The following is a 72,089-nucleotide window of genomic DNA, read 5'->3' on the forward strand; positions in this document are numbered from 1 at the left end:
CTATAACATATCTAAGAGATTATAACCATAAAAACAATATCATCTGGTTCAAACATCATATCACGAACATCATTGTCAATTTTAACTGACTCCCAAAACCGGGTTGGTTCGCTATTCTCATTCGCACGATTGAACACCGAAACAAGCCTAACAATTCTTCTAATTTTTTCACCCTCTTGAATTTCTCCGTCTAACCAACGGATCAAGCTCATTTTCAAACGCTCGAAAGTCTGAGTGTGCCAAAGTCGGATCTTTATCAAAGGCTTGAGAATCGAAAAACAAACATGAACATCTCTTTTAATAATCATGTTAGAAATTTAGAAGAAAAAATAAAAGAATGAAATGAAAAGATGTGTGAAAAATGATGGAGAATAAAAACCTATTTATAAAAAAAAAGAAAAAGAATATAGCGTCATGGGAGTGGCACATGCTCTTAAGTCTACAATGTATGCGCCAGCAAAAATGACGCATTGGTATTGAATGCACGCATAACACCTATGTGCAATTTCAATGCGTATGTCTAGTATTAGTGATGTTTGCTCTTAACTGCGAATTTTTTTATTTAAAACATGAATATTTTGAATAATAATAAAAAATAATTATTAAAGTATTTAATTTTAAAATATTGGTTATTTGTAAAGATAAATCGCATTTTAAAGTTGTTACTTAATTATACAACCCAACATTACAGATAAAAGTACAATTCAGAAACAAACCAAAACTCAATGATAAATAACACCCACTTCATTAAATTTATTCTAGGTATTTAGATTCTTCCTTTTTTTTTGGGTATATTCCAAGCTATATCTAATAATACAAAGAAATAGTCACCAAGTACTAATTCTACAACAAAAAGAAGTCCAAATGCAGTAAGATTATCTTCATTCGACATAAAAACACAATTTATCAAGAAGTTATGACTCAATAATTGTCTTAATTTATTCGATAATTACATATATTATTATTATTATCCAACCTTTTTCATAAAAAAAGGAATTATTTTATTCAAATAATAATATTTTCAATTAAATTTTTAAAGTAACTATGATTTTCACCTATTTTGATTTTCAAATAAAAAATTAAAATTAATAGATATCGTCAATCCAATTAACAACGGCATGTATTTTATAAATGATGTCACCAATTAAATTAGCGAGAATGTATAATACCTAAATAGAGATCCTTCTTATTTTTTAAATAAGACACCTTTTATGAATTAGTATGAAATATATGTAGTTATCAATTCTTAATTCTATTTTTATTTAAATTTAGAAATTAATATATATATATATATATATATATATATATATATATATATATAAAAATAAATAAATAAAAGTTGCACCCAACATTATATATATCAAGGCCTGAGAAAACTATTATATAGTGCGAATAGTTTGTATTCCAAAAATGAGCTATGAAATGGAAGAATTACAAGAGAATTGGATTCCTCATTCGGTAATTAAATTTAATGTATATTGTTTGAAGTCTATGATGTTGAGTTACATACATATTATATATTATATCAAGTACATTTTTCACTACATGAACTATTGTTTTTAACGATATGAATTTTTGTTATAGGAAATGGATGGTGAAAATTTCTTCAATCAACAAAACCATATGAAATATTTGCAGGAACAAATGTCATACCCTTGTTCTACTCTTGTTGAAGCTTCTTATAATAACACCACAAATTATGAAAACCCTCTTAATGTTTTTATGGGAGATAGAACATGTCAATTCAACATGGTTGATATTGCTGCAGAAAATAATATTCTATCAACTCACATTTTGCCTTTGATTAATTCACCAATTGATCCTGCTTTTCAAAGTGCTCAAGTGAATCATGGTTCGAAGCCAATTAAGAGGAAGATTAGAAGCACTTCTGAAACTGCTGAGCATATAGCTTCTGAGAGGAAAAGAAGATTAAAATTGACAAGGAATTTCATTGCACTTTCTGCTATAATTCCTGGCTTGAAGAAGGTAATAGTTGCATGTTTTCTTTTCAATAAATTTTTTTTACTTGTATTTTGATTTATTTTCTTTATATTATTTATTCATGAAATTAGTCTATTTATCCTAAAGTTTTTTAACTTTAATTTCTTGATTTAATTTTTAAATTAAAAAATGGTGATATGATCAATATTAAAGAGTTTGATTGGAACACAAATTTTGTCAGTCACTAAAACCTGTTAATTTTATATAAAAAAAATTATTTATTATAAATATTTTTAAAGACATATTGATAAAGAGTTGTGATGCCTTGATGCATAATTTTTTGTACTAACTATCAGAACAATTAAAGTAATGATAAATGATATGACAATGATATCATGGTATATAGTGGAGTATCATTTAAAGTTAATTATGTACCTATTGATAAAAAGTGGTTAAAGTATGTTTAGTTTTAAGAGTGCAACAACTCTATCTGTCCTAAAAGTTAGATAGGAAACCTTCGACCAATCATTTAAAAATATGTCGTTTATTATATTTAATTATTTATTTAATATTTTACATTTTAGAAATTTTAAATATACTTTATTCTACAAATAACTTTATCTGGTTTTTTGAGGTGGACAAATTAGAATTTCCTTTATAAACAATTTAAATTTTTAAAACTTGTTTTAGACTATACTTTCTGCATTTTTTATTATATGTAAATTTTAATTTTTTTAGATTTATTGAATAATTGATAAAATTAGTTTATACGTAATATATATAGTTCAAATATATCATCTATAAAAAAAGTGGAAGAAGTATATAAGAAAATTAGTTGTTCTAAATAGGAATGGTAAAATAAATCATAAATACGGAAATTCCGCGAATAAAATTTGTCACGGACACGAGGTAGGTTAATAAATATTCACGGATAAAATAAATAAATATTTAATTATCTATTTTTTTATGAGTACGGATTAGGGGTGGCAAAATGGATGAATATATATTGGATAGTTAATTGATGAATCAAAACAAACCATTAGTCTATTAACAATCTACTAAAAGTTTTTTAAAAATATTCAATCCAATCCATCCATTAAGAATAAAATCCATCCAATCCATTCATTATCATATTTTTAGTGGATGGATATTCATCCATCCATTTTTTTTTCAAAAATTTTTTTATTTATTTTTAATAAAATAATATCAGTCTTTTTTTTAAAAATATATATATATTTTTGTATTTTCGAAAAAAATAATTTAAAAATCGTTTTCTTTTATTTTCGAAAAAAAATATTTTTTTTATATTCGTAAAAAAATAAAATTTTCGAAAATAAAATCAAATTTTGTTATTTTTCAAAACATATGATTTTTAAATTTTTGGAAAAAATCATTTTTTGTATTTTCAAAAAAGAAATTCAAAAAAATTAATTATTTTTTATTTTTCAAAAAAAAAATGATTTTTTTTTCAATTTTTTTTAATATTTGAAAAAAATTATTTTATTAAAATTAGATAAAATAATCAATTTGATCATTAAAATGTGTTGGATGGATTGGATCAATCCATGTTTATAAATGGATGGATTGAATCAATCCATTAACTTAATTTTTATTTAGTTGATGGATTGGATGAATTTTTTGATGGATGAATTGGATGGATTTTGTGTTAATGGATCCAATTGCCACCCCTGAATGGATTGGATGGATTTTGTGTTAATGGATCCAATTGCAATCCCTGGTACGGATACATGGTAGTACTCCTATAAGTGTTATCCATATCCAATTAATAATTAGTAAAATTACACAAATATATTAATTTGTTTATTGTTTTTTTTATTATTAAACTATTATTATTATTTTTTAATTCTTATATTTTTATTATTATAATTATTATTTTATTGAACATGAGTACCCATTGCCAATAAGTTAGGGGCAATCGGATCCGTTAAGCTGAGTATGTTTTCCTGACCCTTTTTTCTTCATTGCCCAAAACAATGTCCACTCCATTTCTTACTACCCATCATATTAATATCATGTTAGACCTAAGATACTATTTAGATTGAAGTCTTATAATTTTAGAATGTATTTGTCAATCTATAAAGTAAGAGATTATTTTGATTGATATTTATGAAGAGTTAATCTAAAGAGATCGAAAGAGGATAAATTTTAGGTTTTTAATTATTTAATTTAATTTAATATTCTGTTTTATTCCCTTCAATAAAAAAGGTTAAAAGTTAATATTTTAATTGATCATTTCTGTCAATTTTATGATTAAAAAATGTTAAATTCTAGTGATGAGGTATGACAACAAGACCATTAATATAAATCTGAATTAATATATATAGTTAATATGATTATTCAGATTTATATCAATAATCTTCCTGTCATATTACGTTATTAGAATTTAATATTTTTTTTATCAAAAATTAGCAAAAAAATTAAATTAATATTTTTTAAATAACACTCTAAAATAAAATATTAAATTAAATTAAAAAATTTAATATTCTTAAATTTTATTTTATTCTATTTTAATTTAAAAATGAACTATGAAATTCGACAAAACAAATTGCTAGAGACGGAAGAAAAAAACATGAACTTTTTCTCTGCATATCTAAACGACAAATTATTAAAAACATTAAGCTTTTCTAATATAATCTATTTAAAAAGTATATTATCTATCTCTAGTGTCTTGTATTCTATATCTTACCTTTATTACTTTCATATTTCATTCAACTTTTAGTTTTCTCTCTTCACTTTTTCTATTGTCTAAACTTTTTAGAGATTATGGGTAGATTAGTCAAAGTTTAAGAAGAAAAATAAATAAATAAAAATTCTATTTAAATACAATTTAATCTAAAAATGTTTTACAAGGTTTATTTAATTATAATTTAATATTAAAAAAATTTAGACTCTCTACAGTAATTCATTTTACACTCCACGGCCTTGTATAGGATGAACACCTTGCCCCTTTTGTTTAAAAAAAGGAAAAGGTACATTTGTACGCTATGGAAATATTATTGACGACTAATTTATCTATTTACTCGATAAATATATTTTAAGTTATTTTTATAAGCATACTCATGCTCTAGCATAACTGACAAATAAACTCTATACAATTTTATACAATTTTATGTTTTATTTTGATTCTCTATTTTATTTGAATTACAAATTTACTCTTATTTTAAATTTGATTTTCCTCTCATATTTTTACACTAAAAATTAATGAAACTTTCATTTTTTAAATAACAAATTTATTGTGAAATATGACAAATTATATATATATATATATATATATATATATATATATATATATATATATATATATATATATATATATATATATATATATATATATATATATATATATTGCATTGAAACTTTATAAATAAAAATAATAGGCGAAAAACAAACAATTCATCAGTTTTTTATGAAAAAAGAGAGAGACTACTAAATTTAAAATAAGAGGATTAATTTCTTAAATCAAATAAATTGAAGAACTAAAACCATAATTTAGTCAATTATTTAAAAGACATGGTTATTTTGTCAATGATTTTAAATAAATTGTAACTTTTTAAATTGAAATACGTCTCACAAAAAATGTTAAAATAAATCAGTTATACAGACTAAAAATTATTATAGGATAGAATTAAAAACGGTTAAAAAATAAGGTTAAATATATTTGTGATCCTCCTAAATATCTTATATTTTATTTTTAGTCTCTCAATTTTTTTTAAAGAATAATCTTCCTAAAATTCTTCATCCACACTTTTGCTCTTTCCTATAACTTAGCCACATAATTAACGATAATTTACTACGTTACAATTAAATTAACGACGGTTTTAATAGAAGAGACAAAAATGTAGATGAAATTTTTAAGAGGGTCATTCTTTGAAGAAATATTTAAGAGAATCAAAAACATATTTAATCCAAAAAAATATGTCTCCGGCTAAAATTTTAATTTAATGACCTAAACTTAAATTATTGATAAGTTTTAGATTTATTTACAATTTTCTTAAAAATTAGGAAATCTATTTCATAATTCATAAATAATTTAGAGAAGTCTATAATAATTAATCAAGATTTAAATATATTTTATGCCCTCATATTATGACGAAGATTGATTTTTAATTTTAAAACTTTAATATTTTGTTACCAATTTTTTATTTTAATATTTTGTTACTTTGTTTTTGATGTTTTTCTTTGTAAATATGCACAGACAGAAAAGTCTTACATACTTCAAGAAGCAATCAATTATATAAATCAACTTCAAGAACGTGTAAGAGAACTTGAAATTGAAAATGTAAAGATAAATATAGCCTATTCAACAATGGTCGATAAGAAACTACAAAACTCAAAAACTTGTGAAGCAAATGTGGTTGATAATCATAAATTCAGTGATGAATTTGCACTGCCTGAAGTCACAGCAAGAGTCTCAGAGAAAAATGTGATGATTATGATTCAATGTGAGAAGAAGCAAAATGATGATATGGTGCACAAAATATTGAGCTTGGTTACAAATCTTCATCTATCTATAACAAGTTCCCACATTTTTCCATTTGGTGCTTCCACACTTCAAATCACAATTATTGCTCAGGTAAAAACATTGCAATTATAGTTCTTTTCTAATTACTCTAATTAAAATCTTTATCTTGATATGTGGCCTAAGGTACTATTGAATGAACTAAAAGTGTTACTTTGAATGTTGTTCACTTATTTATGCCAGAGTTTGTTACATTTTAACTAACTTAACAATTCTAACCAACTTCTACCTAAACAATTACAATGTTATATTTACTATAATATTTCCACACAAACTCAATGTTATGCGAGAGAAACAACTTTGAATTTGGTCTTCAAGTCCTGAAAATGGCAGTTGGTAAATATTTGTCCAGAGCATTAGCAATTTTAGTTAAGCTAGGTACATGTTGAATTCCGAGTTTGCAACAATAACTCTTTCACAAACACACTGAATGTCTAGTTTAATATAGTTGGTTTTAGTATGTAGTGTATGATTGTGCGATAGCAATAACTCTTTCACAAACACGCTGAATGTCTAGTTCAATATAGTTGGTTTTAGTATGTAGTGTATGATTGTGCGATAACATGATTTAACTTAGATTATCACACAGTAGATTTAAAGAGAGATCATTTATGTGGAGTTCAAACAAAAGTAACTTGAGTCATAGTAGTTCAAAAGTAGTAAGTGCAAGCACTCAATACTAAGTCTCAATGCTTGATCTTGCCACAAGTTGTTGCTTCTTTGTGCTCTAAGATACTCAATTAGGAACAAAGTAGATACTTGAACCCGATGTTGATCTTGTGTCATCATGATCACTGGCCCAATTTGAACCACTATAAGCCTATAGAAAGAACTTCTGAAATAGATAGAAAGGAGAAAGAAGTAGGTCATGTGTTGAAATACCCCTTAGGTACCTTAGAATCCTTTTGACTACACTCCATTGATTTTTAAGTGGATTAGTCATGAACAGACATGCCTTATTAACACAATAAGAGATATCATGTTGGGTTAAAGTGATATATTGTAAAACTCCAACTATTGATTTATATAAGGAAAGATCTTTCGCTGTGTTAGTTCCATGCTTATTGAGTATACGGTAATTGAAATATGAGTGTTTACTTCATTTGTCTCAGTCATGTTAACTTTGGAGATGAGATCTTTTATGTACTTGGTTTGTGTTATAAGTAGATAGACATTGGACTGATATTTCACCTCAATACTAAGGAAGTACTTAGGTGTTCCTAACTTTTTCAATGCGATTTTTTTATGAATCCATTTGGAAGAAGTTCTTGTTAACAAAATATCATCAACATAGACAAAGACACATAGTGTGATACCTTGATGTTTGTAGATGAAGATTGAATTATCACACTTGCTATAGAAAAAGTCAAACAGAAGAATAACATGATGTAGTTTCTCATACCGTGAGGGCATGAATGTTAGTAGACCAAGCTAAGTTGGATGTACTTACAGCGGGTTGAGGCTCAGTCAAAATATTGCAAAGTTTGTGTATTTTTTCATAAGGTAATAATTGATTTTAAACAACTAATTAATTTATGCAATTGACATTATTCATGACAATGTGCCAGATGGTCATATAGGTTGTTTGTAAGAACTCTAGTATTTGTGTTGATTTCAACTCCAGTTGGATTTACAAGAAAATATGAGTTAACCTGATTGTGGTATGGAGACATAACTAAAGGTGAGGTAGGGATATTATGGATATTTGTTGAATTGCAGACATACTTTTGTTTGGTAAAGGTAAAACGAGTTTGGTCTTGAACTATCCATGTCTCATACTCCTCTGAGGTGATGTTGGCAACTCGATAATCATCAATTTGAACCTTCAACGTGTCGATTCCAAAGTAGAAATTTATTTTCTTGCAGGTTAATTGACAATATTGGCATGAAGGTGTTTGATGTTTCCATATTTACAAAGTGCAACGATGCAGCTTAATGCGAATGAATCACATTTTACGCGTTTTATGGAAAACTTTTAAAATTTACCATTGAAACTTCTTTAAAGCTTTAAGATGCAACGAGTTTCAGAAGAAGAGAAACTTCTACGAAGTTTTGTCAGTTTTCAGAAGATCCGTCATTGTAGCATATAGTTTTTTACAATCTAACTAACTAACTTATCGGTCCAAACAAACTCTAACTAAATTTTATCAAAATAGTTGAACGTTTGTATTTACTCTAATAGATATCCATGCGACTTAGGTTCTTCGAAACAATTATATGACTCATCATTTTGGCGGCGACACATTTGATTTTTTAAAAAGATAATTCATGAGAGTTCGTTTTTGTTATATATATATATATATATATGACACTAGATTAATCTCGTTAAAAATGTAGTTGATTCAGTTGAGTATCTTATTAATTTAATTCCTATTAAAAAAATAAGGTTATTTAATAGTTGAATTAATTTTAATTTTTATTGTGAATTTAATTATTCATATGCTTAGCTAAATTAATCATAATTTGAACGTGATTAACTAGGTGTTGCGTCGGTGTAGAAAAAGATTACACATATCATTAGTGAATTTTTATTAAAGTTGAGCTATCTTTTTGTGTAAAGTTAATTTCTTGAATCCCTAATAAAAATTAAGAACCTCGATAGAATAAATTAACAATGATAATTTAAATATATTGTTTAGTTGATAATATGAAGGATGTTGGTATGTAGATATTTTAATTTGATTTAGAGACTTTTGATGAAATCTGAAAATTTGCACCTAATTTGCAGATGAAAGACGAGTATAGCTTGACAATCGATGATCTGGTGAAAATCCTAAGGAATGTACTATTGGAGTCAAATGGTGATCAACAATGACAATTGCTTGTTTGTGGAATATTAAGAGAAGTTCAAACATTGTTTTATTTTTGTCTTTCTTTTTCTAAAATAAATTGTAACATTGAGAATCATATATTTCTATCATCATGTATTATATGAGAATTGGGATAGGGATTGTGCCTCTAGTCACTACATTTAGAAAATAAGACTTATTTTAGTGTAAAAAAAATTTATAAAGAAACTTTTTATAAAAGCTTCAAATAAAATTTAGATTTAAATAGTTATTCTTAAAATGTTATTTTAGGTATTTCATCATTTTATCGAAACTTTTTTTGGATATCAAAATTTCAAAAAATCACTTAATTTTGAAGCTATTTCAAATAATTTTTCATAAAAATTATTTTTGAGATACAACTTTTAAAAAAAATTGTGATTTTGACTATGTTTTGATCTTCAATAATTTATATTTATGTTATAGAATGAACAATTCAATTTTTTAATTTATAAAAAATAAATTTAAAAAAATTTATAATATTTTAAAAAACATTTTTGTAGAATCTATTTTCAAAAATATAAAGAAAAAATCCATTTTTTTAAAGTTAAAACAAACTAGCCCATAATGTACCTTAAGACATCTCATGATCATTTGGAATGTTTGTATATATTATTTGGTCAAATAGTAAATTTATCTAAATCCTACATCAGATAATGGGAAAAATATAATTTGATTATTAATATAAATAGAGATATTTAGTTTTAGTTTTCTACATAATAACAAAATGTAGTCTTTTAGGTATATTGGGAATTTAGATAGTTGCATTTTTAAAGAGTGTTTTCTATATTTGCGTTCAAAAATAGTTTCTTGATAGAGTTTTCTATTTTTCCATTCAAAATTATTTTGTTGAGAGGGTTTGCAATTTTTCCATCCAAAAATTGTAATTGAGAGAGGATTTGCAATTTTTTCATTCAAAAATTGCAGTTTGAAGGCCTACAATTTTCTCCTTAAAAATTGCAGTGTAAGGAGAAAGTTTATAATTTTGTTTAGAATATATTAGAAGACTAAATAATGAATTTCTGAGTGTTTTTTTGAATTTTTTCGCTCTTTTCCTTTTTGTGAGTATGCTTCCGCGTGCGTAAATATTTGTTTCTTTTATTATTTTTCCAATAACTGGTATCAGAGCTAAGATTCTGATCAAGGAAATACATCATATATTTCTATCATTATGTATTATATGAGAATTGGGATAGGGATTGTGCCTCTAGCCACTAAATTTAGAAAATAAGACTTTATGGTATATTGTGTTTTTAAGACATCTCATGATCCTCTCGAGTGCTTGCATATATGAGTTTATATTCCTGTTTAAATTTGCTCAACATACCTACCTTGTCACATATATCAGGTCTAAAATTACAATACCTCAAACTTCTTACTATTACTTATATAGAGTGATACCAACAACCTTTCCATCTTCGTCTTTACTTAATTTTGAATTTCCTTTTGTAGGTTTATTTGGTGAGTTGCAATTCATCATATTAAGTCTCTTCAACATATCACTAAAGTACTTGGGTGAATTATCAAGTCCAATGTGGTTGTAGTGAATTTAATACAGTAAATGAACTTAGGCCTCTTAATTTAATAAAATCACATTTAGTTTTCGTGTTGAATTTGAGATTCTCAATGCCATTGCGAATACTTATTGTAATGAGTAAATCATTCACATATAGACACATTATATTTAGATTATCTTGATTCAGTCCTTTCACATAAATTCTATATTCATCTTTACACTTGGAATAAATAATTTTGATTCAGTCCATTCACATAAAATTAGGGGTGGCAAAACGGGCTCGGTCCGCGGGGCATGCCCGTTTTGCCCGCACTTTTGTGCGGGGCGGGTCAAGGATTTAGGCCCTCACCCTTAAATGTGTCCGCCCCGTCCCGCCCCATTTTTTTCGCGGGCGTTTGCGGGCACGTGTATTTACATAAGTTTTTGCATTTTTAGGCTTAAAGAGTGCAGTGCCCGCGGGCTTTCCCCGCCCCGCCCTCACTTTTTTGTGGGGCGGGTCTAAGTTTTAGGCACACATCCTCAATTATGACCGTCCCGCCCCGCCCCGTTTTTTTGCGGGCTTTTGCGGGGCGGGCATGCCCGTTTGCCACCCCTACATAAAATCCATATTTAATACACACCAACCCTCTTATTTAAGGATTATATAGCTTGTTTCAGCACATATAAAATCTTATTAGACTTCAAGACCTTCATCTTCACCTTTCACAACGAATCCCTAAGTTTGTTCAACATAAAGTTCCTCCTCAAGGAAGCCATTGAGAAATGCATACTTGACATTTAGTTAAAAAATAATTCATTGCAAGAAATTAGCCACAACTACCACTAATTTGATCATCTTAATACTTACAATCGGTGTAAAAAAATTGTGAATTTAAGGCCAAGCTTTCGTAATGATTCCTTTGCAATAAGCCTTACCTTACGTTCGACAAATCCATTTGGAATGTGTTTCACTTTCTAAACCCATTTGACTGCAATATGTGTCTTATATGCTAGTAAGGATACTATATTCCATGTTTAATTATTCTTATTGCCTTAAGTTCTTGCTTCATAGAACTAATCCATACATATTATATAGTTGTCTATACTTCATTACTTTTATAAAACTTTAATCACTCAAACAAACATAACCTAGTGATATTTCACACTTCATCTCTTTCATTACTCTGAGGTTTCATGATTCTTTACTAGATACATAAATCATATAAACACTTTAATCTTGAGTTTCTTTTCTTTACGAGACTTTAGATGTTTTTCTAGTTGGGTTACCATCATCTGAGAGTTGAAATTCATTGCCACCGACTTCAACATCAACAATTATTGTCGTCATTAAAACTTTAGAGAGGTTTTTTCCGGATTATTGACTTTATAAAAAAACTAGCCGATTTATAAAAAAATCCAGTGGCATATCCTATTAGATTTTATTAGATTTAATTCATATTTAAATTGTATTATTTTCTTAGCCCCTAAGTTTGTTAGAGGGTATTTTAGTATTTTATCCTATTATAGTAACCCTAGTTTTAGCTTATAAATAGGGTGTCAATCATTGTAACTTTTAATCCTTTTTGTAGCCGTCATTCTCTTAATAGAATATTCATCTTTTATTCTACCTTTGCACCAACAATTGGTATCTAGAGCTCCGGTTCGGATTCATTGGGAAACACGGGAAACACGAGTGAACGTGAGGTCTTGTGTGTTTGATTTTGATTCTTAGATTCGTGTTGAATCTTGAACAAAATCTGATCAGAATTTTAATTCTGTGGGTTGGGAAACACTGTGTGAGAAATCTGAGTGTACTGTGCAAGGTAGAAAGTGAAGGAGAATTGCGACCCAAAGCGCAGCGGAAATTAAAAATTTCTCCTTTAGAGATCCTTACGAATGGTCATGATCAGTGATAGAATATTTACCTCTTATGACGGTTGAAACCTTTGGTGAAGATCTCTTCTGACGATCAAAACCCTTTGATGCAGATCTCTTGTGACGATCAAACCCTTTGATGCAGATCCACTAAACGATCACGAACGTTGAACGATGACAACGTCTCTACTCAGTCCACACGAACGGGTTCCTTCAATCTCAGTGCTAGCTGGTACGAATGAAGGCTTTTGAGTGAGAGAGAGAGAGAGAGTGAAAACGAAAAGAATGCAACCGCACTTTGTGCTTCTGCACAAGGGTTCTATTTATAGAACCACTTGTGTGGGCTTCAAGCTAAAAGCCCACTTAAGTGTATTTTGGCCCATATCTTATAATATGCCCAAAATCACTTAAGCCCATGGTACCTTACCATATTTCGTATTCTACTCAAGTGCATCGTACCTTACGATGTTCTATAATCCACTTAAGGGCACCGTACCTTACGGTATTCCTTAGTTACTCTATCTCTCATCAATCCGTCCTTTGTGTGTGACCCTGTAGGTTTTCGTGACGTTGGCAATTATATTAAATCACGCATTTAATATAATAAACAGTGAGCGGTATCTAGCAACACATCACTGCTACCCAAGACACGCAAATGTCATGTGATCTGACAATTCCTTCTGTGATAATAATTATGTGTATAATTACCCTTTTGCCCTTATGTCTATATTGAACACAAGGCATAGACCGTGTCATCCTTGTCCAGTTCAATATTGGGCCCGTAGACATTTATCCTGTTATGCAGGATGGGCAAATTCCATCTAGGTCACTCATGTCCCTCAGCATGCTTCGTGGAGTACCCATCAACTGTCTTTATGGTTATCCAGTTACGGACAACGTTGGATCAGCAATAAAGCACTCGACTCTACACCTAGGATCCATAGTGGTTTCAGGTCGAAGAGTGGAATACAGTATTATCACCATGAGAATAACTTATGACACTTTGCATAACGTTCTATATAGTATTCTCATAGCGGGTCAATCCGGTATAAATATTACTCCTAATATTCATACCTATGTTTAAGACTTGATAACTCTTTATCCATGATCCATGAGATGTGATCATCAGTCTACAAACATAATAGTCTTAATGCTTTAATGTTATCCCACTTCACACTAAAGCTCGACTACGGATACTTTAGGAATAGTGTCCTTATGTTTAATGTGTTCTCATGATTAAGTCACACTTAATACATTAAACGGACTATCTATTCCAGGGACTTTATTAATCAACCATAATAAAGAGAAAGCCTTTGAAATAATTCGATACAAGTACCAAAAGGTATTGGCCTCTAGGGCTTACACCAACAGAAAGATGAACGGAAACGGCAACATGAACACCAAACTTCCAGTATTTGACGGTAAAAACTGGAATCGTTGGATGATCCAAATGCGTGTACTGTTCGGTGCTCAAGATGTTCTAGATCTTGTCACTGATGGTTATGTTCAGGTAGCAGCAGATGCGACGGATGAACAGAAAAACGCGCAGAAGGAAGTAAGGAAGAAGGATCAGAAAGCATTGTTCTTCATTCATCAATGTGTTGATGTAAATGTGTTTGAGAAGATTGCAGATTCAACGACAGCAAAGGCTGCGTGGGACACACTGGTTAGATGTTATGGTGGTGACGCATCAGTGAAGAAGGTGAAGCTTCAGTCCTTGAGAAAGCAATATGAGAATCTCAACATGAAGAATAATGAGAAAGTTTCTGAATACATCTCCAGAGTGATTCTGATCACTAATGAGATGAAAGCGTGTGGAGAAACTCTTTCTGAAGAAACAATCATGGAGAAGGTATTGAGATCCCTTACCTCTCAATTTGATTACATTGTGGTAGCAATAGAACATTCCAAAGATCTGAGCACCATGAGAATTGAAGAGCTGCAGAGCAGTCTAGAAGTGCAAGAGTTGCGTTTGACTGAGAGAACCTCTGAAAGGGAAATAGAGCAACAGGCTCTGAAAGCAACTTCTGATAGGAGGTATAAGAAGCAGTCAGAAGTCAGGAGAAGATCTGATGGTGGTCAGAAGTCAGAAAGCTCAACCTCTGATAGACAAAAGAATGCTCAGAAGGGAAAAGAGAAGTATGACAAGAAGAAAATCCAATATTACTGCTGTAAGAAGTTTGGTCACTTTGCTAGAGACTGTTGGTCAAACAAGGAGAGAAAATCAGAAGAAGCAAATATAGCCAGAAGTTCTGATGACGAATCTGTGCTATTGATGGCCTCTGAATCTGATAATATGGATCTGATAGACTGGTGGTATATGGACACTGGCTGCTCAAATCATCTTACTGGAAACAAGAAATGGCTGGTTGACTTTGACTCTGAAAAGAGGACAAAGATCAGATGTGCTGATGACAAATATCTTAATGCAGAAGGTATGGGAAATGTCAGAGTGACTCTGAACAATGGGAAAACAACATTGATTCAGAACGTGTGGTATGTACCTGGCATCAGAAGCAATCTGATGAGTGTGGGACAATTAATTGAGAAAGGTTTTTCAGTTACCATGAAGGACAATCTTCTGAAGTTGTATGACTGCAATCAGAAGTTGATTATGGAGTCAGAACAGGGAAGAAATAGAACATTCAAGGTGAATGTCAGAACTGCAGACTCAGAATGTCTTAGTGCAACAAGTGCTGAGAAGGAGAGTGAGCTGTGGCACAGAAGATTTGGTCATTTGAATTTCAGAAGCTTAAAACATCTGAATTCAAGGAAGTTGGTACATGGAATTCCTGCAATTAAGAAGCCTGAAAAGTCATGCAAAGTTTGCATGGAAGGAAAACAACCACGATTGCCATTTGCGTCAGAAACTGCTCCAAGAGCAAAACATGCCTTGGGAGTTGTACATTCTGATGTGTGTGGTCCATTTCCAGTAACATCGATTGGAGGGAATAAATACTTTGTGTTATTTGTTGATGAATTCACAAGAATGACATGGGTATCCCTTATTAAGTTTAAACACGAGGTGTTTGATGAATTCAAGAAGTTCAGAATGAAGGCTGAGAATCAGAGTGGTCAGAAGTTGAAGATTCTTAGAACTGACGGTGGAGGTGAGTATAACTCCAAAGAGTTCCAGAAGTTCTGTGAGGAGAATGGAATTGAGCATGAGGTTACTGCTCCTTATACCCCTCAACACAATGGTCTTGCTGAAAGAAGAAACCGCACTTTGCTTGATATGGTGAGAAGCATGCTAAAGGAGAAGAAGCTTCCTCAGAAGCTCTGGGGAGAAGCTGTTGCCACCGCAACGTATGTACTCAACCGATGTCCTACGAAGAAGCTGAAGGAAATAGTTCCAATACAGAAGTGGACTGGAGATAAGCAAAGTGTTAGTCATCTGAAGGTGTTTGGTTCTGTTTGCTATAAACATGTTCCAGAAGCCAGAAGACAGAAGCTGGATGATAGAAGCAAAGTGATGATTCTGATAGGGTACCACAGTACAGGTGCATACAAGCTCTATTGTCCAGAAACCAATAAAATTGAATTCAGCAGAGATGTGATTGTGAAGGAATCAGAAGTTTGGAATTGGGATAAGTCTCAATCTGATTCTGATGTTAGAACTTCTGAAGAAAGATCAGAGTTCAGAATTTCTGAGGTTGGAGTAAACTCTGACGTTGATTCTGACTCTGATGATCCAGACTCTGATGACCCAGACTCTGATGGTAATCCAGATTCTGGTGGCAATTCAGACTTTGGAAATATGCCAGAACCTTCAGATGGTCAAAGCTCTGGAGGAAGTCAACCATCTGAAGGTAGAAACTCTGAAGTTGAAGACTCTGAACAAGTTCAGAGACCACAAAGAGTCAGAAACATCCCCAGAAGATATGCAGAATTTGACATGCTGCAAGACACTGAAGTAGACTCTGAAGGAGAAGTTATTCAGTGTGCCATGTTAGTAGACTCTGAACCCATAAGTACAGAAGAGGCTCTTAAGCAGAAGCTCTGGCTGAAGGCCATGAAAGAAGAACTTGATGCTATAGAGAGGAACAAGACTTGGAAGCTGACAGAACTTCCAAAAGACAAGAAAGCCATCAGCGTCAGATGGGTTTTCAAGCAGAAGTTAAAGCCAGATGGTTCAATTGGCAAACATAAAGCAAGGTTGGTAGCCAGAGGATTTCTACAGAAACCTGGGCTGGATTACTCTGAAGTGTTTGCACCTGTAGCAAGACATGAAACAATCAGAATGGTGATTGCAATAGCTGCTAACAGGAATTGGCCTCTGATGCATTTAGATGTAAAATCTGCATTTCTGAACGGTCCATTAGAAGAAGAAGTTTACGTGTCACAACCTCCTGGATTTGTGAAAAAGAATCAGGAAGGGATGGTGTACAGATTATACAAAGCTCTATATGGATTGAAACAAGCGCCCAGAGCTTGGAATAAGAAGATTGATTCTTTTTTCAAGAAGCAAAGCTTTCAGAAATGTGAGATGGAGTACGGTGTCTATGTTCAGCATACTTCTGAAGGAAATATGACTCTGGTATGCTTATATGTTGATGATATACTGCTGACTGGAAGTTCTGAACAGGAGATAGCTAAATTCAAGAAAGTTCTGATGAATGAATTCGAAATGACTGATTTAGGCAAAATGACATACTTTCTAGGGATGGAGTTCAGATACTCTGAGAAAGGTATTATTTTGCATCAGCTCAAGTATGAATTAGAACTTCTGAAGAGATTTGAATTAGAGAATTGTAAGATTGCTGTCACACCTTCTGATACAAATCAGAAGCTGGATTCTGACTCTGATGGAAAGGATGTGGACGCTACAACCTTCAAACAGTTAGTTGGTTCTCTGAGGTATTTGTGCAATACCAGACCTGATATTTGCTATTCAGTTGGGATGGTTAGTAGGTTCATGAGTAAACCTAAGTGGTCCCATTACCAAGCTGCAGTCAAGATTCTGAGGTATATCAAGGGAACTCTGAAGTATGGAGTATTATTTCCTTCTGGAAGAAAGGATGAGTCAGAACTTCTGAGTTATTCAGATTCTGATTGGTGTGGAGACAGAGTTGACAGAAGAAGTACGTCTGGGTACTTATTCAAATTTCTGGGAGGTCCCATTTCTTGGTGCTCCAAGAAGCAACCTGTTGTGGCGTTGTTAACTTGTGAAGCTGAATATATTGCAGGTGCTGTTACTGCATGCCAAGCTGTGTGGATTCTGAATCTATTGCAGGATCTGAAGATTAAAGTAAACAAACCTCTGAAGCTGATGATTGACAACAAGTCTGCAATCAATCTTGCCAGAAACCCAGTGTTGCATGGGAGAAGCAAGCACATTGAGACCAAGTATCATTTTCTGAGACATCAAGTTCAGAGGGGAGTGTTAGAAGTTATACACTGCAGCACTCAGAAGCAGTTGGCAGATGTTCTGACGAAAGCTATCAAGACTGACCAATTTCTCATATTAAGGGATGGAATTGGTGTTACAAGTTTTGATGGAATATGAATTAAGGGATGGTATTAGATTTTATTAGATTTAATTCATATTTAAATTGTATTATTTTCTTAGCCCCTAAGTTTGTTAGAGGGTATTTTAGTATTTTATCCTATTGTAGTAACCCTAGTTTTAGCTTATAAATAGGGTGTCAATCATTGTAACTTTTAATCCTTTTTGTAGCCGTCATTCTCTTAATAGAATATTCATCTTTTATTCTACCTTTGCACCAACATATCCATCCATACCATTTTTTTCTAAAAAATTGGGTGTCACCCCCACCCCACCCCATACCAATTTCTTACCTAAACTCAATGTCACCCTACCCCAATATTGAATTTTCATCAAATTCAATACCACACGCCCATATCTCCCCATAAAAAAATTATATGATACCCCATTCACATACTAAAAATATGTCAAATTGGATGATGATCTATATATTTCATACCAATATAGTTGGAAAATTGAAGGTATAAACGGGAAAATATACCAAAATCATATTCAAATTTTAAAAATCTACTAAATATACAAACTTAAAAGAAAAATGCAGAACTTAGTTGTGAATTTCCAAAACTTTTCAAAGAATCCAGAAAAGGAGTGTTGGGGCGAAGGTACTAATGTGCCAAGTAAAAAACTCGAAAGTGGGTTCCAACCGGGTTGTATGTCATACGAGAATTTAACTTGTCACCCCCCAGTTATACCTGACACCCCATAGTTTCAAATTTTCAAAACTGCCTCTGACAAAATTGAATGAAATTCCTGTTCAAAGTTTCTGGCAGTGTATTGTAAACTTCCGGTATACCAGAATTTGTGAAATTTCCGGGAAGTTACAAATAATACCGGAAATTCTAAATTTACCATTTTATTCCGGAAATTTCGACATAAGTGAAATTTCTGATAGTGTTATTTATTTGAAATTTTAAACAATCGGAATTTTGCCGAAAGTTTGGACGACTATGATTGGACCGACAATTCTGTGTGATCCATAGTAAATGCAAAGTGGTATAAATAAGGGAAATTCTATGTTGTTTGATAAAAATATCTCAAAAAATGCCTCTTCCTCAATTTTTGATTAAGACAGAAGTGTACTTTAACAAAGCTTCACCTCCCGTAGAGTTCCGACTTCCGGATGACATCACATCTCTCGCTGCCTTGGCGTCCAAGTTGAATGAATTGTTGCCTATACCGAAAACAGAAAGATGAGAAAGATCGAGTTTCGTGAAGATTGGATTGATATTGACAGAATGGTGAAATACAATCTTACTGAGTTGAAGACCGATAAAGATGTGAAGAATATGTCGAGACCATTTCGAAGTAGATTAACAAAGGGGTCGATCGAGTTAGATGTTAAGATTTCAAGGTCTGTCGCTTTATCTATCGCTCTGTCTGTAATAATATCGTCACTGCTTCTGTATTTCCCTGCAAAAGACAGAAAAAAAAAATTAATAACTACCGAAAGTACTGAAATATCCGGTAAAAAACAATGTTTTTATAATTTAAAAAAATTTAGAAATTTTCAATAAAAAATAAAGTTTCTATAACTACCAGAATTATGAAAATTCTGTTAAAATATAAAGTTTTATAATTACCGAAAATTATGAAATTTCTGATAAAAAATAAAATTTTATAACTATTGATTATAATATTTTCATTATCATCAGAAATTTTAAAATTTTCGATACAAAACCACGCAAATTTAATGATTTACGATAAAAAAAATATTGATTTTAAAATTTCCGATAAAAGAAACAAAATTTTCAATAAGAAAAACGAAATCACGTGCATAGAAATTTTAAATTTTAAAAATGAGTGGAAAAATATTATAAAAACGGTGTTTTCTATTCATACAAAATAGGAATGTCAAATTCAAGGGGTGCGAAGTTAAATCCTCATACCATACCCTTTGTAGTATTGGGCCGGGCTTTAGAATAACAAAGCCCATACACAGCTTTGAATTTTGCAACATTCTATTCTCTCTCTTTCTTTCTATCTCTCTCTCTCTGGTTTCACTTACGCACGCTTACTCATTTCTTCTCTCTCCATTTTCTCTCCGACTTGCGAGCCCGAGCGATCCAACCCTACCTCCACCATGTTCCGCCGCGCTACATCCACTTTCCTATCTCGCGCCTCCGCCACTCGCCGCTTCTCCACCGATGTGGCTACTCCCGCCACCAATTCCAGCTTCGTTGAAGCGTGGAGGAAAGTTAGCCCCAATATCGATCCACCTAAGACGCCACTCGAATTCCTCAAAACTCGCCCACCAGTTCCTTCTACTATCCCTACCAAACTCACCGTCAATTTCGTTCTTCCTTATTCTTCTCAATTGGCCGCTAAAGAGGTATCACTTTTCATTTTCGATCTGTTCTTGTTATTTATTTATTCGTTATTATTGTTGTTGTACTTGTTGATATTGATTTGCTGTTGCTGGTTTTTCAATTTTGGAATTGGTGATTCGAGATTATTGTAGAATAGGTTTAAATTGGATCAATTGATTGATGGAAATATATAAATATATGTTTAAGATCCAATTGCAAATGATTTGGATTGAAATTGTTGAGAAGTTTTATTTGACATGATTTATGATATCAGATCCATGTAGTTAGCTTTAACTAGTGGAAAAGTGATTTTGTTGTATTTAGGTGGGTTAACTAATTATTTAACTTCAAAGGAAAGAATCATACAATATTTTATGCATTTTTGTGTTTGTAAGGTTTTAAAAGCTTGTGATTTTGGTTCTTACTGGTGTTGTGATACTAATTGTGATTGCGGTCATCATAGTTTGGTTCTTACCGCTGCCGTTTTTGTGGTATAGGACAGTTTTTTAAACTAGTGTGTTTATTTTGAATACAAAACTGACTTTAGGATGTAGTTCTATATGTTTGTTAAATTTTCTTTGTGGAGATCGTTATCTTCATGTCTAGAAATGCTGCTTTACGTTCAGTTTTGGTCCCATGCTTCATTTTTATGGGTTGTGGTCATGTCTTAAGACCTTTTATTTTGCCATTTATCATTAAGATTTTGATGTCTTTATGTTAAGTCTTTGCCTTCTTATTTCCATTGCTTGAGGATTGAAATTTAACCTGCATTCCTTTTCTAGTGTTCTTTGTGGTTTCTTTTATTTTGCTGTGTAAAATTATCTTTTGTAAGAGAAAGTAGGTGTTTGAATACTTTCTATGTTTCTTATAAGGATAATTCATGGTATTAGTTTTGTCTGAAAAATGTTTTTTTGCTTCACATGTTGACATCTTATGGAATGATCTATTGCTGAAACCTTGCTGTTAGAATGTAATATAGAATTTTGTGCATTTGGATTAGGTGTTTTTTGTTCTGTGCGAATCATGTAATCCCCAGAGTTTAGGATTTCCTGGATAAAATAATGCTGTAGTGTTTCAGGTGCTTCTCATTATTGTGTTATCCCTATTTCTTGAAGAAGGATTTGTTTAGTGATACAGAACATGAAGCCATGCTTTCTTCTCATCTCACCCCGTTGTTTTATCTAAAATGCTACATCATGCAATAGTATAGCCAAACAAAACCTAGAGAAATTCCTAACTTACTCAAAAAATAGAAGAAGAATGTTGCCAAAGTGGCAGACAAAATTTACCGTGCTTAACATTGGCTAACATAGATAGACTTTCCAATAATCCGTGGAAGTGACATTTGGAATGGGTATTAGCCTTGTTATATTTTACATTTCAGCTTCAATTTGAACACTTGACCATATATCGTGATTTTATCATCTTTATCTTTGGCAATGAAGTTTTTATTGTAAAGTATACATTAGGTATTGGAAACATCTCTTTCAAGGACTTGGTTTTGAAATTTTTATTGAACATTTTTCATCTAAAACTGGCATCTTGGTTCAAGCGAGCTATTTCTAGTTTGAAGTATTTTTGAAAAGTGGTTTAGTGGACGAGTATTCATAATTTCACACAGCAAGATAGTATTCAGGTTTGTGAATAGAAGAATTCCTGAAAATTTAAATAGCCCCTATGGTATATAAGATGGAAGATTCTCATCATAACTCATTGGTGGTTCGTGGAGAGTTGATCAAATGAAAGATACTCCAATATTAGTGGCAGAGGTAGGTCAAAAAAATTATTGGTCAAGCCTCACTGGGAAGAAATGTTGCGTTTTATTGCCTAATTGAATAGTATATTACTAGGGAACTTCACATATTTATTTCAGTGTAATTATCTGAATTGACAAATTTGGTTATCTAATTTATTTTCTAATGCTGCAATCTCCTGCCCTCACTGGTTACATAGTATTTTGGGTTTCAATGTTAACCAAATTTCTTAATTTCTCTTTCCTGGGAAAATGACACATTTTATGTTTTATAGGTTGATAGTGTTATAATCCCAGCTACAACCGGTGAGATGGGTGTTCTCCCAGGACACGTCGCAACAATCGCAGAGTTGAAACCTGGGGTCCTTACGGTACAAGAAGGCACTGATACAACTAAGTATTTTGTAAGCAGTGGCTTCGCATTCATCCACGCAAACTCTGTTGCTGATATTATTGCTGTAGAGGCTGTACCAGTGAATCAACTTGATGCAGACTTGGTCCAGAAGGGTCTTCAAGAGTTCACTCAGAAACTCAACTCAGCAACAACGGACTTGGAGAAAGCTGAAGCTCAGATTGGAATTGATGTGCATAGCGCTCTCAACTCAGCTCTCACAGGCTAAGTACTGAGTTGAACTTTACATTTTCAATTGTTTATTTTCCCGGTTTTTTGTCTCGATGTAATCAAAGTTGCTGAGCAACATTTTCAGCATGTATTTTGGGTTGAAAACTGAATTGAAGAAATAATATATTTCAACAGCTTCCATCTAGATCCAGGAAGTTGAGCAAGACATTGAAATCAAAAACAAAAGCTTGATATATATTTTCGGATCATAGGCATTACCATATCAACTTCATAAGCTGTGCATCTTTGCCGGTTAGTTTAATCGCATGGCTCATATTTCGTCTGCAACCTCTACATGTTTTGATTTCGTCATGCAGATGCATGTGATATTAAGATCCTTTTAGGTTAAGAAGAAGTCCATTAAGCTACCTTTAAGCTAATCAAAAGAGAAGTTGTTTTGATTAGCTTCTTCAGAAAATTATTTTTAACAACTGTTTCTTTAATAATAAAAGTGATTTTCTTCACGGTACACAAACAACTTTTCATTTTTTAATAAAAATATCTCTAAAAATTAATACCTAAATTATTCAATATCAAAATCTCTGTAATCCGAATCAAATGGACTCTTAATTTTATTTAAATGAAAATCATAACTGAATTAGATGTAGAACGTTTGTCATATTATATATATTCAACTAATATATGATATACAAATATTATGTCAATAACTATTAACTATTTTCAATAAAAATCATCTCTTCCATAAAAAATTGATATGTCCCATAGTTTAAAACTTAAAAGTTAACTTCTTTCAGTTTAATAATCCAAAAATGTAGTACTATATTCAAAGAAAAAGATAACTACTATTAATGGAGTATGTGTTATAATATGGTGCACTTCATTTGCAAGAAGCTTATAAAGTTCTTCTATAGTTGTCCAATTAATTTTTACTTCACATTGGAAAGAAGGGAGAAGAGGGAGAAGGAGTTAAGTTAGTACAAACTAATGAAACATTATTCCTAGTTAATGATAATAATCCCCATAATGATTTTGCTGATACCCTCCCATGTAAAAATTATTAGGTGGTTGTTGTGTTTGAAATCCAACATGTCCTTGCTTTCCACTTTTTGCATATTGCTGCCACATTGCTTGTTCATCAAGTAACAACCTTTGTCTTTTCTCAATCTCTGACATTTGCACATAAGCTGGTGGTGCCACAGCCATTGATGCTGCAAATGGATCTTCAGAACCATTCCTCGATGGGTGCGGCGCTGGTAATGCTAACATTGGAGCCACTGAAACTCTTGCAACACTACTAGCACTTCCATAACCATTCATTCCTTGCTTTGTTGCTACATTTTGTTCATACATGCTATCCAATAACAATGTGTCAAATCCACCACCTAATGATGGTTTCTGATTTGGTAAGTTACTACTTGATTGAACTAGTGATGTTTCCCAATCAGATTCATCCTCAAAAACATGCCATGGAAGAGCCTGTGTTGTTGTTTTCGTTGTTGTTGATAATTCACCATCAAATAATGCTAATGCTAGTTTGTTTTCATTATAATCTTGCATATTATCACCTAAACCTAACAAATCACCTTCTGTTTGAACTATTTTTTCTTCCTTTATCTCTTGTTCTTGTTCTTTCTCTTCCTTCACAACTTTCTCTATCGGTTCTTCGTTGAATCCTTCCGGTGGCGGAAGTGCTTTGATTTCATTCATATCCTCTTCTACTTCTTTTTCTTCTTCTTTTTCTTTCGGTATTTCTTGTGTAATCATTTTTTCTTTTTGTGATGATTTGTCTCTGATGAACTGATCAACGATTTCTAATTTCTTTGTTGTGACTTTTTCAATATTTGGATACTCAGAAGAACGCCCGACTCCAATACTTTTAGACCAGATATAAAACAAGTCGAGTTCATCGTATTGTTTTCCGATGCGACAAAAAATGTCATACACCTTGTAACATTCTTGTATTTCCATCTGAGTGAACCGATCAATGAAGACACCTAGTATTTGTGTCATGTCATGATATATTTGAAAACTTTCCTTCACAATGGGGTAGAGTGCCACTATCACAATTCTATGAGTCTTTGCTCTACCTGTTGAATGCAAATAACCATGAGATTGATTCTTATGCTTGTATATGCAGTTTTATTTATTGAACTTTGTTTGATTGAAATTCATTGAAACAATACAAGGTTTTTGCTTTTAGTCTTTGAAAAAAATAATTCTTTAATCTTCTCAAACATGTTAAAAATGACATCTTTTAATATATATCGTTATGATATTCATTTGACATTATCATAATTAACAGAAATGCACATAATTGTTGGAACAATGTTACGTGAACTCTATCTCGAATTCATCCTCTTATCTTAATTCCAACTGTCTTCACACCATAGAGCGATTAGACGGTCAGAGGAGTGATGAAGTCGTTTTAGAGATAAATTGAAGTTTTTTTCTTTATACTCGACACTACTAACCTAGATTTTTTTTCAAGGATTAAATGTAAGAACTCCATTATTTATACAAAACGAACATTTTATGTTCTAATTATTAACAAACCTGTTGGACGACAAGCCATAAAACGCTCAAGCAACAACTGCAAATGCTGCATTCTAGAAAAGAGTTGTTCCGTCTTCATTTCAACCAATGGTATTGACTTCACAATCATTTTTCCATCTTTATCTCTTTCTCTATTTCTTTCTTTTTCCTTTGATTGTTCTTCCTCGTCTTCTTCATACGAAAACCTGCCACTTCTTACACGCTTATGTTGCATTCTATACTCAAGCCTTTCGTCTAGATACAACGCATACGTACGAACAAACGAAGAGTAATCCCACGTATTCGTCTTAGACTTGTCCCTAAAATCAGACATGTTTAAAAGTCGAGTTCCACATCGAGTTGAGAAGAATATCTCTTGTTCATAAGCAGGATCACCTTCGGATGTCAACCTTTGAATCAATACAAGTGTCTTTAAAGCAACCGTCCAACTATTCGTTTTACTCAAACGCTTCGAGAGAGTGTTGACACAAGCACTTATGAACGCGCGTGAGTAGCACGTCAGACTTAGAATCTCTCTGACGTGTTTCTCATGAGCGGGATTTTCCGAGTGTTTTGTTGCTTTTACAATGGCAACTTCAAGGTCACCTAGTGAAGAGCTGCTTCCAACTTTTGCTAGGCCTATGCTTGTTTGATCCTTCACTGCTCCAATAGCTCTTCTTAATGTACTTTGTGACATTGTTTCTTTTCAAGATCAATTTCACTTGTTCAATTAGAATATGAAATTCTTGAATGTAACCTGAAATATATATATTTTTTCACATTAATCATTTCAAATTCTTCAAACTTTACGTTAGTCTCTCTGAAAAACGAAATTCTCTAAAACAAAAAATCTCTTATTGGAAATTTTTTATTTTAATAATTATTTTGAAGTTTTGTTAATTTTAAATACTATATTACAATTTTAATGATCACATCCATTTTACTAATTACAATTTTTATTATCATTAACAAAAAAGAATCTAAAAAGACAAAAATAGAGAGGATGCTACCTGCTTATGAATATGTTTGAATGGAGAAAATAAGTAGCAGAAAAAGATATGTGAAATGGGTGTGACCTTAATGCCAAATATTGAGAAGGATAATGAACAAGAAAAGAAAGGTTTTGTTTCAACCTCTTCTTCTCTGGTTTCTTCTCCCTCCTCTCTCTCTCTTTCTCTCTGTTTCTTTTTGTGTCAAGGAGTTATGACCAAAACTCAAAATGGCTAAAGAATAACCCAAATTTGTAGCATTAAAATGTGGGGAAAGATATGAGATGTCATCACATTCATGCATTGATTTACCCTTTGACCTTTTCAACGGAGTTGTCACCAACTTTAAAAAAATGCTAGAATATTCACTTTTTTTTATATAATTTTTTTCAAATATTTTAATTAATTTTCATATTTAAAAGCAAAAATGTGTAGCTTTAGGCTAGTTTTTTTTCTTGTTTTTTTTTTCTTTTATTTTCTCTTGTATAATAAATTTGTTTTTTTTTTATGATGTTATGTCATATATTCAGAGTTAATCCAATGTATTTAAAGATTCACATTAATAAAGGATTGATTTGAATTTTTATAAGATAAAAAAGACTATATTACACTACTTGTCATTAATTTTATTATCTTTTCCTCTATAAAAAATCTAATTTTAGAGTCTTACATTTTTTTCTTATTACGGAAAATAATTGTAGAAAAAAAAATTTTGAATAAAGATTTCAGGCTCGACATTCCTCTTAAAAAAACGTCATATTGATTTCACAGTATTAATAGTACTTTCTATGCTTCAATATAATTTTAAATATCTTTGTTTACCATTTTCAAAATGTAATAATATTATTTTTAATATAACGTACAATAGAAATCTCATAAAAAAAATATTTATTTTTCTCTGTTGTGCACACTAAAAAAAAACGGATAGAGTTGTGTCCGTCTAAACGCTACATTTATTTTTCTCTACTGTAAATACTAAGAAAAGCGGACAGACGTCTGTGTCCGTCTGAACGCTAATAGGTTATAATAGGACTAGTATACCTTCTATGTTTAATGGGAAGACTTTGGATTTTTATACACGAGTACTCTATGACAAAATCCCTAAATTAAAGATTAATATACTAAGAAATTTCAATGAAGAAGTTTAATAGATTACTAGCCATCTAAATTGTAGCAGCTCGTAAAAAATTGAACAAGATTTACTTAGTATGTGCAATAATTTAGACAAGACAATAAAACTATACTCATGATCACTTGATAAGAGTTTCACATAAAAATAAGACCATTTATAATTTAATATGATATAGATGTTTTCCAATTTAGTTTTAAATATTTTTAGAATAATATTTTAAAATTTAATATACAAACCTTGAAATGAATTCATGTAAATGTAGTTATATATTCAAAATGTAAGTGTAGAAATAGTCAACACAAGAAAAATTCAACACAAGCCATAATAGGAAAAATAAGGGAACGGCTTATATTTTATTGTAACATGATTCATTCATTTATTAGTATGTAAGACACTATAAATTGTCATATGTTTAGTGTAACAATGATCAAGCAACATTGTAACAACAACATATATATATATATATATATATATATATATATATATATATATATATATATATATATATATATATATATATATATATATATATATATATATATATATATAAAACAAAGTTACTACTTTCTCAATATAATCAATCTTTATTCTTTAGACATATATTCCTTCATACAAGTTATTATTCTATCTATATTATTTCGTGTTCAACCTTAGTGAGGGTGATATTTCATATCGTTATTAGAAGTCAAATTTCCGTTGCGACTCCAACAATTGGTATCAGAGCCAATTGTAAAATAGTAGAGTGGTAAAACTTTATTATTTTTTGGTTATCGAAGATAATGGCTTCTACTAGTGGAACCGTCAAGGTTGGTAAATATGAAATTGAGAAGTTCAATGGGTAAAATGATTTTCCCTATTGGAGGATGCAGATGAAAAATCTGCTTATTTCACAAAAGTTGCACAAAGCATTAGCGGGAAAAGAAAAGAAACCGGAGAGTATGAAGGATGAGGATTGGGAGGAGTTAGATCTTGAAGCACGGGCGGCCATAATCTTATGCCTTGAGAGGGATGTTGCATTCTTGGTTAATGAAGAAGCAACGGCTGCTGGCGTGTGGTCAAAGTTAGAGAGTAATTTCATGACGAAAACTCTAACAAATCGGATCTACTTAAAGTCCAAATTGTATACTTGCAAGATGGAGGAATGCACCTCAATCCGGGAGTATGTCAACAAGTTTGATAGGATTATATCAGACTTGAAGGATGTAGAAGTGAAGATTGATGAAGAAGACCAAGCATTGTTGTTACTGCTTTCATTACCAGAGTCCTATGAAAATCTAGTCCAAACATTGATGCTTGTGGGTGATACTCTAACCATGGATGAAACTAGAATATCACTTTTGGCAGATGATCTTCGTAAGGTTGCTACAAGTGGGATGTCTAGTAGCAGTGGAAGAGAACAAGCTCAGGGATTATTTGTTACTAGAGGGAGGACAAATGAAAGAGGACAAGCCAGGGGAAGGAAGTCTAGATCAAAATCTAGAGCTCCTGTGGATAAGGTGTGCTTTAAATGTGGTGAGCTTGGGCACTTTAAAGCAAATTGTCCAAATAAGAGGGTATTATTTAAGAAGTACACCAATAACGAAAACTACTCCAGAGCTAAACAAGATTTGCAGGAGGCGAGTTATGTCTCTAATGGCGAGGATGGTTGCTTCTCAGTTTCAGACCAAGACCATGATATCTCCGGGAGATGGATGCTTGATTCAGGAGCTTCACACCATATGTGCCCAAATAGGAAGTGGTTTACTACCTACCAAAGCACAGATGGTGGTACAGTTTTAATGGGAAATAACCATGCCTGTAAAATTATGGGGTATGGTACAATACGAATCAAGATGCATGATGGAGCGGTAAGGACTCTGATGAACGTGAGACATGTCCCTAATTTGCGGAAAAACCTTATTTCTCTTGGTGTATTAGAGGAAAATGGTTGCAAAATAATCTTGGAAAATGGAGGCTTAAAGGTTGTTCGTGGCTCTTTGGTTGTGATGAAGGGGGTTCGTCACAGGAATCTGTATCCTCTTATTGGGGAAACTGTCACAGGTGATTTGGCAGTTGGAATCAGTGGAAGTAAAGATCAAACTGAATGTACCAGAATGTGGCATATGCGCCTTGGGCATATGTCTGAAAAGGGTCTATCACTGCTTGGTGAGAAAGGTTTGCTGAAGAACATGGAAAAGCCATGCATGGAATTTTGTGAACATTGTGTGTATGGCAAAGCACATAGGTCGCGGTTTTCTAGAAGCAAGCATAAAAGCAGGGGAACGTTAGACTACGTGCATACTGACGTTTGGGGTCCGACTCCGATTACTTCTAAGGGTGGTTCTAGGTACTTTGTTACATACGTTGATGATCATTCGAGATATGCTTGAATTTATTTCCTTAAGCATAAGAATGAGGTATTTGATACTTTCAAGTGTTGGAAAGCAATGGTTGAGAACAGAACGGGTAGAAAGCTGAAAACTCTGCGATCGGATAATGGTACAGAGTATACGGATGGAGCTTTCAAGAGGTTCTGTGATCAGGAAGGCATTGTTAGACACTGGACGGTAAGAGGCACACCGCAATAGAATGGAGTCGCGGAAAGACTGAATCGTACACTTCTTGAGAAAGCAAGGTGTATGCGCTCTAATTCTGGGTTAGGTCGAGAATGGTGGGCAGAGTCGGTAGCTACAGCTTGTTATGTTGTAAAAAAAATCCCCACATTCTAGTTTAGGTGGAGACACACCCTATAGGGTGTGGTCAGGTGAGCATGTTGATTATGAAAGACTAAAAATATTCGGATGCACGGCTTATTATCACGTCAAGGAAAACAAACTTGATAATAGAGCCAAGAAAGTTATCTTTCTAGGATATGCAACAGGGGTCAAAGGCTACCGCCTTTGGAGTGTAGAAGATTCTAAGTTTGTGATTAGCAGGGATGTTACCTTTGATGAAAAATCTATGGTGCCTAAAGATGGTGATGTGACGATATCAAATAAGCAAGTTATTGAGATAGAATCTGAAGACCAACCAGATTCTAGTCGTGGTCAAGTGGAGAATCCTATCGCCAGTAAGACGAGCAAGAGGATGAACATGATTATGAGGAGGTTCAGCAGGAAAATACACATGTATTACAACAACAGCAGCAGGAATCTTTAGATACCACTAGGCCAAAGAGAAATTATAAAACAGTTCAGAAGTTTGGGTCAGACAAACCTCTAAGGCATTATGGGCAGGTTAACTTGGTTGAATATGCACTCTTGGTTGAAGATGATGAGCCGGTCACCTTCAAGCAAGCTATCAAATACAAAGATAGAGAGAGTTGGTTGGTTGCTATGGAGGAAGAGATGCAATCTCTTCACAAGAACAAGACATGGGAGGTGGTCCCATTGCCTGTAGGAAAGTCTGCTATTGGTTGTAAATGGGTGTATAAAAGAAAAGAAAATCATACTAAGTCATGCGGTACAAGATATAAGGCTAGGCTAGTGGCCAAGGGGTTTGCACAAAAGGAAGGAGTTGATTACAATGAGATATTTTCTCCGGTGGTGAAACATACTTCTATCCGGGTGCTATTAAGTTTAGTAGCTCATGGTGACCTTGAGCTGGAACAACTAGACGTGAAGACAGCTTTCTTGCATGGAGACTTAGATGAGGAAATATATATTTATCAACCTGAGGGTTACAAGGTTGAGGGTAAAGAGAGTCAAGTATGTTGTTTGAGAAAATCACTTTATGGATTGAAACAATCTCCGAGACAGTGGTACAAGCGATTTGATTCTTTTATGATAAAACAAGGTTTCTCTAGAAGCAGCTATGACAGTTGTGTCTATATTCAGAAGCTTCATGGAGGTGATTCTATCTATCTATTATTGTATGTCGATGACATGCTTATTGCTTCAAAAAGAAAGGTGGAGATAGATAAGTTGAAGTCTAAACTTGGTAAAGAGTTTGAGACGAAGAACTTGGGTGCTGCAAATAAAATACTGGGTATGGAGATTAGAAGAGAGCGGACAAATCGGAAACTGTTCTTGAGTCAAAAAGGCTATTTAGAGCGGGTTGTTGAAAGGTTTGAAATGAAATGTGCTAAGTCGGTGGTTACTCCATTAGCTCCACAATTTAGGCTTTCTGGTAATCAATCTCCCACTATAGCAGAAGATAAGGCATACATGGAAAATGTACCTTATGCTAGTGCAGTTGGCAGTTTGATGTACGCTATGGTGTGTACACGTCCAGATATTTCACAAGCGGTAAGTGTTGTCAGTAGGTTCATGGCAAATCCGGGAAAGGCACACTGGGAAGCGGTGAAGTGGATTTTGAGGTACTTAAAGGGTACCATTAACACTGGTTTGTGTTTTGGTGAAGATACATGTCAAATAAGCGGGTTCGTTGATTCAGATTATGCTGGTGATCTAGATAGACGGCGATCTACTACTGGTTATGTGTTCAAAATACACGGTGCTCCAGTTAGTTGGCGATCAATGTTACAGTCTATTGTGGCACTCTCTACTACGAAAGCCGAGTACATGACAGTAGCAGAAGGAGTAAAGAAGGCATTGTGGCTGAGGGGTCTTCTAGGTGATTTGGGTGTTGAGCAAGAATGCGTGAGACTGATGTGTGATAGTCAAAGTGCAATCCATTTGGCTAAGAATCAGGCCCATCATGCTCGAACCAAGCATATAGATATCAGGTATCATTTTGTACGAGATGTCGTAGAGGAAGGTCATATTTGTCTTACGAAAGTACACACTGATGAAAATCCTGCAGACATGTTGACCAAGGTTGTGACAGGCAGCAAGTTTCAAAAATGCTTGGACTTGCTAAACATTATTCCATTTTCGTCCAAAATTTAAGGATTTTTTTTAAATTATGAACGAGGTGGAGAATTGTAGAAATAGTCAACACAAGAAAAATTCAACACAAGCCATAATAGAAAAATAAGGGAACGACTTATATTTTATTGTAATATGATTCATTCATTTATTAGTATGTAAGACACTATAAATTGTCATATGTTTAGTGTAACAATGATCAAGCAACATTGTAACAATAAACATATGACAATTTATAGTGTCTTACATACTAATAAATGAATGAATCATGTTACAATAAAATATAAGTCGTTCCCTTATTTTCCTATTATGGCTTGTGTTGAATTTTCTTGTGTTGACTATTTCTACAATTCTCCACCTCGTTCATAATTTATAAAAAAAATCCATAAATTTTGGATGAAAATGGAATAATGTTTAGCAAGTTCAAGCAGTGTTGAAACTTGCTGCCTGTCACAACCTTGGTCAACATGTCTGCAGGATTTTCATCAGTGTGTACTTTCGTAAGAGAAATATGACCTTCCTCTACGACATCCCGTACAAAATGATACCTGATATCTATATGTTTGGTTCGAGCATGATGGACCTGATTCTTAGCCAAATGGATTGTAACATGATTCATTCATTTATTAGTATGTAAGACACTATAAATTGTCATATGTTTAGTGTAACAATGATCAAGCAACATTGTAACAACAATATATATATATATATATATATATATATATATATATATATATATATATATATATATATATATATATATATATATATATATATATTATATATATATATATATATATATATATATATATATATATATAAACAAAGTTACTACTTTCTCAATATAATCAATCTTTATTCTTTAGACATATATTCCTTCATACAAGTTATTATTCTAGCTATATTATTTCGTGTTCAACCTTAGTGAGGGTGATATTTCATATCGTTATTAGAAGCCAAATTTCCGCTGCGACTCCAACAGTAAGATTGAATATGTTCTACAACTACTCTTTTTTTCTAATTTCTTAATTAACTTCTCTTATATCTTAATTTTGATTGAAAGTAAAGCTTAAAGTTTCCCGACAAACTTTAATTTCTTTTATTTATTTTAGAGGAAGAATTCATTTTAGTCATTCATAAAAATTGAAGAATTCAAATTAATTCTAAGAAAAAAAATGTAGTTAATATTTTGTAAAATTTAATCAATCATGTTAGTATATCGGTTAACTTTTTTCAAATCATTTTTTGTTAAATCGTGAATTGTGATGTGTATTATTTTGTTAATGTTGATTTATTATTTTTTATTTTCAATTATTTTTGAATTTAAGTAATATTTATTTTAATTTTATTTAGTTATTAAAGAAAGATGAAGGAAAGAAATTCAACCAAGTAATTTTTTTTCAAAATTTTTTATTTAGTTATCATGTAAATTCACGTAATTTTTTTCAAAAATATTTAATTAAAAAATATTTTTTTACCATAGTTGATTTTTAATAAAATAAAAAATAAAAAAGTATGTTTGACAATCTAACTTTAAAAATTTTATATTTGAAATTAAAATAAAATAAAGTTAATTTTTAGAAAACAATAATAATCAGATTCAAACCCAAATAAAAGATTATTTATTATTTATTTTATTTGTAGTTATTATTTTTATTTATTAAGGCAAAACTTAATTTTAGGATTTTTTTTCAAAATAATCAATTTTTTTTAAAAAAAATCGAAAATAACCAATTTTTTAAAAAAATATCAAAATAACCAAGTTTGGTAGAGGATGCGCCAGATGAATTGACGCACCCCCATACCAATAAGAGTAGGCGCCAGGAGCATTGGCGCACATGCATTGGGCCTCATGAGGAGACGTCAATGCTTGTGGCGCCTGCATTGACCCTCATGAAGAGGCGCCAATACCTCTGGCGCCTGAGTACATTTTGGATGGTGGGCGCCAATTCATCTGGCGCCTGCATGTGATGGTCATGTGTGCGCCAATTCATCTGGCGCCCACGTGGTTTGTCCAATAGATGTTTCGTTTTTATAAATACCACGCCTTGTATACAATTATTTTCACTCAAATTCATCTCCTAATACCATAAGTTGTCTGGTTCAACCATCAATTTCAATTCTCTCTGTTTCAACAATGTCTGCATACATTCAGAAACAAAATGCTGATGTAATATTTTCTGTTGTTGCGGCCAGATACAGGTTCGACTTTGGAATACATATACGTTTGAACGTCTTAATCGGACGTTGTACATTTGGTTAGAGGGAGAAATTGAAGAGGGTGAACGGATTAGAAGAATACAATGGCTTGCGTCCACGTTCAACCAAAACGGAGAAGTGCGCGAATGAGTGGATATTAAGACCGACCAAGACGCTCGTAGGATGATGCATTACATGTTCAAGATTGTTTTGATGGTTGTAATCACATAGTTCTTGTATTGTATTTGTTATAATTATTTGTGTTACTGTTTATGTAATGGTATTTTCGTCACAGACATCTACTATGAAATAAATTTAGTTTTTCATATATTGCAACAGAGGTACTATGAAATAAATTTAGTTTTTCATATATAACAACAGAGGTACATCTGAATTAATCTGGTTGTGCTCGTTCCAACACTATGACAGTTATTACGATTGTGACCTAGTTGACGGCATGAACTACATAATCTAACCATTTTGTTCACCGTATCCATTTCGGTTCGAATCCGGGTGCTGTTAGGGCGACCCTTTTTCTTCCTTCGCATAACTTCGGTGTGCCAGACGATGTCCTCTTGATATTCTGGCCAATAATCTTCTTTTGCCACTACCAAAAAACTAATTTTATAAACATTTGAAAGGCTGACGACTTTGTAAACTTCAGATAGCAAGTAGGATGAATCCCTTCGAACCTTTGAGCACGCCACAATGACATGGGAGTAGGGGGTACGAAAGGCTCGGAACCTTCCGCAGTCGCACCAACCTCTATCTAGTTCGACTCTGTACTGTCCCATCAGAATGCCCTCATTGTGATCCATGGACTCGGCAACACTAAACCAACCTTTAGTTTGGTCAAATACCGTAACCACGTGTGTGTTTACTTTGGCAACTTCATGTCTGATGAATTTCATTGAAGCATCACTGAACAACTGTCCAGATTGCAAACACTGAACTCCATTTTGAGCATTTGGTTTCAAACGCTCCTAGCCTAAAATATGTAGCCTGCACCAAAGCGGTTATTGGTAGGTTACGGATTCCTTTGAAGACAGAGTTCATTGATTCCACAAGATTTGTTGTCATGTGGCCCAAACGCTGACTGTTGTCGTATGCCCTAGTCCACTTCTCCAACTGAATACTATCGAACCACCGTACCGCATCTTCGTTCGAAAATCTTATTTCCTCGCGGTAGTGTTTGAAAGAAGGTTCTGATAATGCATAACCTGCATTGACAACCTTCTTACGCAACGTCTTATCTTTGATTTCCCGCATGAAATTTTGAGCAATATGTCTAATACAAAACACATGCGTCGAAGGAGGATTTTGCCAGCCATTGTCAATGTTATTATATGCACTGATGATTGAGGGGTGGCAATCAGAGATTAAACACAAGTTAGGCTGAGGTGCAACGTGCAATAGAAGATTTCTTAGGAAAAAATCCATCCCTCAGCAGTCTCCCCTTCAACTAGGGCAAAGGCGATTGGAAAAATATTGTTGTTCCCATCTTGTGTCACTACCATCAGTAACGTTCCTTTGTATTTTCCATACAACCATGTACCGTCAATTTGTATAATTGGTTTACAGAAAGAAAAACCTATGATACACGGTTGATACGCCCAGAATAGAGGGTGAAATATTCTATTTCCAATAGCACACGTACCATCTGGTGTATATGCGAGAAATGTCTCCATCTTGACAATTGTCCCGGGAGCATAGTGTTTTAGAGCCAACAGGTATTCTGGAAGTTGTTTGTAAGACTCCTCCCAATTTCCAAACACTTTTTCAACAACTTTTGTTCTAGCTATCCATGCCTTCCTATATGATGGAGTGTACTCGTACTCTGCCTTAATATGCGAGATTATTGTACTCACCTTTAACGACGGATTGTCGCCAATGACAGATAATATTTCATCACATATTAGCTTTGCGCTTAGTTTACGATGATCCTGCATTGGGTTTGTCAGCATGCATGTGTGATCTGGACCCATTGATCTAATCTCCCAAGATTCGCTCCTCTTCCGGTACGAAGCTGACAACCTAAAAAGGCAGTGCTCATTCGGACAATAAACTTTAAACCTCGATGCGTCAGTTCTGTCAAATCTGAAATTAGCCGATAGTTGCATGTGGAATTTCTTAATGGCTTTTACACATTCCTCTTTTGTGCGAAATGTGTCTCCTTGTTTCAGAGATCCTTGCATTTGCACGTAAGGATTATACCATGCATTTGTCGGAGGTTCATCTGAACCCAAATTTAACCTTGTCATGTGTTGGGGTGGGAAATATACATGACTTGCTGGTATTGGCTCCTCTTCCTCTTCAGCGTTCACCATCGAATCATCCATGATCTCAGGTTCCTCTTCTTCGTCGTCTGGAACATTCACCTCAGCTTGTTCGTCATCAGTCTCACAAAACACTTGTGACTGATCAATGTACTGAGACTCCTATTGTTGATGTGGTAATATATACAACTCTATATCGTTGTAACCGGATTGTTCGTGACTGCCAAACATATGCTGAATATCATCATCATATCGAATCTTTTTTTGATAAAATTTTACCTGGTTTTCTGCAAACCAAATCGAATTTTTATAGATGATCTAACCCACATTATTGCAATGCAATATCTTTTCTATTCTTTGTTTCAGATGTGAAAAATTTGATCGTCGATTTATTGTAAACCGAGTCACCTCTGTGTTTCGAAAACAAAAACCAAACAACTGATGATCAAATATTTCACCTTCGACATGGGCATTGATCATGTAATGTTGTGTGGAAGACATTATGTTGAAATATTAAATATATAGATAGTTTGAATGGAATTGGAATTGAATGCATTGTTAAGTTGTTCACCTGCACAACATAAATAACTTGGTCATTGGTAAGTTGGTCGTTGCATTGATAACTTGGTCATTGTCTGTACAGACTTGACCATGCATGCAGTAGAAGGAATCCAGCACGCAGAGAAAAGATTGAAAAGAATACACATGCGCCAGGGAATCAAAGAATCTCTGAGCTCTGTGCCCTAAGATTCCAACCTAGGTGCCATAAACTAACTGAGGCGCCAAAGGGTTGGACGCCTCTTCACAAAACTACACTTAGGCGCCACTAGGAAGGGCGCCCCTTCCAATTGCCCTACACTAAGGAACCAAGAGGAAGGGCGCCTCTTCCTTGCATGTGAGAAATCACATGTAGGCACCAAGAGGAAGGGCTCTTCTTCCCTTGCATATGCTTTCTTCACATGCGTCAAGAAGATTCCTCACATGCTAAATTTCTCTTCCATTCTGAATTTTGTCATTCTCTTGTCTCCTCTTGCCTTTCCATGCAACCAATCACACTCTTTTTAGGTTTCAAACCTACTCACTCATTCATCTATAAATAGTATCTCATATCAACAATATCAAATCATCTTCATCAATACTCAAGTATTTTCTTCTACCACACTTCTTTCATCTACCAAACTCAAGCTTTGCAAATTCAAGTCATGTCTTTGTTGACTATGGGCGATGAACACAAAGGCACAATCGAGAATATCTCGGCATTTGTATGTTATCTCTCTCTTTTAGTTTCTATTTTTGGATTACTACTTATAGATATCTTTTTTGTGTTATACTTTTGTTATGTCTCTCTTTTGAATTTCTATTTTTGGATTATTTCTAATACATATCTTTTTTGTGTTATACCTTTGTTGTCTCTCGCTTTTTAGTTTATATTTTTGGATTACTTCTAATAGATATCTTCTTTGTGTTATACCTTTGTAATCTCTCTCTTTTTAGTTTCTATTTTTGGAATACTTCTTATAGATGTGTGTTTGTTGAGTTTGTATTTCTTCTTCTAATTGTATTTTCTTACTTTTTTGTTATTAGGATCTGAAGCGCTTTAGATGCCGTGTACATGAATATGTACCCCATGATCCTTTAATAGAACCATATATTAGAGGATGCGGATTTGGAAATCTACTAAACATTGTTTCGTACTTGGTGGACTACAAGTTTATTCTGGCTTTGTTGGAGAGGTGGCGACCCGAGACCCACACATTTCACCTTCCGATTGGTGAGTGTACCGTCACACTTGAGGACGTGTACATGTTGTTGGGTCTCCGTATAGACGCAAAGGCAGTGAATGGACGAGTTAACCAAGAAAACAATATATGAAATGAATTATTGGGTGCCCCTTTGTTCAACGACGAAACTGAGGGAGACACATCCGGTCAAGCAAGGGGCAAGGTATAAATTTAAAATACCTAAAACAATATTATGTCAGTATAGTATTGTCCGACGATTCAACCGAGTATGAGAAAATAATAAAAGCTCGATATTACATTATTATTTTATTTGGTAACTTTTTGTTTATAGAAAGTACCGGTAATTCTGTGAATATAATGTATTTACCTTTATTACGCAACATTAATAAGGTAAAAACTTATAGTTGGGGTTCAGCTGTGTTGACCCATCTATATAGTGCAATGTGTAGAACTGCAAAAAAGAATACCAGAATTTTTCTTCATGTGCTTATTTGCTTCAAGTTTAGGGGTGGTCGAGAATGTCGTCGCTCGCCCCGATAAATGAGCGCTCATTCGTGTTCCCGTTTGCAACCAAGTAAGTCTAACACTTTACCATTCACCATTTAGTTAATTATATTTATTATTATAATTAACAGTAAATAATATTTTTCACTTCTTTTTATTATCTTAGGTGGTTAGTAAGAGGAATGAACTATAATAGGTGTCCGAAACACGCTATTGTAGTCTATCGAAATCTATTGGACCACATTGGACATGCCGATGTAATAATCCTACCGAACTATATTTTAATTTAAAACTACTTCTCAAATTATTTTTCATCTAACCATTTGGTTTTGTTTTACAGTTTGTTTGGAGGTCTATCTGGGTCTGAATCATGATGTGAATCATGACGATGCTGCAGTTTTAACAACGAAGACACCGATTATCCGATTCACTACGGTGGAAATGCACCAAAGTGATCGGGTAAACTGCAATTCGGAATGCTACAACAGATTCCAGAATCTCCCACGTGTTTGGGGAATTGGCATCAAAAAAGGTTTTCGATGCACAATGGGATTATTATGATTGGAGAGACTTTGCAAAAGACATGTGTCGTCAATGGAGGAATCGACGATAACACATCTCGAACGAACCAGTTATCCAAGGTGCAAGACCCACTCAACAATATATGACATGGTTTAGGTCGGTAACAACTCAACAATTTGTATCTGAGCCGCGGTATTTGATGGATCCACGCCAACATGCTTCGTCATCGTACGCCCCACAACAATTCATCACCCAACACCAATGTGAACCCACCCAAACCCAACAACCAACAACACAACATGAACCAACCACATACACACAACAACCACACACCCAACATCACAACCCGTTCATGCCAACCACCCAACAACCAACCATCCAACGTCGCAATCCATTCATACCACCCACCCTAACACAAAACCAATAATCAAACCCCGCAACCACAACCGTCTATAGCCCAGATGATTCATATGGGTCACTTCATCGTAGCCCCCCACCAATGAACACCCAACCATTGTTTAACTATAGTACGCCCCAAGAACCATTGCTTCGTTTTCAAAACGACTCAATGGCCCAATTTGGGCAACTATACCGTCCCCAATTCACCCAACCCCAACGCTCTAACTACGATGACATGGGCACCGAACTCCATTACGGAAGCGCCGTTGGCCAGAGCCCCTCTGGATATTGGGAGAAAATGATGACACATCTGTCAAATACCGCCGGAACTTCCGCCGGACCTTCCAACCAACCATTGCTCGATCAAGTCAGCACCCAAAGACCACAAACATCTCAAGAAAATCGTGGGAGACCTCGGAGACAAACTAACGCACCAGGATGTGGAACCGAGGGACGTTATAATCGGGCGGATCATTAGTTTTTCGTCTGTCCAATGTAACCAATTATTACATATTTAATAAATTTATTTATTTTCATTATTATTTCTTATGTATTAAATAATAAATATTAAATGTTAAAAATAAAATAAAAATTAAAAATTAAAAAAACTAAATAAATATAAAAAAAATTGAAAAAATAATAGGGGGTGTATGCGCCAGATGAATTGGTGCATACATCCATCATCCAAAATGCACTCAGGCGCCAAAGACATTGGTGCCTCCTCATGAGGGTCAATGCAGGCGCCACAAGCATTGGCGCCTCCACATGAGGCCCAATGCATGTGCGTCAATGCTCCTGGCGCCTACTCTTATTGGTATGGGGGTGCGTCAATTCATCTGGCGCATCCTCTACCAAACTTGGTTATTTTGGTTTTTTTTTGAAAAATTAATTATTTTCAAATTTTTTTTGAAAAAATTGATTATTTTAAAAACAATATTCTAATTTTAGTATAGTTTATTTTTATTTTAATTATACTTTTTTAATTTTAAACACCGACTTCTCTTTTATTAACCGTTATATGACGATATGTACATCTCTTTTATTCCACAATTTTTATTATTTTATAAATATATAACTTAAATTAAAATAATTTATAATTATATTTAAAAGTCAAACTTAGTTTTGATGTAGTATTTTAAAATTATACAGTTTTCAATTTCTATTTTACTTTAATTTCTCTTTTAAAGTTGCATTACTTTCATTCCATTATTTTTACTATTTATAAATAAATAATTTAAATTAAAAAATAAATAGATACACAAAAAATTCTACATGTTTTCATCTGGACGGATGTTTATCTAGATGTTAGTTATTATTATTTCATAAAACTAAAAAAAATAGTTGGAAAACATATAGCAAAGGAAAAAGAAAAAGAAAAACATACAAAATAAAAAATAAGAGTTAAATGCATTCTTGATCTTCTTATTTCTTTCCCTTCAATTTTTCTTTTTAATTTTTTTTTATCCTCCACTTTTAAATATTGTTAAAGATTTCTCAAAATTTAAAAAAAAATCATTTTTTAAAACCGTTTATTTCAAACTTTCAAACAAAAGTCCAATTCTCTCCTCATACTCTTTTGCAAACAAAGTTGTCTCTCTTTGAACCAAATCAACCATGCTTTTGCAAGTATATTTGATAGTTCTTAAGTGAGACTTTAATGAAACTTCTTTTTAGGGTAAGTCTTTTAAGACTCTGACTAGCATAAGAGATCTTATTAGGAGTTAATTTGTTTTAGTTTTAAAAAAATGATTTTTATTTTATAGTTTTGAAAATAAATTTTATAAAAATATTTTTTAAATATTATAAGTTTTTTTTAAATTTGTTTTTTATAAATTAAAAGACTAATTTTGATATAGTAATTATTAAAGATCAAAATATAATCAAAATCTCCATTTTTTCAAAAAGTTCTATTTCAAAAATAAATTTTATAAAGAGTTATTTGAAATAACTTCAAAATTAGGTGATTTTTTAAAATTTTAATATAAAAAAGAATCGATAAAATGATAAAATCTCTAAAAAAATATTTTAAAAATAACCATTCACACCAGTTTTTTATTTAGAACTTTTATGAAAAATTTCTTTATAAAATTTTTTTACATCAAAATATAATACACTATAAAAATCATTTAAAAACAAATAAAACAAACGGATCATAGGTCTCTCACGTAAGAGACTGAAAAATTAATACTTTCTCATGTAAGAGACGGAAACATTAATACTTTATTTTTCTCAATTTCATAGATTTAATAGTGAGTTTAAACCGTCACAAAATATCAATTTATTTTATTTTATTTTATTTCTTTTTTTACAATTTTAAACTGAGGTGATTTTTTTATTTTTTATTTCAACCTTTCGGTGATGATTTTAAATCATCCCAAAATAATCATTGAAAAAGTAGAAATTGCAATCGCTGAATCACACCATTCTTTAAATGGTTGAAACTCCGAACAAGATTCACATTTTGTGATTCAAATAATCCAGAAGCAAGTCAATCTTGATCATTTTTCACAAGCAGCTACCACATGAAACTCACTTAAATTATATCTTTCTCTCTTAACTTTTCTGTAGCTTCCGCACAACGGACTTAAAACTCATGACATCAGTTTCCACATACTGTGTAGTGATAATCACAATCTTCACTGCCTTCTTCTTATTGCTACAACCACCACTCGCCATCTACAACCACCACTGGCTTCTTCTTATTGCTACAAGAGATGGTGAGGGAAAGATTTTATCTGCAATTCCGTAGCTATTGATCTTCCCATCTTTGGGGAGCCTTGTTCTCAACGAAGTAAAAAACGAAATGAGTTGGGTGGTTTTAATAGCTAATACAAACAAGCCTATTGTCGATTTCACAGGATGGTTACAAAACAGCTCTGGTTATGGTTTTATTGGATAGAAATAAAATGACAAGTTCTAATGTCATCCATCATGTTTATTGAACCTTTCCCGAAAAGTTGTGAATATAGGCCCATCAATTATAATTTAAATATTTTAATAAATTAATTTTCAATATATTAAATTAAAATTATTAATTATTATTTTATAAAAAATATTAAATAATAAATTATCATACTCATTAATGACAAGTCATTAAAATTTCTTGTAACCATCACAACAACATGTGCAAAAATGGAGGGGACTAAAAAAATTCCAACAAAAATAAAGTTGAGAATCTTAAAATAGGGATTAAACAGCTAAAAACGACTAAATAGGAATCAAAAGTGAATTTAAAGCTAAAAATTAAAAAACTAGCACATTCTCATCTTGTTTGTTGTGTATCTATTTATTTCCATTGCTCTAAGTCACTCAATCGTTCTCAATACTCCATCATGCAAAATGAAGATTCATTCATTATCACTAGGTCACTCATAATCTCTAAAATCTAAAAGAGATTCGGGATAAGTTGGATTTTGGATTTGAAAATTTAGTCTAATTTCTTTTTTCTCTTATAACCAATGAGTATTTATTCATTCCATTATTCTTGCTTAATCGCATTCTTACTAATTTTCAGAGTTCTAACAAAAAAACCATATATAATTAATTTCTTGTTGCATTTTTTTCCAGAAATCTGTCAGATTATTATATAAACTAATTGTAGTGTTAATATGATTTTTATTTAATGGGTTGGTCAAAGGCTAACTGAACATAAGCTTAAGTCCGAACTCAATTGGGTCAGACATACCCAAGTCTGCAACTACATCGGGTCATGTCAATGACCTAGATTCCCCCCAAATTCCCAATTCGTGCATAAACCCTAAATCGTACACAAATGGAAACAAAATGGATCAGAGCTGTAATTTCAAATCAATCAGAAATTTCCACTTATAGATTTCAATTTCATTACAAAAATCACAAAATACAAATTGAAAATTGGACTAAATAGCATAATTCGATCAAATTATAAATTACAATCGATCAATTAAACAATCAAATTCTAAACTTCCTAATACAAATCAATCTAATTTAAGAATCTAAACCTAATTTAAGCTGTAAAATCCTAAACCTAATTCAGAGAAGAGGACGAAAAAGAGAATTGAAAATCCTAACAACTATTCAAACCGCCACTAGAGCTTTGTTGAATTATGACACTTATGGTTTTACATCAAAACCCTAAGTTATCCGAGCTTGACCTCGCAGCAAAGCTCGATTTGATCCTTGTACCTGTAAAAGAAAGAGAAGAGGATTAGAGGGAGATTGAGGAATCAGAAATCAAAACCAAAGTAAGGAAGGGGAATGATGGAGCTTAATCCGGCCACGACAACAAAAATAAGTGTTTCTCTGACCCGATGGTCATGTGATTGTGTATGCTTGACACTTAGAAGTTGATTTAGGGTTCAAAATTTTGTTGTGTGATTCTGTTGTTTGAGGCATTAATTGGGGATCAGGGTAGGTCGATCCATGATCGACCAAGGATTGGGGTTAATCTGGGGAAGTTTAGGGTATTTCTGGGTTTAAGTTAGGGTTATGGTTCATCCGATGACCCCTAGGGTTCATCGATTTAGGGTTTCTGAGTAAGGGTTTATGATTGAACCCAGGTTTCTGTGAAGGTAAAATGTGAAGGTTCGTCTTCTCAACGTTAGGGTTCATCAGTAGAACCCTAGGGTTCATCTTAGGGTAAGGTTGAGGTTGAAGTTTTGGGTAACAGTGGAAGGACTGGGTTTCATATGAATGTTCATGAAGAACATTCATCGGATTCTGAGTAAGGGATGAAGTTTCTGGTTGAACTTCAATCGGAAACTGGGGTTTACGGGGTTGGGTTGGGTGGTTTCTGGTTTTGAGAAGGTGGCCAGAGGTATATATATATATATATATATATATATATATATATATATATATATAGAGAGAGAGAGAGAGAGAGAGAGAGAGAGAGAGAGAGAGTTTGAAAAAATGAGGGGGCTCTAAAGAGGTCTCGCTTAAATACCTCTTCCCCGTGTCCGTTGATCATCCTAATTGGCTCAATGTGAATCATCATATGAGTATAATTTGACTCATCCCCCACATTTGCGCACACCATGGTCCTCAATTGACTTTGGATCTGAACCACTCATCCTGCATACCTTGACTAGTCAACTTCATCAAGGGTTTTGATCACGCACTATGGGGTCCCTCGGATCATGATCAGGAAGTCCAAAGAGAGTCAACCGTTGACTCTTTCCCTCCGTGGACTCCTCTTACACATGGGTTTCAGAGGCCAATGCGCCTCTCTCCACCTGCTTTTTACACCCTCAATTAGAAACCCAATTGCTAGTTTAGTTTAATTCAAACCCCCTTTTTAATTTATTTAACTTTAATTTATTAACTTATTTTCCAAATAAAAAAATTAAAAATTAACATTTTATTTTTATTATCTAATTAATAACTCATTGATTTGATTAAAGTAATTATTATTAATCAAGAATTTATTTAATTTTATTTTAAATTGTAAAAAGTATAAAAAATGTGTTTTAATAATTAGGATTTTATTAATACATCTTTATGCTTAATTGTAGGATTAACTTTTGTGATACTGATGGGGTTTAGTCAAGATTGAAATGTTATTTTTTATCCATTTTAATTATGTTTAAAATGTGGAATAAAAAAAACAATTATGTATGAAAGGTAAACTAGTAGTTATAAAGGAAGTAATAGTAACATAAATGACTTATTATGCAAAATGGTGTATAATTTTGAACCAGCAAATACATGTAAATAAACTAAATAAGATAAAAAGATGACTTTCAATTGCATTGTATGATTGAGTTTCTCCTTGATAAAAAGTCATACTATCATTGAGAAGCACATTCGCACGTGGAATACTTCTCTCGGCTTGGAGTTAAAGAGACCGCACGTGCAAGGTGCAATGTTGAATGGGTCCCACTTTGAGCGTCTTTGTCGACTTGTCGTTTTCGTGGGTCCCTTGCCGCGTCAGCTCCAGGTTTGCTTTTTTCAACTTGTTAGCAAATCATGAATTGACAAAGCAAAGACAAACTATCACACTAAAAGAAAATACAACTCTACAGTCCGGTTACATCATTTTCATCAATTTATACTACTATTATTAGTACTATGAAGATAATCTTAACGGAAATTTTGAATAATTGTCACATATATTTTATTTAAATACTCCTTCCTATGGTGACCTATTTCAACATTAAAACTTATTATTATTAAGATAATAGATAAACCATTCAAAAGTGAAATTATTTATTGAATTGTATTTCCTTTTTTATCGAACATGTATATAATTACAGGATCTACGACATATTAGTATATGAGAGAAAAGATTGCAAAAATACCCGGTGGTTTGTATGGTCTTTCCTCAACCGCTACTCCTTATACCTTGAATACTCTTCCGATGGGAAGAAGGGATAAATTGCTTGTGTATAGAATATTTGGGACCATAATAGATAGGGTGATGGCCAATTAGTGTTCTCATTATTCCGAAATGGATAATCCTGACATTCACTCCTATTTGAATTCATATCTAATTAATTAATTAATTAATTACTAAATAAAAATCTAAATAGTCTTTTAAATTTATTTGACCACTTAGTGATTTAAGACTCTTAATTTGATAAATAGATAATATAATTAAAATATATATACCCACATAATAATTATTAGAATAGTGATTAAATAATATTTAAATTATAAAATATTCCAACAATTTTTCATTGGGCAATATATTTTTAATAATTATATCACAATTCCTTAGACGTGCATCGGAATGCTATTTATCTTTAGATTTCAACTTTATAATCTAGTACATCTCATACATCAATAGTGAGACCACCGCGGTTGTTGTCACTGATGTATAACGTGACAGAACTCCGACGACCACGACATCAATGTACTTGATGACATAGATCGATATGAATGAATGACATGAAAATTTTATTTAATATGATCTCTGAATCATGTCTATTTTCAATTGGTCTAACTGAATTCTTTATTGAGATCAAACTGAAGTTTGCAAATTCAATATTTGTACAAACGATATAGAATGGTTATAACAATAATAACCTTATAAATTTTATTTTTGCAAATAATATTAACATTAAATCTCTATTGATATCAAAACAATATTATAAAACATAAAGAAGGAGTGACTCCCACTAATCTAGGACATCCTTAGTAACAACAATCATATAAAAGATCTTATATGTCAAGTCTTTGATTAGTGAGTCTTTAGCTTAAATTCCATATGTATATATTCTAGTTTCAACAGTAATAACTTATAAGTCAACAGACCTTTTAAAATCTATTGTTGAAACACTATATGACTGTCTTACAACACAATATAACTTGAGCGATATAGAGAACAAAAGAGCTTGTAATCAGAAATCGAAGATTGAACAATGTGGAGATCATTAGTATGTTAGACTTCGATATTTTAGATGTCAAATAGACATTCTAAATCAAAATAAATGAAGATATATATTTTAACTTTTAGTCCCTAAAAAATTTCGTTAAATAATCATCCTCATAATATTTTTCGTCCACCCTTTTAGTCATTACTATCTACTTTCTCTAACAAAAGCCGACGTGACACGCTATGTCACTTCAAGTCAACATATTATTTCATTACAAAAAATTCTTGACATTGTGAAGGTTATAAACCTCCCTAATTTTTTATGACCTTTTTCTTGTTCATCTTGCTCTTCTTCTCCTTCGTCTCTATCAAACTGAAAACTATCAAACTGACTAAATCTATTTTGCATCATAATGACTTCAAGTCATGGTAGTATATGACACAATTTTTGTTAAAAAATAGATTAATATCAATAAAACAAAATTTATAAAGACCGAAAATTTAAAAGGAATTAAAAGAAAGATATATTTAGCTAGAGCAAAAATCTATTCAACATTTCTTAACTTAAAAAAAAGTTTTTTACATTTACTTGAAAGAAGAAAGTAGGGCCAAAAGAAAGCAATATTGAAAGATCATGATTTGTGAGTAAGCTTTATTATATATAGTTTTTTTTCTTTGTTTTGGTTTCAAGCTTTATTATATTATTATTATACCATATACTAATATACTAATATACTAATATACTATGCTATGTGCTCTACTCTATACCGTCTATTTTGTGTGACCCTCTCATTATATAATTCCTCATTTTCCTTCATTTCTGCTCCCTGCTCTTTCCAACTCCTTCTCTCTCTCAACTTACCTATCTATGGCTTCTAACTATTCTTTCTCTTCTTCAATTTCTTCTCCAAAATCTAGCATGTTTTACTATGGTGGAAGTGAAGATTCCTATGATCAACCTCACTTCCTCCAAGCTTGTTTTCTTTGTAGAAAACATCTTGGCCAAAACAAAGACATCTTTATGTACAGGTAAGTTAGAGTCATCTTTTAGTCATGAGCCAGATGAAAATTCTACTTTTTATTTATAAAAGTGTAGTTTTTTATACTTAACTTTTATTTGGGTCATAGAAAGTATAATTATTTTTTACTAAGATCCATAGAATGGTTCACATCTAATGAAAAATTTAATATATTAATATAAAATAATTATTTGGATGATTGGATTTTATTTGTTGTTGAGATTATGTGATATTGAATGAATTTTGTGAATTTGCAGAGGGAACACACCATTTTGTAGCAAAGAGTGCAGACAAGAACAGATAGAGATTGATGAATTTAAAGAGAACAGTTGGAAGATTTCATCCAAAAGAAGTGTTAGAAATTCAGAAACCAATCAGAATTCTACAAACAACACGACTGTGAGATCAGAATCAGTTGCAGTGGCCTAGCGTAATTCACATGTATATGTATGTTGAAAAATAATCCAAATTTCTGAAAAAAAATGATGAACTGGAAAATCAAGAGCACTTAATTTCCATGATGAAGATTCAAATAAAAAAGAATATGTTGAAGAGGAAGTTGATGATGAAAGGATTGTTGTTGAGATTGAGATGGATAGAGTGGTTGAAAAGAGAGGTAGAAAATATATCGGAGTAGCTATAAGTAATTCAAGCAGAAGAAAAAAGTTGGCAGCTTGCAGTTAAAGCCAACTAACAAAATGATAGAGAATGTCTTAAGATTGATAAGTTTGCTATACTTTAAGATTTCTTAGTAATAGATGTGAATGAAGAAGACACATCTTTTATCTTGGGCAGAAAATTTCACAAGAAAGCACGAATAAAGTTAGATGGACACAAGAACTTTTTTTCATCAACTCACAAGGTGATAAGATCGTCTTAATCTATATTTTTGTTGGTGAGATCCATTCATAAGATGTAGCGGTGAAGAAGGGAAGGAAAAAAAACATATTGTATTTCATCTGATAGACCGAATAATACATAAAGTTACAGACGTTATGTTGAAAGACAATTTTGTTTTCTTTCTTGTACACTTGTTTTAAATGAAAAGTGTGAGTTTTTTGTAAAAGATTTGTGTGAATTCCTGTATTTTGTTGCTTTCATAAATTTGCTAGGTGAAAAATAATTTTATATCAACTTTTGAATTATATTGATAAAGACATGTGTACTTGTTTAAATGTACATTAGTTGAAAGAGAAAGTCTTCTTATGTGATGGTTGTGAGAGATTTTGTATTTTTCTTTTTGAAATTTGTGGATGTTTTATTTTCAATTCTAAGTTGAGTTATATAGAAGATCCTTAGGCCAAGAGAAACAATTTCTCCCACTTTCTTATCAGGAACGTGGGAGAAGGGGAAACGTTCTTCCCCCAAACTATAGAGACGTTAGACTTATTAGGAACGTGGGAGAAAGGGAAACGTTCTTCCCCCAAACTATAGAGGAGACATTAGACTGATACTTTCAGGAAGTTTCTACTTGAACACCTTATGAGCCAGGTGTATTAAGCGAAGTAGTCATTGGATATTGGTTCGAAAGCTAAGTTTGTTGAGGACCCTTGGTTACCTCACACATTTCAAGAAGGAAAATGTGTGGAAGTTTACCTTGCAATTGTTGGTCTTATAAGAAGAGGACCTCAATTCATTTTCCATCCACGCTTTTTCAGAGTTTTCATTTTAGCAAAGCAGTCGCATTCAAATCTTCTCTAGCTAAGCTTCATCTTATTTCCTCGCAAACATGTACAACCCCTCCCTCCCTTTCTTAATCCTCATTTTTTTAGAAATGACAATTAGTGGGGAGTTAGATGAATGGGTAACGCAGTAGAACATTCCAATAATATGAACTTATGAAATTATATGAACACTGCATGAAAAATGTCAGGCAAGTCAATAAAATAATCGACTACATGCTCCTCAAAATATGGATGTTTGGGAGTTATAAGAGTACCTCCGATTCTAGTAGTGATATTGACTCTTTTTTTCCTATTCTTTCTTAAGAAATCTAGAGTTATCAATGGCGGTTAGCTCATCAAAATGTTTTGAAGTGGAGGACTTTGAAACTTGCTACACCTTTTAGAAAAGAGTGGTATAATATATGAAACACCTAAACCTTTTTAGATGGGTGGCGATCGGGGTTATCTTTGAGGCATGATCCGGAGAGGGACATGCTAACATTTATCTAGTTCTAAAACAAGAACAAAAAAATTAAAAGAATAAAATTCAAGATGAGAAAGGATATTAGGTCTTTTATATCAAAACCCCTTATTTTACCCGTTGATGAGATGTGTATTTATTAAATTTCAATAAAACTATTATCTCACTATAAACTAATAATATCACTGCACCCAATTCCTTGATGTACAATTCACTAACCTAAACAAAAATTCCATAACTTCTTAGGCTATTTCAGAGTTAGATTAGGCGTTCTATGAGCGTTAATTCAAAAGCAACGACTTTTAATTACTTATCCCTAGTCAATTACAAAGTTGAATAAATTATCTAGATCAGATGCGTAAACTAACAATCATAAATCCTACGTATCTAGATAAGCTTGCGCACTCGTAAATGAACAAAAACCATTAAACTCGAAAACAATTTAAATAAGATAATAATAAGAAAAGTATTCAGTAAATCTCAAACAGACATAAAATCCAACAGAGTAAACATAAGGTTCATCTCAAAAAGATCTAATCTAGAAAAATTTGGCTACTCATTAATAAATTTACAAATACCATGAGTGGATAAGTCTTCATCATCAAAATATATGGAATAACCGCTCTTCAATGACTCTAATGTTCTTCAAATTTGCCCCTTGAATAGCCCTAGCTGTCACTTTCTCTCCAAGTTTCAGAGTCCCTCCAAAAGTAGCCAAAAATGCCTTTAAATAACAATATGTGGCTCAACCAAAAAGTGTCCCATCGCGCCATGATACAACTTTATCGCGCCACAATGGGATGCATCGTAGGCGCGAGAATACTAGAAGCAGAAGACTTATTTTCTTCTCTTTTTCTTCACAATTTTCACTAAGCCTTTATTTCTTCCTTGTCTTGGATTTTTGCTCAATTTTTCACACTTTTACATGACTTTTGCTCATTATTCTTCCGAATTCATCTAAATTTTCTCATAAAAATCATGTAATGACGTCTGTCATCACAACCCAAAACTTAATTTATTATTTTTTCTCAAGTAACTTGTTTGCACACTGAACATTTCATCAGAATTAAAATATTTACCCTCACCAATGAACATCATATTTTTTTTTATCAACACTCTGGTTCCCCATTTCAATCCAATCAACTCGGAAAAATTCTTCTGAACATACAACTACTCAACATGTCTCCCATCTCACATATATGCATTCAATTTGACAAAATAATCTCTCAATCAACATACAAAAGCATTTAACAGTGAATCTGTAAAATTTCCAATTGAATCAATCAAAGTCATATTTAAACACACACTTTTGAGGTCTTTTCAAGATTGTAACGTGGCTTATGACAAAGTAGGATAATTTGTGATAATAGACTTAAACCTTTGGAGTTAGGTACCTAGTTTTCCTTTTGTTACAAGAATCCTTCCATATCACTCTTTCATGTTCACTTAGTACTAGAGAATTATTTTTGTTGGTCTCATTTTTCAAATATTTTTTAAGAAGACATTTATAACTTCTTGTTTTTCTTTTTGACATATTTCTCTAGTACCCAAACTCCAAACTTAAATGTTGCTAACGTCCAAGAGGAATCCTAAACTTATTCTTTTGCATTAGACAAGGAAATTAAAAATTTCTTCCTAACTCCAAAGAGGGTGGAAAAGATTTAATCTTTCAAGTCAAATGGCTAAATAACATGGTTATGTCACCGAAAGAATGACTATGGATCAAAGTGGTTAGCAAATGGTATAATCATATTAAAACATGGTGGCTTAAAAATGCTCAGAGTTTTCACAAATAACTAGCTTAATGTGTACTTATCAGACCAATAGCCTCAAATTAGAGGCAATATAAATTCTAGAAAATAACTAATGTACATACACTCTCATAAGAAGTAAAAGTGAACAATAAATTTTTTTGGCTCAAACCTTACTAGATGAGGTATCTGGAGATTCAGTACAAGTGGTCGGCTTCTCTTTTCTTTGTCAAATGTCAATTTGCAAGGGAGATACCATGATAATCACTCTGTTGATTCTTTTTCTGGGGACTTTTTCTTTTCTTTTTGTGTGCTGGCATTGGTAAGGTAGAAAAATAAAAGCTGAAAGAAACAACAAAAGTAAACAAGCTCGTTAATTAAAGTAAAGAGAAGTAAAAGGGGAGAGGTTCCATGACAGCTAGCTAGTACTATTCCTTGGATCATAGTACGAAGAGGAAATAACTAAAATATAACGAAAACTGAAAATGAAATAAATCTAAATAACTTTGATCCTGGGTTACATTCCACACAATGCTTATTTAAGGTTCTTAGCTTGACCATTTGCTCTCCGTTAGGGCGGCATATATGACACAAATGGCACATCATCTTTCTTCTTCCTTTTTTTTCCGGTAAGACTCCCATTAACTTGAGGTATTGATGATGTTGCCTTCACATCTTCTTCAATTTGATAGTAGTGAATAATATATAAATGAAATCCAATACTTTATCTATTTCTTCACTTTCATCTTTCTTGTCGCTAAAATAACATTTAAGGACATTCTTTTGTTGAAGATTCTCTTGTTAGATATCTACATCTAGACAAATTATTAACTTTGAAGTTTCATCTAAAACAAGATCATCCTTGCTTTGCACTCTTGCTCTTTTCCCACATCTATTTTCTACCTCAGATTTTTCTATTCTTAATTCCGTTTTTTCATCTGATGGCATGAATATTTCGTCTTCTTGTCTTCTTTCAACTTCTTCTTCATCGACTACTTCCCATTCATCTTTGATTTCTCTCTCAACTTCATAAGTTATCTGATATTCTAACTTATTTCCATTAAGAAGTTCATTTGATTGAGTCATCATTTGTTCAAATAACAACCCAATTTGATTTGAAGATTCGATTGAGCTTCCAAGTTGCTTTGAGTAAACTTCATAAATTGGTTCTTAGTGTCTTTTATAAGGGATGAAGTCTTTGGGGATGGATCTCAAGGAGCTTCTTGGGTAAAATTTTGAATTTATTTTTACTCCAACTATAACTAGAATGATTATCCCACTGTGGATTATATGTGTTGAAGTAAGAATACAGATCTTGACGATTTCTTGCATAATACGCTTCTTCAATATATGGTACAAATAGCCATTGTCATGACCTTCACCACAGAAATTGCCTCATAATTCTCTAACTGGATTGATATTTGCATGAATTTGAGTTGAGACAGCAATTTGCTTTGATAAAGCTTCCAGTTTTGATAATAGATCAAGTTGAGAATCAACTCCATAATACATGTCTTCCTTTACCTCAAATATACAATCATAAGAAAAATATCCTAATACCACTGAACTAGATTCAAACTAAACAAGAACATAATAAAAGTAAAAAAAAAATATTAAAAACTAAAATAACAAACAAACAAAAAAACTGAAGAATTTTTTTTTTATAAAAAAAATAGAATTTTAAATGTTACTTAAAACAACCTAAAAATTAGAAACTAAAATAACTAAAATAAATATTATAGGAAAACAACAACTAAGTAGCAACAACGAAAATTCACAATTAACTCTAAAACTTAAAAATATCAAACTAAGCACAAAAATTACCTTATTAAAATTTGCAATCTCTGACAATAGCGCCAAAAACTTTATGATTTATCGACAAATATACTGATAATGTCAAAGTAATAATAGAAAATTGTCTTCACAAAGATTGTAATTTAACAAAGTAATTATGTGCGAATGAAATTAGTAACAATTTGAAGAGGGTTGATTTTATCTGGTTTTAAAACAAGAACATGAAAACTAAAAGAATAAAATTTAAGATGAGAAAGGTGATTAGGTCTTTTATATCAAATCTTCTTATTTTATCTATTGATGAACTGTGTGTTTATTGAATTTCAATTAAACTATTATCTTAATGCAAATTAACAATACCACTGCACCCAATTCCTTGGTGTAATACTCAGTAACCTGGAAAATAATTCCCTAATTTCTTAGGCTAATTCAGAGTTAGATTAGGCGTTCTACGAGCGTAAATTCAGAAGAAACAACCTCTAATTACTCACCCCTAGTTAATTACAAAGTCGAATAAATTGTCTATATTAATTGCATAGACTAACAATTAGAAATCTCTACATATCTAGTTCAGTTTGCGCACTCATAATTAATTAAACAAAAACCATTAAACCCAAGAAAAATTTAAATAAGATAATAATAAGAAAAGTATTTAATAAATCTCAAACAGACATATGATCCAACAAAGTAAAAATAAGGTTTATCTCAAAAAGACCTAATCTAGAGAAACTTAGTTACTCATTGATAAATTTACAAATACCATGAGTTGATAAGTCTTCATCATCAAAATTTATGGAAGAATGGTTCTCCAATGACTAAAATGCTCTCCAAATTCACCCCTTGAATATCCATAGCCGTCACCTTTTCTCTAAGTTTTCGAATCCCCCCAAAATTAGTCAAAATTGCCTTTAAATAGCAGTCTGTGTGTTAGCCAAAAAGTGTCCCATCGTGCCATAATGCACAAGTATTGCACCGCGATGCAAGCCTCATCACAGAACGACAAGATGCATCGCGAGAGCGATAGTTCCATAACCAAAAGGCTAGTTTTCTTCTCTTTTTCTTCACAATTTTCACTAAGTTTTTATTTCTTCATTGTCTTGGACTTTTTCCCAATTATTCATATTTTGGCATGGCTTTTGCTCCTTATTCTTCTGAATTCATACGATTTTTCTCATAAAAATAAGATAATGACGAGTGTCATCATAAGCTAACCTCACCATAGGTATCTTTTTCTATTTTTACCATACCAAGATAATACCCAAATACGGTTGGGTGACTCTAGACGCTCTATTAGGAAAAAGCTTTTCCACCCCTCATTCTAATCATCTTAAGAGCTGGAAAGATAGGTTAGTGAGAGTGGGGGATAATATGGGGAGTCCATAGTTTACACTGGGGAATATATTTCCTACCATTTCCCTTTATACTTGACGGAGTATCCCATGGCCATTAACGGTGTTGACTTTAAATATCTAACAATCATGCACAGAGATGTGGTTAATGTCTTGGACGAGTTTAGTATCATGAATAAACTCTAGGGAGATTGTGGAGCTTGATCGGAACGAAGATTACAAAATTGATGGGTATTTGCATAAGTTTAATCTCTCTAAGTGTTTTCAATTAGGATTTTTCTTATTGTTCAAAGCTTAGTGTTTCTTCTTTTTTGCAGAAGGAATGTTTTCCATGAATATCGTTAAGATGAAAGTTCTCCAAGAAAAGATCAAAAGCTACTCAGGACGAGCAATGGATTAATATTTGAAAAATCCACCATGGAGGCATTCTGATTAAAGGTGGAAAAATAGACGTTAGGGATGTTATTGTGAACCCCATGCCCATTAAGACCATGAAGCTTAAGGGGTTATGAGTGAGTTCGACCTCCTCCCAAGGCCAAAAGGACAAGGCGTAAAGCTTGTAGAGATGGTCATTTTGAATATGAGGTTGAGGGTGATAATCCAAATGGGTTGCCCATTCGAGCAAAAGTCCCAAAAAGTAGGAATGAAGGAATTGTACCACCTTCCTTATGGAATAAACATTATGATGCTAAAATATATATCAACATTTAGCTCCCATTTTCCTAAGATTTTCCTAATAAATTCAAAGTCGTGAGTCAAATGGGGATCAAATATTTGTCTAACATAGTGGAAAGCCATATGCTCTAGGGCCTGATGTTGTAACGTGTATTATTCAGTAAACATAACCAAGTGGACAGGTATGTTAATGAGTTGAATAGTGAGTTATACGATCTAATGAGGCGTTAGCTTGGGAGTAAGAGTTGCTAAAGATTATCATTGAGGAGCGTGGTGAGTCAAAGTTCTCTAAGGTGAAGCTATACTTATATCATCTTCGAGCGGTCGCCTCTGGTCTCCTTTGATTATCCTAACATACATGTCAAGTAATAAGTACTTCATTCATAGATACAAAGTCAATATGGCGGCAACCAAGAGGTTAAAGTTGGGCCTACCTATTATCATATCATACGAGGGCTAAAAGATAAGTACACATTACTTATGGAATAAGCATTATGATGCTAAAAGATATATCAACATTCAGCTGCCCTTTACCGAAGATTTTCCCAATGAATTCAAAGTGGTGAGTCTAATGGGACAGGGTACTTACCTAACATGGTGGAGAGCCATCTACTCCAGGGCCTGATGTTGTAGTGTGTATTGTCTAGTAACCATAACCAAATGGACATGTATGTTGATGAGTTGAGTAATGAGTTATGCAATCTAAAGAGGCGTTGGCTCGTGATCAAGAGTTATTGAAGATTATCACTGAGGAGTGCAGTGAGTCAAAGTTCTTTAAGGAGAAACTATTTTAATAACATCTTCAAGCGGTCACCTGGTTTCCTTGGATTATCTTAACGCATCCGTCAAATGAATACTTCATTCATAGAAATAAGGTCGATATGGCGGCGCCCAAGAGGTTAAAGGCGGGCCTACCTATGATCATATCATACGAGGAAGGGGAGTCTATCACAAGGTATATGCCCTTGATCATTTTTCACATTTTCTTTCAGCCTAAATAATGAGGAGCACAGTAACTCAAAGTTCTATGAGGTTCATCTATACTTATATCATCTTCGAGCGGTCGCCTCAGATCTCTTTTGATTATCCTAATGCGTTTGTCAAGTAATAAGTACTTCATTCATAGATACATTGTCAATATTGAGGCACCCAAGAGGTTAAAGGAAGGCCTACCTATGATCATATCATACGAGTTCAGGGTGTCTATCACGCCTTCCTTATGGAATAAACATTATCATGCTAAAAGATATATCAACATTCAACTCACCTTTGCCTAAGATTTTCCCAATGAATTCAAAGTGGCGAGTCAAATGGGGACCAAATATTTATCTAACATGGTGGTGAGCCATCTACTCCAGTGCCTGATGTTGTAGTGCGTATTGTCCAGTAACCATAACCAAATGGACAGGTTTGTTGATGAGTTGAATAATGAGTTATACAATCTAAAGAGGCGGTGAATCGGGATCAAGAGTTGTTGAAGATTATCAATGAGGAGCTCAGTGAGTCAAAGTGCTCTAAGGAAAAACTATATTGATAACATCTTCAATGGTCACCTGGTTTCCTTCGATTATCCTAACGCATCCGTCAAATATCAAATACTTCATTCATAGATACAAAGTCGATATGGCGGCACCCAAGAGGTTAAAGACAGGCATACTTATGATCATATCATACGAGGAAGAGGCATCTATCATAAGGTACATGACCTTGATCATTTTCACATTCTCATTCAACCTAAATACTCACTTAAGGGTGATGTAACCATTCACTTGCACCTACTTTCCTGAGAAACCGACTAATGAAACATGGAATGTTCGAAGTTTGTATGGATCCAATTCAATCCATTCGATTGCTTCCTAGTAGAGAATATCTTCAAAATTCCCCTAATCATCATATTGTACCATTATGGCCATGAGATCATTATCCTGGGGACGAATACCAGAGCATCCTTGTCGGAGAAGGTGATTTCGGGTTCTAGAGTATTCCTTGAAACCAATTTGGAGTGGGCAGAAGAATCTTCCAATGTTATAACTTGTTATGCATATCTTCAACGGGGGGAACTGGATTCTACACCCTAACTAACCCTCAAACTATGGTATTAAGAGTGTGGCGGAATGGTCAGTCCTACTCTCTCCCTCTTTCTACTTTCCTTTCTTTGATCTGGAGCTTCCTGGTGGATCTTACCCATGGGGTTTGGACCTTCCTCCTAACTGGTGGGTACCGCCTCATATGTACTTCTTTAGATGTTCCTATTGAATAAGTCGATTGATCTTTTTCGTTAGATGGTAGTAATCCTCCATCTGGTAACCCTTCACCTTGTGATACTTGCACCATCTACTAGGATTAGACCCTATAGTGTGAGACATTGGAGCCGATGGAATGGGAGTTTCATGAGAGAGGAAAACTTTACACCATATTTGTTCTTGACAAGTGTTTAGTGGCGTGAATTTCTCAACAGACCTTCCATTAAGTTTGAAAGTTACCTGATCTCTCACACACGAGGTATAATAACTCATGATTTATTGTTGTGATGTGTCAGAAATGTCGGTTGTTCATTCCTTGGCGTCCCTATCTTTTTCTATGCATTACTCTACATGCCTTTGATATATCATTTGGCACGTGTCGTGATTTATTCCATGGAAGTTGCCAACTACTGGGTGAGGGACTCATTGAAGTTGAAATTATAGTGTCGATAACATTGTTATCCTCACACTTTTTTATCTATGTTTTGATGTTATTGTAACATTTTCATTTTTTTTGTAATTTGATTTATTGCTTTTATTAATTTGGATGTAATTTGACCATTTATTGTTGATTGTACCTTGTATCGCTCCTTATATTCAATAAGATAGATTTGATCAATTTAAATGTGTTTTTATCATAAACAAGTTAGTCAAAAGTAAACATATATGTGCCTTAAATCACATGTTAGAAAATTTATAAGAGGGTGTTTTTAGGCTTCATTTGAATCATGCATATAGCTGATTTGAATAAAAAAATCATTTAGAAATCAGGATTTTGACTTTGTATTTCTGATTTGAATCAAGGATTTCTCTAACTAGAGTTAGAAGACACCATGACTTGAACCATGATTCTCTATGACTCATCTCATGACCCAATAAACTTTTAAAAAATTAACTATGATTCGAATATTAATTGATTCGAATCACATGTATCAAATCATGATTCGAACCAAAGCTTGTCATTTTTAGATTTTATCATCTTGATTCAAGTCACTTTTTCTTATGATTCAAATCATGGCCGTATGATTTGACTCAACTCGATGTTCATTTTCTCTCACTTTTTACCTATCCTCTAGCACCAATATAAATATTTTTCATTTTCTCCATATATAATTCTATACAATAAAATAAAATTGAGATTCCTTACATATTCATAAAAACTTATTGAGTGAGTTTCTTATTAACAAGTAAGATTAAAAAAATTCATACTTTAACAAATCTTGAGAAAAATCCATGTGAGTTGTTCCTTTCATAAACAGTTTTTTTCCTTATTTCAATGATGTGAAAAACTTCCTAGAACGTTGTTCTTGTCAAATCTAGATTATATCTAACTTTTTTCATTTTATCCATTCTATATAAATTTTTATATAAAATTTATAAATTTTAAAATAAGGATAATACTAACTTGTGCCCCAAGGGCACATGTTAAGAAATCCACAAATAAAAAATTTGTATTGAAAAAATAAATAAAATTATTAATTATAATTTTATAATAAGTTCAATACACAATTTCCAAGATATTATTTCTATATTTATCTCTTAACTTGTGCCTCAAAGGCACAAGTTAACATTACCCTTAAAATAAATTAATTCAGTTGTTAGTTGTGTATGGAAATTAGGTATAAGGACACAAATTCCAACTTACGACATGTCATTTGTTCATCTTTAAAAATATAAATTTCATCACTACACAATTAAAAAAAATAGACCTAATTTTACAATTTCAATAATATTTTTGATAAAAGCAAAATGACCTTAGAGTGCACCTATGGAATAATTTATAAAAGGAATACTTGTAATGATAATTTCTTATTACTACTTGAAAAAACATACATAGAAATTTTTATATATAAATATTTAAATAGTGATATATATATATATATATATATATATATATATATATATATATATATATATATATATATATATATATATATATAAATAAAAAATCATTGAGTTTTAAATGCATTATAGCAACTCCGTATCATATGATTGAGTTTCTCCATTAGATAAAAAATCCTCTATAATTGGGAACAACGTTCGCACGTGTAATGTCTCTCTCGGTTTGGAGTTAAAGAAAGCACACGTGTAAAGTACAATAACTAAGAAGTTGTAGCTGACAATAATATACGGGCAGTTATAGTGGAGCCGTGAGTGGTAACGCCAGCCAAAAAAGCACGGCTAAACGTCCCACTTTTGAATGTCTTTGTCGGCTTGTCAATGTCGTGGGCCCCTTGCCCCGTCAGCTCCAGGTTTGGTTTTTTCAACTGGTTAGCCAATCATGAAATGACAAAGCAAGAAAAACTATCACACTAAAACAAGCAAATACAAACTCTCTAGTCAAGTTACATCATTTTCATTAAACTTATTCTATACTCTTCCATTTTAAAATAATTATTGTTTAAAGTTTTTATATACAGATTAAATAATATAACAATGTTGTATTAAATTTTTATTAAATAATTTTATTAAAAAATTGAAATATTTTATAGAATAATAATCAAAAAGAAAAATGAAAATATTGTAATGATTACTATTTTAAAAAGTGGATTTCTTTTTTAAAATAATCATAATTTTCAAGTTTAATCCCAGAATAACCATTTTTAAAAAATATACCAAAATAATCATTATTTTTAATTGATGCTCAAGTTCAACTTACGCATCCAATTAAAATACATAGGAGGCGCCAAGGCTCGGGACGTATGCACGTAAAATCAATGCATGTAGGCGCCACATGCATTGGCACATGCATGCCTTGGTGTTACATGCATTGACGCATGCATACACTACATAATGTATGCGGCAATGCATGTGACGCATCCATCCTTAATTTTTTTAAAATCTTTTTATAAATAAATAAATAAAATATTGAAAATAAAATTTAGATTTATATTATAATCGAAAATTCACGGAATTAACAAGAAATTCAATGAGTCGCCCGATTGAAACACCCCTTTGTTCCACATCCTGTGGTGTTTGGGGTCTTTGAGTGCTGACATGATCCAATGGTGGCTGGTGTGAAGGTCCGATGGAAGGTCCAATGGTATTTGATAGATGTGTCATCATTTGTTCCCAATAATTGGGGGTGTTCTCGCCAACGGCGCTTTCGTAATTGAGTTTGGTGCCCATGTTCTCGTAGTTGAGCTGTTGTGGTTGGGTGAGTTGTGGACGGTATGGTTTCCCGGATTGGGACATTGAATCGGTTTGAAAATGAAGCAATGGTTCATGGGATGTACTATAGTCAAACAATGGTTGGGTGTTGTGGCGATGGTATGTTTGGATGGTCATTGGTGGGGGGTTATGATGGCATGAATTGTATGAATCATCTGGGCTATAGACTATTGTGGTGGCTGCGTATGGTTGTTGGTGGATAGGGTTTGATTCTTGGTTTTAAGGTTGGGTGTGTGGCATGAATGGGTTGGGAGGTTGGTTGTTAGGTGTATGTGGTAGTGTGATGGTGTGAGATTGGTCGTTGGGTTTGGGTGGTTTAACATTGTTCTTGGACTGAGATTTGTTGTTGGGCGTATGATGACGAAGCTAGTTGGCGTGGGTCAATCAAATACCTTGGCTCAGACACAATTTGTGTTGTTGTAACCGACCTAAACCATGCCATATACTGTTTAGTTGGTCTAGCACCTTGTATGACTGGTTCGTTTAAGATGTATTGTCGTCGATTCCTCCAATGACGACATATCTCTTTTGCGAAGTCCCTCCAGTCAGAATATTCCCATTGGGCATCGACTCTTTGTTGATGTCAATCTCCCAAACGCGTCAGATATTCTGGAATTTGTTGTTGCATGCCGAACTCTAGTTTTACCCGGTCACTCTGGTGCATCTCCACTGTAGTGAGCCGGATAATTTGTGTTTTTGTTGTCCAAACTGCATCATGATCATGGTTAACCTGGTAATCAATACCTAGGTATGACCTCCAAATAAACTGCACATAAATATAACTTGATTAGATGATAAATAATCTGATAATTATATTTTAATCAAAATAGAGTTGTGTTGGAGTATTACATCGTCTGGTCCAATGTGGACCAAAAGATTGTGATAGACTACTACGACGTGTTTCAGACACCTGTTGTAGTTCATCCCTCTAACTTACCACCTAAATCAGAAACATTTGAAAAAAATATTAGTTAGAGTTAGTTGTAATATAAAGTCTAATAATTAGATGGTAAAGTTTTAAACTTACTTTGTTGCAAAGGGGAATATGAATGACTTCTCGTTTACCGGGGCGAGTGACAACATTCTTGTCCAACCCCATGCTTGTAGTAAATATGCGCATGAATAAAACATAAAAGTATTTTTTTTGCATTTTTACACAACGCACTATATAGATGGGCCAAAACAGCTGAACCCCAACTATATGTGCTTACCTTATTTATGTTTCGTAACAACGGTAAATACATAATATTTACCGTATTACTTTTACTTTCAGGAAATAAAAAATTACCGAATAGAATCATAATAACACCGAGCTTTAATTAATTTTTCATACTCAGTAGATTCTTCGATCAATGTTATACTCGCATAATATTGTTTGAAATATTTTAAGTTAATACCTTGAACCCTAGCTTGACCAGAAGTCTCTCTTGTAGTTTGGTCGTCACACAAAGGAGCACCCAACAATTCATTACAAATAGAGTTATCCTGGTTAACTCTACCATTTATGGTCTTACCATCGATACGAAGATCCAACAACATGTAGACATCCTCAAGTGTGACCGTACACTCACCGAAAGGAAGGTGAAATGTGTGGGTCTCGAGTCTCCATCTCTCCAACAAAGCAAGAATAAATTTGTAGTCAACCGAGTACGAGACTATGTTGAGGAGACTACCAAAATTGCATCCTCGAATATATGATTATATCAAAGGATCGTGGGATACATATTCATGTACACGGCATCGAAATTATTTTGGATCCTAATAAAACATAAGTAAGAAATAAAATAAGTACAAATAATATACAATATAAACATAAATAAGAAATACGTAAGAAGAAGTAATAACATAAAAATGTAGAGATATTGGTGATTGTTCCACGATGTTCATCACCCATAGTCAATAGAGACATAATACTGCAGAGGTTGAGTGTGGTAAAGGTGGAGTGTTGCAGAGGTTGCTTGTTAGTGTTGCATATGTGTTGAGTCTTGTAAGTAACTACCCTATTTATAGATGAGATAGTGTTGCAGCATGTGAATAGCTCTAAAGCATGTGAAGCATATAAAAGAGCGCATGCATGTGAGATAGGTGTAGGCGCCTAAGGGTATGACACATGCTTTTTTTAAGCCATGCATGGTCACATGCGCCATTGCTAATGACACATGCATGCCTTTTTATGCATGCAAGAAAGAGGCGCCTAAGGCTAGGGCGCATGCTTTGCTTTATGCGCCATTGGAAATGGCGTCTGCCTTGGATTATTAGGGCATAGGCATATTGTTTGCAAACGCATGCTTGTGGTGTTAGGGCAGAGATTCCATGAAGCAGAGATACCTTGCAGGCGCATGCTTTGCATTATCTTGTTTCTACATGGATTCCTTGTATTGCATTGTCTTGTCTTTGCAGATTAATTATGTGATCGGTACATACATCGTCTCCCCTATTTAACTGCACATGAATGATAAATCAATGCATTCACCATCAATATCATACAGATCATTAGAAACACAAAAATTATATTTAAAAAAATGTCTTCCTCACCACATTACATGATCAGTGCCCATACCGAAGGTGAAATATTTGAGCATCAATTATTCGGTTTTTGTTTTCGCAACACAGAAGTAACTCTATTTACAAAAATCGTTGATAAAATTTTTCACATCTAAAAAAAAGAATAGAAAAGAAATTGCAGTGTAGTCATGTGGGCCAAATCATCTATAAAAATTCAGTGTGTCAAACGTAGATGCAGTACGGTGGATCGACAGTATTCCATTGGAGAAGTGGACTAGGGCATACGACAAAGGTCAACATTGGGGCCACATGACAAAAAATCTTGTGGAATCAATGAACTCTGTCTTCAAAGGCATCCAAAACCTACCTATAAACGCTTTAGTGAAGGCAACATATTTCAGGCTAGGGGCGCTGTTTGAGACCAGACGTTACAAATGAAGTTCAGTGTTACAATATGGACAGTTGTTCAGTGTTGCTTCAATGAAATTCACTAGACACGGAACTGTCAAAGCTAACACACACGTGGTCACGGTGTTTGACCATACTAAAGGTTGGTACAATATTGCTGAGTCCATGGATCACAATAAAGACATGCTGATAGGACAATACAAAGTGGAACTAGATAGAGGTTAGTACGACTGCGGAAAGTTCCAAGCCTTTCGTATGCCCTGCTCCCATGTCATTGCGGCATGTTCAAAGGTTCGAAGGGATTCATCCTACTTACTATCTGACGTTTACAAAGTCATAAGCTTATCCAATGTTTATAAAATTAGTTTTTCAGTTGTTGCAAAAGAGGATTACTGACCTGAATATCAAGGAAACATTCTCTGGCACAATGAAGTTATGCGAAGAAAGAAAAAGGATCGCCCAAACAACACCCGTATTCGAAACGAAATGGATACCGCGAACAAAATGGTTCGATTGTGTTGTTCATGTCGTCAGCCAGGTCACAATCGTATTAACTGTCCTAGTGTTGGAACAAGCACACCAAGATAATTTTACATGTACCTCTTTCGCTTTATATTAATAACAAAATTTATTTCATATGATAACTTTGTGAAAAAATATCATCACAAACAAATACAACACATTCAACACACAAGCAACACATAAACAACAACACAAACAATGACAACAATTAAAATAACATTACTATAACTAAGCGATTACAACCATCAAAACAATTTTGAACATATTATGCATCATCCTGCGAACGTCTTTGTCAGTCTTAATATCCACCAATTCACGCACTTCTTCATTTTAGTTGAACGTGGATTCAAGTCATTGCATTCTTCTAATTCTTTCACCATCTGCAATTTCTCATTCTAACCAACGGTTCAACGTCCGATTAAGACGTTCAAACAAATCTATATTCCAAAGTCGAATCTTTATCGGAGGTGTGACTGCTGAAAAAATTAAATCGACATTTCTCTTGTGAATTTATTCAGACATGATTAAAGAAAACAAAATTGAAGGTGATTGGAGAAATTGAAGGAAAATGGAAATGATTGAAGAAATCGAAGGAAAATGGAAGAGGGTAAGAAGTTCTGTGAAATAATATGGGAGATGCGAGAATGATATTTATAGAAGAAGCAAACAAAGCATGCATCAATGCATGTGACGCATACACATGCAAACATGCATGCGCCAATGCATGTGACGCATACACACGTGCAGACATGCATGCGCCAATGCATGTGTCGCCTACATGCATTAATTTTGCATGCATGCGCCAAGGGTAATGGCGTCTCCTCTATACTTTAATTGGATGCGCCAGTTCAATTGACGCATCAATTAGGAAAGGGGATTATTTTGATATTTCTTTTGAAAAAATGGGTTATTAAGGAATTGAAATTGAAATTAGAGGTTATTTAAAAAAAATCTAAAAAGTGAGTATCACAATTATTTTAAAATAAAATTTATTTATATTTTAAAACGAAAAGTATTAATTATTGTTATTTCGGATTTTATTTATAAAAAAAATTACTTTTTAGATAAATTAAAGAATTAATATATTTTAAAGAATATGTAAATTAAATCTATTAATTATTTAATAAATTTTAAAAATAAAGTTTTTTTATAAATAAATAGAACGGAAGAAGTATATTTGAAGATATTGTAAATTTGAAACTTTGAGGAAATGTTTCATGTATTTTATGATATATTGAATACGTTACTATCCAAAAATAACAATTATACTCTTCCTTCCTAAGGTGACCTATTTCAACATTTTAGATAAATTAAAAAATACTCACTCCTGTTAATGTTATAAACAAAATAATAATAATTTATAGTAAATAAAAATATGTGCTAAGTAATTAATATTTTTCAAATTTCAAGTCAGACAAAATTTAAATTTGTTTAAATATTTTTTGTACATGTTTAATAAAAAGGGTCTAACAAATTAATATTTTAAAAATAATGAACTTTAATTTAAAATATTCTGAGTCCCTAATTATAAGATCAATGTTATTACTCGTGCCTAGTAAATAAGTATTTGTAGTGATAATGATAAGAATTTTAGTCTAATAGTTATTTTTCTTATAATAAGAATAAAAAGTATGCCAAAAATTCTTATAATAAAATTCTGAACAGTATTTGTAGTTATAATTCATACGTAGTAAAGAAAAAAAAGAGTATTTGTAGTAAATAATGTTATAACAAAAAGTTGGTGAAATAATGTTAGAGTAATTTTGGAAGTGAAGAATGAAAGAGAAGAATTGAGAGAGAGAATTGGGAGTGATAATGAATAATGCATCAATTATGATGAGAGTGCATCCTAAACACTTATATACATGATACAAAATGATTGAAATACAATTTGATCAAGTACAATAGTTGAAAATACAAAAACTCGGACTTATAATCGATTACACCAAAACGTGTAACCGAGTACACCTGACACTGAAAATAAAATAAATTAATTCAGCTTCAAGGGTAATCGGTTACACCATTTATGGTAACTGGTTACAACTTTGAAACCTTCACATTTCTGCTACTAGAAAGCATATCAACATCAGTTGTAACCGGTTACACACCCGTGGTAACCGGTTACAACACTTGAATTACTTCACAAACTTCAACACACCACTTTAATTCAAGTGTTGCAAGTCTATGTTACCCATTCTCATCTTCAACCTCTTGAATACATCATTTGTGACTCCCTTAGTCAGTAAATCAGCAACTTGGTCCTCACTCCAGCAATATCACAATCGTAACATTCTATCACTAACAAGTTCCCTCAAATAATGGAACCTCATCTCAATGTGTTTGCTTCTCCCATGTACAATTGAGTTCTTAGCAAGATTAATCGCAGAAACATTGTCAACTAAGAGTATGACAACCTCACCCTCTCAACTGTCTAGCTCCTCCAATAGATTCATAAGACATACGACTTGGCACACGCATAACGAAGCGGCAGTAGATGAGAGTGAAACTACTGGTTCCTTCTTCGAACACCAAGAGATTGGTGTAGCACCGAACATAAAGATGTATCCAGCTGTAGACTTACAATCATCTTCTCCGCACCAGTCAGAATTGGTAAAATCGAGCAAGTTGCATTTTCCCCCCGTATCTGTTGCAGGAAAGAGAATTCTGCAGCTAACAGAACGTTTGACATAACGTATGATCATCTTGACTGCTTCTATATGAGACACCTTTGGTCTTTCCATGAATCTACTCATAATACCGACACAAAACTCTAAGTTTGATCATGTATTGCATAAGTAACTCAAAGATCCAATCAACCTCCTATATTGAGTTGGATCAGCATCTTCTTCATCCTCATTCTTAGGCAACTGCAACCTTGGTTCAGCTGGAGAAATGACAGCATTACAATGCTATATTTTACACTTTTTCAATATCTCAAGAGCATATCTCCTTTGATGCATGAAAAATCCCATTTTTGACTTGTGGAACTCAATGCCCAGAAAATAATTCATGAGACCAAAGTCCGACATCTCAAATTCATGCATAATGTCTTTTAGGAAAGCATCACTAGCATCCGTCTTCACATATTCTCCATGATCTGATACACATTTCTTGAAGCCAATGTCCTTTAGAAAACCATCAATTACTTTATTCCAAGCTCTTAGAGCTTGCTTCAAACCATATAACACTTTCCTCAACTTGTAGAATTTAGCTCTTGGTCTTTCATAACAAAACCATGAGGTTGTCCTACATATACCTCCTTTTCAAGTGGTCCATTCAAAAATGAGGATTTGACATCCATTTTGTAAATAGGTCAATTATGGTTATTTGCGATACCAACAACAAACCTAATGGTTTCAATCCTAGCAACCGGTGCAAATACCTCCTCAAAGTATATACATTCTCTTTGCAAAAATCCTTTGGCCACTAACCGAGCCTTATGCTTGATTATGTCACCCTTAGGATTTACCTTCACTTTAAACGCCCACTTCACACCAATTGCCTTCTTCCCATTTGGTAGATCAACCAACTTCGAAGTATTGTTTTTCTCAATGGATTAGAGCTCCTCTTTCATAGCGCAAATCCACTTTGGATCACGTAAGGCCTCTTCCGCATTATCAGGTACAGATTCTGCCATAAGTGAAAAATGGACGAAATCACCATCATCATTGACCTCATTGTCACGAAACAACTCACAATATTGGAGTCTCTGAGGCAAACCCATTTTCCTTGTTGACCTTATGACATTTCCTTCATTTCAGGCTTCGACAACATGTTGTTATATACTTCCTGCTACCTCAGAATCTGAAATTTCGTATATGTACCCGGTTAGAGGATTCTGGTAATCGGTTACACCCTATCGCAAATGCTTCATATCATCGATTACAACATCCTGACTGATCACAATCCTCATGTTAACAACATCAAACATTTTGTAACCACTGGTAGAGTGATATCCAACCAAAATCATCGCATCTCCCTTGTCATCCAACTTCTTTATGAGTTGACCCAGAACATGTCAATATGCAATTGAACCAATAAATTTCAACAAGTTCAACATATTCAACAAATAGGCAGTTGTGGATACATTTTCAAGCTTCTTTGTAGGGTATTTTCTAGCTTGAACCCCGACCATGCTTCATCCAAGTGTTACATTTTCTAGCTTCTTTGTAGGGCACATATTCAACAAATAGGCAGTTGTAGATACCGCTTCTCCCCATATCTCCTTCAACAAGTTCTTCCCCTTTAATATGCTACACCATTTTGTTGTGGTGTATATGATGGTATGACCTCACGCACAATCCCTTCTTGGTCACAAAATTTCCCAAATTCATTTAAGACATATGCGTCTCCACGTTCAGTTTTGAGCACTTTAAGCTTGTGACCATTTTGCCTCTCCACCATGGACTTGAACTTCTTGAACACTTCAAATACCTCATCCTTTCTCTTAATTAGGTATGTCCATAGCTTCCTACTATAATCGTCGATAAAAGTGACAAAATATTTATTGCCACCAATGGAATCTACTTGCATCGGTCCACAAGCATCCTAATACACCACATCAAGGTGAATCTTGGTTCTCTAATCTGCATCATTTCTGAATATTCCCTTATGTTTCTTAGCTTTCACACATTCTGCACACATTTTAGCTGGTATATTGATCGATTGGAGCCCTGTAACCCTGCCGTTCTTTTTTAAATTCTTGAGATCTCTAAAATTGAGATGCCCAAGACGATAGTGCCACATCCACTCTTCTCTACTTGTTGCAGTAGGAAGACATTTATACTCCATAACCTTCAACTGAATCTTGAAAGTTCTATTGGTAGCCATAGGCGCTTTAAGGATCAAAACTTCATTTACATCCAAAACACGCAGCCCCTTGTTTTCCATATGAATCTAGTAACCTTTCTCAAGAAATTGGCCAATACTTAGAAGGTTACATTTGATTCCCTAAATATACAAGACATATTTGATCAAGGAATATCCACCATCCTTTCTCATGATCAAAATATCATCGATACCATCAGCCATTAGAGTGGTGTCATCCGTAACCTTTACTTTGTTCTTCATGGCACGATTGATTTTGACAAACCAATCATTTCTTCTCGTCATATGATTTGAACAACCTGAGTCCAAATACAACTCCTTACTTCATTGAGCTCCTTTCATACTCATCATGACATCTTCCTCTTCACGCAACCGGTCAACCGACTGTAGCCCAATTTTTCTGTATTCTTTGAGTTGTTGCAGCTCCTGTCCTGCAGTTGTATATTGCTACAATTCGTTTCCATGATCATGACAAAGAATGCATTCTCTTCATCAAACTCTTGTCTTGCGACCTTGGCTTCATCCCCTTGAGATTCCTTGTTGTTCGCATTGCATTCTTTCACAAAATGACCAAACCGTTGACACTTGTAGCATTGCTCCTTGCTCTTGTCAAGTCTCTTTCTTTCGCCTCTAAATTTTCCATGACCAAAGACTCCTCTAAAATTGTCACCATCAACATATTGATGAATCAATAACAACACTTTCGAATCCTTATTCTTCTCTTCTTTATGTGTTGCTTGTTGCGCTTCTGTAGCATTTTGAACAAGAGAAGTAACACCATTCTTGATCACCTCAAGAACATCTTGGTAGCCAAACAACATCTTCATTTGCTTGCACCATTTGTCGTAGTTCTTGACATCAAGGATGGGTAAATTTGTAGGGACTATTTTATTGGAAATTGAATTCATGTTGCACACAAGGTGTCTGTGGATCTGAACCAGACTCTTGATGTCAAATGTTAGAACAAGCATCCACAAAGTTGGTGAAACAATGGTAGAGTAATTTTAGACGTGGAGAGAGAGAGAGAGAGAGAGAGAGAGAGAGAGAGAGAGAGAGAGAATTGAGGGTGAGAATGAATATTGCATTAACCAGGGTAAGAGTGCACCATAAACACTTATATACGTGTTACAAAAGGATTGGAATACAATTTGACCAAGTACAATAGTAGAAAATACAAAAATTCGGCTTGTAACCGGTTACACTAAAACGTGTAATCGATTACACCTGACATTGAAAATAAAAAAAATTAATTCAACTTTAGTGGTAATCGGTTATACCATTTCTGGTAACCGGTTACTACTTCAAAAACTTCAAATTTTAGCCAGCGTTGTTAAAATTGATTTTTTTGCATTATAGTTTAATGATAAAAATGTTATCTCTTATTGAAAAATAAATAGAATGTCATAAATTTAAATCTGAATTCATACTATTGAATTTCTCTTGTACAATTACAATCCATAATGGTCTACTATGGCTCTAGGCATCATATATGGATTCATACTATTAAATTTCTCTTGCACAATTACAATCAAGAATGGTATACTATGGCTCTAGGCATCATATATGGATCCCAATGAGCATCACATATTATTTTGGTAAAAAATTCATCAAAAGTTTGGAATTGGTTTGCCTTGGAAACCCTAGTTCATCTGGGTATCTTGTGTAACTTCTTCAACAAGATTCTTCAACAATTGATCAAATATTTCAAGGAATACTTCAAATTTCATCATATTATGCATATATGATCTCCCAGAGTCCCAAAAGTCAAGAGAATTGCAAGCTAGCAAGTTGATGGATGGTGGTTGACCAGAGGAATTCATCTGATCAAAACTGGGGTTCCCTAGACCCTATCTATTACAATTTTTGTCATATGAAAATTATTCCAAGATAAAAGTTACTCTAAATGACATTACAAACAACTTTAATGTTGAGGTCTAGAGCTATTTTTTCTTGGAAAGTAATTTTTGATGGTGAAAGATTATAGGTCATTTTGTCTAAACCCTAATTTGGAGGTAAACTTCCCAAGGCCATAACTTGCTCAATTTTTATGAGATGAAATATTTATAAGTTTCACAATCAAATTCAAGGTGTATACTTCAACTTTAATGTTTTGAGGAAGAGCTAATTCAACTTTTATGAGCATGTGATATGAGGATACATTATAGGTCATTTTGGACCAATACCATTGAACAAGTGATTTTCCTCAACTTCAAAAATGCCTAACTCCTTCATATAAAATCCAAACGAGGTAAAATTTGTGACACTTTTGAAGTAATTTGAAATATCTACAACTTTGATGAAGGAACTTTTCTCATTTGAAGCTCACACAAAAAGTTTGCCAAGGTGGAATAAATGAACATATGGCTTGACACTTAGAAAAAAATTTGATATGTTAAAATTTTCAAATTTCCACCTCAAAATTCATCATGATACAAGCTTAAAATGGAAAAGTATTA

At 33.1% G+C, this 72,089-nt stretch overlaps 4 protein-coding genes across 4 annotated transcripts; 3 read left to right on the top strand and 1 right to left on the bottom strand.

The window, feature by feature from the left end:
* The first annotated feature begins 1,329 nt into the window (after positions 1–1,329).
* On the top strand, positions 1,330–9,449 carry LOC127076674 (transcription factor bHLH18). The gene is made up of 4 exons (XM_051018386.1): positions 1,330–1,458; positions 1,585–1,986; positions 6,158–6,535; positions 9,210–9,449. Exons 1-4 carry the CDS (start codon positions 1,411–1,413, stop codon positions 9,294–9,296), a joined length of 915 nt encoding a protein of 304 aa, XP_050874343.1. The 5' UTR covers positions 1,330–1,410; the 3' UTR covers positions 9,297–9,449.
* A 10,672-nt stretch (positions 9,450–20,121) lies between these two features.
* Positions 20,122–23,231, top strand: LOC127076675 (ATP synthase subunit delta', mitochondrial). The gene is made up of 2 exons (NM_001426851.1): positions 20,122–20,514; positions 22,520–23,231. Exons 1-2 carry the CDS (start codon positions 20,266–20,268, stop codon positions 22,862–22,864), a joined length of 594 nt encoding a protein of 197 aa, NP_001413780.1. The 5' UTR covers positions 20,122–20,265; the 3' UTR covers positions 22,865–23,231.
* A 418-nt stretch (positions 23,232–23,649) lies between these two features.
* On the bottom strand, positions 23,650–26,591 carry LOC127076676 (putative clathrin assembly protein At1g03050). The gene is made up of 3 exons (XM_051018389.1): positions 26,370–26,591; positions 25,381–26,116; positions 23,650–24,914 (listed from the first exon to the last, which is right to left on the bottom strand). The coding sequence occupies exons 2-3, from the start codon at positions 26,054–26,056 to the stop codon at positions 23,830–23,832; spliced, it is 1,761 nt and encodes a 586-aa protein (XP_050874346.1). The 5' UTR covers positions 26,057–26,116; positions 26,370–26,591; the 3' UTR covers positions 23,650–23,829.
* A 21,383-nt stretch (positions 26,592–47,974) lies between these two features.
* Positions 47,975–49,449, top strand: LOC127076677 (FCS-Like Zinc finger 3). Its single transcript, XM_051018390.1, has 2 exons — positions 47,975–48,253; positions 48,501–49,449. The coding sequence occupies exons 1-2, from the start codon at positions 48,093–48,095 to the stop codon at positions 48,670–48,672; spliced, it is 333 nt and encodes a 110-aa protein (XP_050874347.1). The 5' UTR covers positions 47,975–48,092; the 3' UTR covers positions 48,673–49,449.
* Positions 49,450–72,089: the final 22,640 nt, after the last annotated feature.

This window comes from Lathyrus oleraceus, chromosome 4 (assembly GCF_024323335.1).
Source record: "Lathyrus oleraceus cultivar Zhongwan6 chromosome 4, CAAS_Psat_ZW6_1.0, whole genome shotgun sequence".
In the NCBI taxonomy this organism is placed as follows: domain Eukaryota; kingdom Viridiplantae; phylum Streptophyta; class Magnoliopsida; order Fabales; family Fabaceae; genus Lathyrus; species Lathyrus oleraceus.

Excerpts from the sequence above, each read along its gene's own strand:
- LOC127076675 (NM_001426851.1), top strand. The coding sequence starts at position 20,266 with ATGTTCCGCCGCGCTACATCCACTTTCCTATCTCGCGCCTCCGCCACT. Across the intron at positions 20,515-22,519 it reads CTCAATTGGCCGCTAAAGAG|GTTGATAGTGTTATAATCCC; the intron begins GTATCACTTTTC and ends TATGTTTTATAG.
- LOC127076676 (XM_051018389.1), bottom strand. The coding sequence starts at position 26,056 with ATGTCACAAAGTACATTAAGAAGAGCTATTGGAGCAGTGAAGGATCAA. Across the intron at positions 24,915-25,380 it reads TATGGCTTGTCGTCCAACAG|GTAGAGCAAAGACTCATAGA; the intron begins GTTTGTTAATAA and ends TGCATTCAACAG.
- LOC127076677 (XM_051018390.1), top strand. The coding sequence starts at position 48,093 with ATGGCTTCTAACTATTCTTTCTCTTCTTCAATTTCTTCTCCAAAATCT. Across the intron at positions 48,254-48,500 it reads AAAGACATCTTTATGTACAG|AGGGAACACACCATTTTGTA; the intron begins GTAAGTTAGAGT and ends GTGAATTTGCAG.
- LOC127076674 (XM_051018386.1), top strand. The coding sequence starts at position 1,411 with ATGAGCTATGAAATGGAAGAATTACAAGAGAATTGGATTCCTCATTCG. Across the intron at positions 1,987-6,157 it reads TAATTCCTGGCTTGAAGAAG|ACAGAAAAGTCTTACATACT; the intron begins GTAATAGTTGCA and ends AAATATGCACAG. Across the intron at positions 6,536-9,209 it reads AAATCACAATTATTGCTCAG|ATGAAAGACGAGTATAGCTT; the intron begins GTAAAAACATTG and ends CCTAATTTGCAG.